Here is a 72,089-nt window from a genome sequence, read left to right as displayed (position 1 = left end):
TGAGAGGGAATGAGTTGATTTTAACTGAGTTAATGAGGAGACAATAATGTCCAGTGCTTCCCACAATGCCGCGTGACTGGGAAAGGCCACTATGTCTCTCTCTCTGTCTCTGTCTCTCTCCATGACTTCATTTGTGCCTCCCTTACACCATCTCGCCCACTCTCTCTCATTCTGTCTCTCCTCTCTCTGTGTCTCTCCCTCTCTCTCTGTATCTGCCTCTCTTTGTCTCTTTGTCTCTCTCCCTCTGTGTCTCTCTCCCTCTCCGTCTCTCTCCCTCTCTGTCTCTCTCCCTCTGTCTTTCTCCATCTGTCTCTGTCTCTCCCTCTTTGTCTCTGTCTCTCTCTCTGTCCATCTCTCTCTTTCTCTGCCACTGCCTCTCTCTCTCTCCCTGCCTCAATCTCACACTCTGTCTCTGTCTCTCTCTCTCTATGTCTCTCTCCATGACTCCATTTGTGCCTCCCTTACACCATCTCTCCCTTTCTCCCTGATTCTGTCTCTCTCTCTGTATCTGCTCTCTCTCTCTGTCCATCTCCCTCTGTCTCTTTCTCTTCTCCTGCCTAACTTTCTCATTGCCTTTTGCATCACTGTCTCTGTCTCTCTGTCTCTGCTTCTCCCTCTTTCTCTGCCACTCTCTCTCTCTCTCTCTTTCTCTCTGCCTCTGTCCATGACTCTATTTATGCCTCCCTTACACCATCTCTCCCTCTCTCTATCTGCATCTCCCTTTCTTGTGCTCTTCTGTCTCTCTCTCACACTGCCTCTCTCTATACCTCTTCCTGTCTCTCTCTCTCTTTCTCTCTCCCTCTCTCTGTTTCTCTCTCTCTCTGTTTATCTTTCTCTCTTTGTGGCTCTCTGTCTCTCTCTCTGTCTGTCCTCTTTCTCTCTGTCCATGATTATTTGTGCCTCCCTGTCTCTCCCTGTCTCTACCTTTCTCTCTCTCCCTCTCCCTCTCTCTCTCTCTGCCTCCCTTTGTCACTGTCTGTCCCTATCCATCTCTCTCTCTCTGTCCATCTCCCTTTGTAGTCCATCTGTGCCTTCCTCACAGCCTAATTTCGCACCTAACCTTGTATCTCTCTCCTTCGCTCCATCTCACACTCTCTCTCTCCCTCACCCGAATGCACCACTTAAGACAGTAATTGACTATGCCTCTGTTGATATTATACTTGGCCCTGTATTTGGTATAGAGTGAGAGAGAGAGAAACCCACTCAGAGCCACATATATTCACTTTGACCAACTTCGACAGATAAACACAAATACTTCCCTTTGTGTAAATCATGTTTTTACAAACATCAAAATCTCTCTGTTCTCCTTTTGTATTTCACTCTCGGGGTTTCAATTGATTGTCAATCTGATTTCACAGGGAGCAGGAGAATTTTTGCTTTACTTTTATTGCCTTTGGGGTCAGTTGATCATGGGTCATCCCAGTGTCCGTGCAGTCAGTGACCCCTGACCCAGCACCGTGGCACCGAGGGGGGTGGTGAGGGGAGCAGGGAGAGGGTCAGTCCCAATCTCTTAAAGGAACCCCGCACCGTCAGAACTGCTCCTTCGGTTTAAACCTTCGAGTGAGTCAGTAGGAGTTTGGACAAGGATGGGAACAAAGTGACATTGAATTTGCCAATATTTATTTATTCAGTGATGTTAATGAACAGCAAATTGTCTTTCAAGCCCAAATTCACTCAAGTAAAATTGTGAATTCGGATTAATAATTTTAAAGGAGGGACTATTGTTCATTCATTCCATTTAATTTGCTAAAAATGATCATCATAAAGCCCTTAGGAAGACAGGAGGAGGGTGATCGGTCCCTCTAGCCCATCCTACATCTTTCAGACATTTTCTTCCTCGCCTTCTCCTTTAATGTCTCTCTCTCTCTCTCTGTCCCTCAGCCAGACTCTCTCACCCATCCTTACCCGTCTCTCTCCCTCCCTCACCCTGTCTTTATCATCGTCTCTCTCACCCCATCTCTCTCTCTCTTCCTCACCCCATCTCTGTATCTTTCATTCTCTCTCCCTCCCTCACCCATCTATCTCTCTCTCTCCCTCACTCCATCCATCTCTCTTTCCCTCTCACCCCATCTCTGTATCTTTCTCTCTCTCTCTCTCTCACCCCCACCCGATCTCTGTCTCTCTCTCTCTCAGAAGAGGACCATGGAATGATAGAGTACTATAACACATTAGGGGGTGATAGGATCAGCAATGTTAAAGGAGAAACTATTGATAATTAATTCCATTTTATTTTCTCAAAATTATCATCACGACCTTGTTTATTTCAGTGTGTAATAGTTATAAATTCTTAGGAAGACAGGAGGAGGCTGATCGGCCCCTCAAGCCTGTTCCATCCGTTTGGGATGTTTCATTCCTCTCCCTCTCCCTGTGTGTGTGTCTCTCTCTCTCTCTGTCCCTCACCCCAACTCTTTCTCCCGCACCCATCTCTCTCTCTCCCTTGCCCGATTCTCTCTCTCTCTCCTTTTAGGCTCTCTGTCCCTGAGCAATGGGATAATGCTTTGAATGCCAAGGGAAGGTGGTTGGATTGTCTCTTGTTGCAGATGGTCATTGCCTGGCACTTGTGTGACGTGAATGTTACTTGCCAAAGGCGGCCCAAGCCTGAATGTTGTCCGGGTCTTGGTGCATGTGGCTCTGGATTGGTTCATTATCTGAGGCAAAATATTGTGGATGCTGTAAATCTGGAATCCATTGAGCTGAATCACTAACTCTGTTTCTCTCTCCACAGATGCTGCCTGACCTGCTCAGTATATCCAGCATTTTCTGCTGGGATCTCAGCTTAAGATGTTGGTCTGAGGACACTACCCTGATAAACTCCTGCATTGAAGGCCTGGGACTGAGATGATTGACTTCCAACGACCACAAACATCTTCCTTTGTGCTCGGTATGATTCCAACCAGTGGAGAGCTTCCCCCCACCCCCCCCCCCCCCCGATTCCCAACGACTTCAATTTTACTCGGGCTTATTGATGCCACACTCAGTCAAACACTGCCTTGATGTTGAGGTCAGTCTCTCTTCCCAGTAGCAGACAGGAGTGAATCATTCCCTTTGACCCATTGTGGACTGAACATGCTCCGCTTCTTCACAGTCTGATACAGGACTGCACATGGCCGATTAATGTTGCCCGTCAAACACTCCGAGAGCAGGTATGGCACAGCTTAGGAACAGAATGCAGTTTCTTCAACATTCTTTCTCTGTCTTCCTCTCTCTGTCCCTCCCTCCTGCTATCTCCGACACGAGGAGAGAGACAGAAGGAGAGAGTATTAGGTATGAAGGCAGAGCGAGGATTGTGGAGAGGGACAAATTTGGAATGTGGAATTGAGGTCACACTTAGATCAGCCATGGGCTTTTTGAGTGGTGGAGCAGTCGCGAGTGGCCTGCACCTGGTTTTAATTCGGATCTTCGTAGGTCTTCAAGTCTATATGTTCGTTAACATGTTTGCAGAATGGCAGAAGCCTAGATGTGAGTTGACACCGAGACAAAATAACTGGGTGCCAGTTCTGCCATGCTTTCCTTACATTGCCTGAGTCTTAACATTGGATTATTTACGATTTGGGTCATTCGTGGGAAACCTTGAGTGTTTGACCTGATCTGGGATGACAGATGGTTCAGTTTTCTTTGTTTGTTTGTAATTGAGCCATTCAAGTAATAACGAGATAATGATTGTTTAAGATAAAAGCAAAATGCTGCGAATTCTGGAAAGCTGAATTAAAAACAGAGAATGATGGAAATACTCAGCAGGTCTGCCAGCAGTTGTGCAAAGATAAACAGAGGTAACGTTTCAGGTCTGTGATCTATCATCAGAAATGTCAAATGATAGAAAGGTAATAGGATTGAGAAAGCGATTGGGGTAAATCGGTCTCCATAGCATTTATTGTGTAAAGAAAATATAAGGAATTTTCATGTGTCCAGGCATGGTAGAGATATTGTGTCACATTGAATGACATAATGTACCTGGGGCAGGGCCAGCGTGTATTACATGGAAATCACTCTTCTACGCAGTGTTTAATGGTATTACTGTTGCTCTTTGATATTGTTGTTCATTGCATGTGTCAAGTCATAATTGTAGTGAACTGAATATAACCACTGTTATATTCGAGTCACTTCAGAATTTGGAACAATAGTGCAAAAGAATAATTGAAGGGTTAATTGACTCTTGTACCCCGACATCCAACAACTGATGAGGCAGCTAGGGATGATAAGAAAGTTACTTTTAATTTTAAAAATATATTCCAAATAAGCAGGATCTGAGGGCATGTGACATAGGAAGCGAACCTTCAGGAGTGTAGGTATTTGCACAACCAGTAATTTACTAAATTGGAAAAAAAGAGTGGCTGACTAGATGCAGGATTTGTTTCCCTTTCTTTCCTCCTCTGCCGCTTCTCTGTCTCGTCATTGAGGCGTTTGGACACAAAGAATAACGCAGTTTGGTGGACAGATTGTCGCCATTTTGAACCAGTCTGAGCAAGCTCCTCCAAGCCATCAATGTCAATGCTGCCGCATTTCAAAGAGAGCTTCAGATTTTCCTTGAAGGGTTCTTTTTGTCCTTCCATGGAAACCCTGGCCATTTGAGAGTTGACAAAACAGGACCTGGCTGGGGAGACGCAGTTCAGTCATCTTTACAGCGTCCAGTTCATCGAAGTTGGTTTTTCAGGAATTTTGCCTGAATGCTTGTGGATCTGGCTTCCAGAAGTACACTGGAGTTTGTCCAACTGTCCTCCCATTGAATCCAGAGTGTCTGACAGGGACATTGCAGCTGGAATTGCTCCAAAACTCTTCTGTTTTTCTGCTGTATAGTCCAAGTCTCACTGCAGTACACGAGTGGGTTGACAATTGCTCTGCACACTCGGACTTTATTTGACTTGCAAAGGCCTTTGCTGTCAAACACCCCCGGCCATAGTTTCTAGAAGGCTGAGCTGGCGCAGCTGATCCGGTGTTTGATCTCCTCATCAATGGTGGCCTTTTGAGAAAGATGATTGCCAAGTTATGGGAAATGCTCAACATTTTCCAAAGTCTCTCCTTCAAGTTAGATGGGAGGTGGATTATTTGGCCGACCAGGTGCCGGTAAAAAAACAAATCAGGTTTGTTTTGGTAAATTTCAAGACAGGCCAAATCTCCTGTATGCAGAATTGAAGAGATCAAACGCAGCTTGAAAATTTGGTGCAGTGTGGGCAACGACACTGCAGTCATCCACAAACTGTAGATCTGCATGCCTATGGTGGCCACTTTTTAGTTTAAGCACGTAGGGGAGTGAGGTTAAAGAGTTTGCCATCTAGGTGGTATTTACTACTCACAGTAGAGGGCAGCTGATCTTTGTTGAGGTGAATAGCCACAGTCAAGAAGATTGCAAATAGCATGGGCACTATCACAGTAGTTCGCTGGAACCCAGTCCTTGGATTTGCCTGGCAACAAAGACCATGTTGGAGATTCCTCTGGAAAGTCGAAAGTAACATTATGGCTCTCAAAAGATTTCCTCCGTCACAGGAAGTAGGTGATTCAGGCGAATGAGTGTCAGGATTTCCCCCGCTGTGCACAAGAGGGAAATACTGCAAACTTTCCACTACATGATTTCTATCCCTTCTTGAAGATGGTTGCAATATCACATTCCTGAAGTTGTAGGGAGTTATTGTCCTCCCAAATCCGTAAGATGAGGGCTTGGAATTTTGATGTGAGCAACAACCCACCGGCTTTGAGTACACAGCTGTAATAACATCGAGGAGGCAAAACACTGAGCCAGGCATTATGGATTCAGGGTCATTGGCTCAGGGCCTTGTTGGCGCAGGGTCATTGACCCAGGGCTTTATAGGTTCAGCGTCACTGACTCAGACGTTTCACGTGCTAGGTTACTGAACCAGAGCCTTGTTGGTGCAGGGTCATTGATCAGGGAAGTGAGGGTTGAGGTTTAATGCCACAGGACATTCTGGTTTCGAGGCTAAATTCCCAGGGCGTTCAGGTTCAGGGTCAGCAACCCAGGGCATTGAGTATTCTGGATCTTTGACAGGTGTGTTAGCATGTGTATCAATATTAATCTAAATCAATGGGAAAGGATTCTTTCTCAGTATATAATGTCGGAATGAGTTCTGATGTTGAACGATTTTCAGTTCTTCTCATATTTTAATGACTTTAACAATTAGTTTAAAGGGATACTTGACCACATCCTTCATCTGCTCCCTGATCTTAGTTTGCATTATGGCATAAATAAAAGTATTTGTGCAGCAACTCAACTGTTGTAACATGAACCCCAGTTGGTTTAATGTATCAGGTGGCCATATATCATCATACCTAAAAACAAACATTTGGTACCATATTGAATGCAAAACAAACGCTGCCCATAATAATATGAAATTCCAGGAGATAACAAACAATAAAATAATGGATTTCCTTCGACTCACCATCTCTGGGTCTTTGGGACGGTCCCCAATACTTTTCCCTCGGAGTTCCTGCGAACTCTGCTACTCACTAAAATGTTCCTGACAGTGAAAACATTGAGCAGCAGAATCAAAATAAATGGGAGTGCAGGGTTTAGAAGATGATGAATGGATATCACTATTAACCAGAAGAAAGATCTCATAACAGCAATTGGCATATAACAAAACCAGGGGAAATTGATAAATGGATAGTAATTTTTGAACACAAAATACCAGAAAATGTTGCTTAAACAACACAGTACAATCACTGTTCCCAGAACCACAGCCGCTATTCTCTCAGTACAATATTTTCTCTTCAGTTTCTGGCAATAAATGGCTACAAAACGATCAAAGGTGAAAGAGACAGTAGCCCAGACAGAACAGTCAATAATTGCATAAAAGCAAGACGGCGTGGATATTACACGCAGATGTAATTCATGAAATGAAAATTTCCCGGTAAACAATTGGACTGTGCCTTAATATCAGGTCGAGGAAAACAACCAGTAAATCCATCACTGCCATAGTCACCAGGTAGCGAGTGATACATTTGGAGAGACCGCACTTCCCTCGATACAGGATCACAATCGTCATCAAGTTAGCTGTGAGGATGGGAAATAAAAAGAGAAATTATACGTCAGGCTGGGAACCAGCTTTAGGCAAATGTTTTTTTCTACCCATTGATGTAGAGAACCTGTAAGAACACAAGGGAAGGTCAGGGATCTGGTGGATGGCAGGAGAAGTTAAATGGCAAACGAATGATACTGAAATTGTTGAACTTACTGTTGATCATAATCCTCCCGTCCACCTTTGGCTGCGTGTCCTACAAATTGTGACATCTCCATGTACTCCCAGTTCTAACGCAGGGTCATCAACCAGAAACGTTAACTCTATTTGTATCTCCACAGATGCGGCTGGACCTGCTGATTGTTTCCTACATTTTCTGGTTTTATTTCAGATTTGCAGATAATACAGCGCTTAGCTCTCATATAAAAAGACTGACAGAGAGCTTCTCTGACCCGTGACAGTCAGCATGGTTTCAAAAGAGTATTTTGCACGCCTGGTGCCTGGATAAAGGACGTACAGAAAGCATGCAGTACTTTCTACAATAGGAAGGGAATGAGGCAGATGCAATGATACACTTTGGTGCCAATGACACAGAGAGAGCAGGTATTGAAGTCCTAGGTCAGGAACTAGTTTGGAAGTTACAGAGGAGGACCACGAAGGTAAACATCACTGGCTTACTCCCAGTCTCACGTATTAGTGAGAGTAGAAGTAGAAGTTTAGGTGTATCAATGCGTAGCTTGACGATGATGCAGGAGGGAAGGCTTCAAACTCTGAGGTAATTAGGACCAGTAATGAGGCAGGAGTGGTGCAGTGGTTAGCACTGCAGCCTCACAGCGCCAGCGACCCGGGTTCAATTCTGGGTACTGCTTGTGTGGAGTTTGCAAGTTCTCCCTGTGTCTGCGTGGGTTTTCTCCGGGTGCTCCGGTTTCCTCCCACATGTCAAAGATTTGCAGGTTGATAGGTAAATTGGCCATTATAAATTGTCCCTAGTATAGGTAGGTGGTAGGGAAATATAGGAGCAGGTGGGGATGTGGTACGAATATGGAATTTGTGTAGGATTAGTATAAATGGGTGGTTGATGGTCGGCACAGACTCGGTGTGCCGAAGGGCCTGTTTCAGTGCTGTATCTCTTTAAAAAAAAAAGGAGGCACCTAATCACAAGGGACAGGTTGCACCTCAACTGGAGTGGACCAACATCCTCGTGAGGAGATTCATTAATGTGATTGGGGACTGTTTGGACTAAATTGGCAGGGGATGGGCACTAACATGTCGATGGAGAAAGGAGGAATCAGGTGCATATTGTGAGAGTGTTAGACAGTAATATAGAAGGAAATGCTTCCGTCTTCGATGGGATTGGACTAAGAAGGACTATGAAGAATGTGAATCCAGGATTACAATGTAAGTTTGTAAACACCAAACGTGTGGTAAATAAGGTTGGTCAATTACAAACACAAAAAGCAGTTTGGGAATAAGTCTGTGTGGCAAAAATGGAAACATGATTTTGAAATGGTGAGCACCAGGCGCTTAATATGCAAGGATATAAAGTGTTGAGAAAAGTTAGGGAAGGAGTGAAAGAGAGGTGGGATGGCAGTAGTGATTAGGGGAGACATTGCAGTTTTGGAAAAGGAGGTTGTACTTGAGGGAGAAAGGACAGGCTTTATTTGGTTGGAATTAAGAAGCAACAAGTGTATGACCACACAAATAATGATACTCGATAGGCGTCCAAATAGTGAGATTGAGATAGGATTAAATTTGCAGGAAAATCACAGAGATGCGCAAAAATTATGGATGGTGATATTGGGGGACTCAACTATCTATTAGGATAATTCAAGAGTGAAGGGTAAGGAGGCGGAGGAATTCCAGAGATGCGTTCAGGAGAGGTCCGTCGATTAGTATGTTCTCAGCCCAACTAGAAAGGAGGCAGTGTTAGATCTGGTGCTGCATAATGAGTGGGACAAGTGGACCAAGTGTCTTTGGGGGAGAACTTGGGTGAGAGTGATCATCACATGCAAGGATTTTGACCATTAATGCAGAAGCACCGTGAACGAATTCAGGTAGAACGTCTGGAGTGGAAGAGGACAACGTTCAGTGAGATGAAAGGGATCTAGCCAGGCTCAAATGGAACCAAAAACTAACAGGCAGACAAAGTGTCGTCTTCAAGGAAGAGTGCCTTCAGCTACAATCTAGTCACATTCAAATAAGGCCAAGACGTTCGGAGACCAGCAACAAGGCTCCTTAGATGACGAGGGTGATAGAGATTATGATGAAATAATGAGTGGTTGTATGATATATGTCAGTTAAACTCATCAAGTGAGAAGCAGGCCAAATACAATCAATTGAGAGGGAAGATGACGAGGAAGGTCAGACTGTCAAACAGAGAATATGAGAATAGAAAAGCAGAACAATCTTCCACCGGCGTGCAAGTGGAGAGTTGGTAGCAAGAGGTGGATTGGAGTGCTTAAGGACAGGGAGACTAATATCTGCCTGGAGGCGCAGCGACAGGCTAATTTATATAAAGAGTACTTTGTATCAGTTTTCACTGAGGAAGTGGCATCTGACAAAACATCTGTCGAAGTAGAGAGGGTAGAGGCTTTGGATTGTGTCAAAATTAAGAGGTGGGAGGTCGAAAACGGCAGTCTATGCATATGGGAGATCCGTCACCTTGTCTGGATGGCTTACATCCAAGATTGATCAAGGAAGTGGGGATGCAGAGAGCAGAAAGGCGTGCCATAACCATCCAATCTTCCTGGATGTGGGGGAGGTGCCTGATGATTGGAGATTGGAAAATGTGACTATCTTATTCCAGAAAAGGTGGTTGTATGATATATGTCAGTTAAACTCATCAAGTGAGAAGCAGGCCAAATACAATCAATTGAGAGGGAAGGTGACGAGGAAGGTCAGACTGTCAAACAGAGGTCAGTTAGGTTTAACGCTAGTTGCTTCGATCTTGAGTAGGTTAAAGATTCGACATAACATCGTGGGCTGAAGGGCCTGTACTGTGCTGTACTGTTCTATGTTCTATGCTCGTGGTAAGTACGTTATTGGAAACAATTATAAGGGAAGAATCAACAGACACTTGGAAATGATAGTCAGCGAGGATTTGTAAAAGACTGATGATGCTTGACTGTCCTAAATTAATTTCTGTTGAAATACGAAAGAAGATTGATGAAGGGCATGTGGTTGATGTTGTTTCTATGTATTTTGAGGAAGCTTTTGAGAAGGTGCCATCTGAATGGCTGTATCACAAAATTAAGGTTGTTGGAATAGGAGGCTCACTATCATGTTGGATACAAATGTGACTCAAGAAAAGAAGAAAAGCGAGTTGTAGTAAAATGTTTCTGCTCAGACTGAAGGATGGTACACAAGTCAGAAATGTGATGGAATCATCTCCATTTGCCTGGATGGTTGGAGCTCCAACAACACTCAAAAAGCTCAACACCTTCCAGGACAAAGCATACCACTTTATTGGCACCCCATCTACAAGTATTCACTCCCTCCATCACCGGCACACAGCGCCAGCTGTGTGTACCATCTACAAGATGCACTGCAGCAATGCACCAAGGCTCCTTAGACAGCACTTTCCAAACCCACGACCTTTACCAACAGGAAGGACAAGGGCAGCAAATGCATGGGAACATCACCACCTGCACGTTCACCTCCAAGTGACACACCAGCCTGACTTAGAACTATATTACCGTTCATTCACTGTCGCTGAGTCAAAATCCTGGAACTCCCTTCCTAACAGCACTGTGGGTGTACCTACCCCAAATGTACAGCAGCAGCTCAACCAGGCAGCTCATCACCACCTCTCAAGGGCAATTAGGGATGGGCAATAAATGGCCAGCGACGCCCAAATCCCATGAATGAATTAAAAAAACATGGCATCTGCTAACCTCCACACCACCAATATTTCGTGCTGCTCGATGTACTACACTTTCACACACATTCTAACTATGCCAGCCGGACACCTACCTCTCACTAGTTCCACATTCCTCCAGTTAGTCACCAAAACTATGCAAAACAAACACTGATATTATTCCCTCTCTCCTGCAGGGCAAAGTGGCCTATAATAGCAGGCAGCCAGAATGAACCAATGGGGGTCAAGCATAACTTCATCCCCGAGCCTGAGGGAGGAGATGGTTCTCTGTATTCTGAGGCCAGCTGTAATAGAGCACGTAACACTCAGCATCACCGAGAGCATTCAGGATGACGCCATGTTCCTGCATTATGCACTTCTAAAGCCCCAGCTCACCTTCATTCTGACATCTTGAATGATGTGCAAGTTGCCGATAGTAGAAGCATGAATATTTTGCTTCCTATCCCCAGTTCCTCACACCAGCCCTTCCCTTCTGTATTTATTATTTTCATTGACAATCCAAAACTGTCATGTTCCTAGCTGCATGAGCTCCAGGAGGCCGAAAGACAAAGAGATAGATAGATTGAGAGAGACTAAGTGACAGAGAGAGACAGAGAGAGAGAGAGAGAGAGAGAGCAATAACACAACACTGATGATGAAGCCCCGTCAATTTGTCTGATGCTCTCAGTCATCAACTCAAATTGCATGTTCCTGAGAGGCTAGTATAGAGTTTGAATCTTCACGTGGTGAGGGACAGAGCACAAGTGGTCTGCAGACAGGCCGGAAGGAATGTATAGCTCGTGGGCCACTTCATTAGGGGAAGATATCACAGGCGAATTTTAATACATGGGACTCAGGTGAGAAAAAAAAAACATCTGCTGTAGCTAAACATGAGCATGGAGGTGTCCAACTCCAATGTGGCACAGGACATTGTTGTTGAGCCTATGCTCAGCTGATCCAAAATGTACCTCAAAAGCTGCTGAATCGCCTTTCCTAGTATGGAGGACCACCTGGGGCACGCTGGAAGTGAACAGCAGCAGGCCCTGCACCATTAGATGTGTTTCCAGCTTTTTACCACTGACACCAGTGGATCTCCAGAGCCACAAATTGTGGCCAGGCTGAGATACAGAGGAATCGAAATGTTCTTTACAAAATGAATTAGATAACGAGTGAAAGGAAACAAGCTGCAGGAAAATAGGAATGGGAGTAACTGAAGGGTTGAGGCCATGGAAGCGGGTGAAAATATTAGAATTAAGGGATTTCCAGAGCGGAAACCTGTGTAGTTCAGTGAGCATGGTGTTTTGAATGGGATTTGGCGCTAGTTTGGATATGGGCAGCAGCTTTGGATGAGTTTTGGTCTATTAAACGTTGCAAATGAAGGGTGGAACATTAGGGCAACCGAGTCTGGATTGGACAGAGACACAAATGAGGGTTTATATTGCAGATGGGCGGAGGCAGAGGGCAATATTATGGAGGTGGTCGTCAGCATGATGGGTGAGGGAGAGAATGTTGAATCAGAACTCAGCTCAGGGTGAAAGAGTCCGTGAGTTTGTGATAGACACGGTAGACACGGAGCAGCGTTGGTTTTGGGAACTGAAGTTAATTTCATTTTTTCCAATGTTTACATGACAAGAGCACTAGTGTAGTGATATAAGATGTATCGATTTAATAGCTGGATATAGCGAATTACCAGGGACCCCAGAAACAGCAAAAATGAAAGAGCAAATTACCTCTGCAGTAATAAAGTTAGAAATGATTTATAGCTCTAATAGCTGCGTACAAGGTCTTACCAAAAATACCAACTGCAACAAAGTGAGAGAATAAGTGACAAAAGCAGTAACATGGTTAAACCTTGTTTATAGAATTAATATCTGAATTGAAAGACTTACTAGGGACACCGATGATAGCAAGGATGGGATAGTAACTGTGCTGAATCATTTTCAGTCCGAAATAGATCCGTCGATCTAATGATAGCCGATCATCATCTTCAGTAAATAGGTGAAACCAAACCAATATATTCCTGACGACTGTTTTGCCATTCCAATCTATGGTTCTCAGCTTCTGATCCATCATTGTAACATTCCAATCCATTGTTTTGAAATTCCAGTCTATCCTCTCCCTCTCTCTGGAGCCGCAATCCCCGTTAGTGCTAGAGGTGATGTTCACGCTGACACATTGAAATAAGTCCCTAACTAATAGAAGTGGGAAATCCTCCAGTGACACAATGACTTGCCCGCGGAGATTGTCATTAATTGCAGTCACTGAACAAACAGGTTTAGTTAACCCCTTTCAATTCAAAACCTTTTCTTTAATTTTATTAAGTCGAACTTTTATGCAATATGGTTGGGATGTATGAAGGTTGCTGAGGGAAAGAATGGTGGACATTGCAGTGACACTGTGATAATCTTTCAATCACCTTTTGGCAATGGAAGAGGTGCCAGAAGGCAGTGATTTACCAATGTTAAACCCTTTTTAGAAAAAAAACTGTATTAGGTAAACCCCATAACAAGGATAAATGGGTCTTTTTCCGAATGGCATGCAGTGACTGGTGGGGTACCACAAGGATCGGTGCTGGGACCCCAGCTATTCACAATATACAAAAATGATTTAGATCCAGGAACTAAATGTAATATCTCCAAATTTGCAGATGACACAAAACTGAGTGGGAGGGTGAGTTGTGAGGAGGATGCAAAGAGGCTTCAGGGTGATTTGGACAAGTTGAGTGAGTGGTCTGATGCGTGGTAGATGCAGTATAATGTGGGTAAATGTGAGGCTATCCACTTTGGTAGCAAAAACAAGAAGGCAGATTATTATCTGAACGGCTATAAACTGAGAGAGGGGAATACACAACGAGATCTGGGTGTTATCATACACAGTCGCTGAAGGTAAGCATGCAGGTGCAACAGGTGGTAAAAAAGGCAAATAGTATGCTGGCCTTCATCGCGAGAGGATTCAAGTACAGGAGCAGGGATCACTTGCTGCAGCTACACAGCGCCTTGGTGAGGCCACATCTGGAATATTGTGGGCAGTTTGCGTATCCTTATCTGAGGAATGATTTTCTTGCCATAGAGGGAGTGCAGCAAAGTTTTACCAGACTGATTCCTGGGATGGCGGGAGTGACGTATGAGGAGATATTGAGTCGGTTAGGATTATATTCGCTGGAGCTCAGAAGAACATAGAACATAGAACATAGAAAAATACAGCACAGAACAGGCCCTTCGGCCCACGATGTTGTGCCGATCCTTTGTCCTCTGTCAAGGACAATTTAATCTATACCCCATCATTCTCCTTTATCCATATACCTATCTAAAAGCCGTTTGAAAGTCCCTAAAGTTTCTGACTCAACAACTTCCCCAGGCAAGGCATTCCATGCCCCGACCACTCTCTGGGTAAAAGAGTGAGAGGGGATCTCATAGCAACTTATAAAATTCTAGAAGGGAGGATTTCAGATATCTGGAGCATTGGGATCGCGTCAGGGACAGATGGGACCTGTACAAGAAGGACGGGTTGCATCTAAACTGCAGGGGCACAAATATCCTGGCTACGAGGTTCACTCGCGTCACTCGGGAGGGTTTAAACTAGTGTGGCAGGAGGGTGTGAACCAGAGCAGGTAAATAAGGCCAGTAAGACTAAAAGGAAAAGCAGGCATGGGGATGTTGCGGGCTGGTGGCCTGAAGTGAATTTGTTTCAATGCGAGAAGCATAACAGGTAAGGCAGATGAACTTAGAGCTGGGATCAGTGCTTGGAACTATGATGTTGTTTCTATTTCAGAGACACGGTTGCGAGAAGGACAGGATTGGCAGCTAAATATTCAAGGATATTTAACATCAGACATAGGAAGATGAGGAGGCAATTTAACCCCTCGACCCTGTTCCAGCATTCAGTGAGATCAGGGCTGATCTGTGATCTAACTAACACCATATATCCCACCTTTGCCCCTTATCTCTTAATACCGCTGGTTAAAAAAATCTATCAGTCTCAGATTTAAAAATTTACAAGTGTCTCAGCATCAATTGCTGTTTGTGGAAGAGAGTCCACCCTATCAGAGTCTCCTTGTCTGCACTGCCCCATCGAACAATCTCAGAGAAGGTACAGCACGGGTCAGATACAGAGTACAGTTCAGTTTAAACTGTCCCTGGAGTGTCGGATTAACCCGGGTCACTCACTGTGCCCGGCTCAGCCTCAAGACTAACCTGCCTCAGTCACTGAGACGCTCCTGTATCACTTGCCTTAATGTAAGCGGATGCCGGGTTTGGGAGCAGGACAGGTACACGGGATTAGGACGACTGCTCATGTGGAGGATAAGCATCAGTAATCCCTCAGAGAATCAGAACAGACCAGCGAGACTCAGAAAAGGAAACTTGTGTTGAATTTGTGAGTCTTGCATTGTGGAATGCTTCAGTATTTGGCGAGAATGTTGAGCCAGTGACATTTTGCCCCAGTGGGATGAATAGACACTATATGACTTTATTACAACAGTAAGGTACCGTGTGTACTGTAAATATGGACTGTAATAACAATGTAACTGATCAATTTTCAGCTGAATACTATAACTACAGTTATACCTGTTATCCTGTTATATATGTGCTGCTATACCTGCTATATGTGAGAATGTACATACGACACGAAGGGATGAAGTCAAAGTGGCCACTGTTTATATTTTTAGACTATGCCCCAAGTTCCTGACTCTGCAGCCAAAGGGAATATTTACTCTCAGTCCACCCTATCAGTTTCCCTTATTATTTTGTAAACCTTCATCAAATCACCCCATAACCTTCTAAATTCCAGGGATACACAGTAAAGCTCTAGCTACACTGTCCCATTAAACATTCCCAAGCTAAGCACAATGTTGGGTTTGACACAGAGTAAATTTCCCACTACACTGTCCCATCACACACTCCCAGGGCAGGAACATCATGGGGTGGATACAGAGTGAATCTCACTCTACACTGTCCGATGGAGACAGAGAGAGAGACAGAAAGAGAGAAACAGAGAGACAAAGACTGACAGGGTGACTGACAGAGAAAGAAGGATATTTAACAGGGGATATTGGAAGAGGAGGATGCAATTTAACCCCACAACCCTGTTCCGGCATTCAATGAGATCATGGCTGATCTGTGATGTAACTTACACCATATATCCTGCCTTTGCCCCTTATCTCTTAATACCTGAGGTTAACAAGAATCTATCAATCACAGATTTAAAAATTAACCAATAAGCCAGCATGAAATTTCCACAACCAATATCATTGTGTGGGTATTTCTGTGTGTTTGTGTGTGTGTCTATGCCTGTTTGGGTGTGATGGCTCCCACAGTGGAATAGTTGGCTGAATATTTAAAATGGAGGCTATTCCTTCTGGATCATCAAAAGTATCTGCCTGGGCCCCAACTTCATCTGCATTCCTCCCTCTCCCAATGTTCGTTTTCTCTCCATACCTATCTCAAATATGTTTGTGTGCACAGCAGTGAAGGATTTCATCACATTAATATATCTTACATTATCCTTTTCATCCACCTCAACAATCTCTCTCTCTCCACGTTTGTCCCTCACTGCAGCCCTCTCTATGCCGTCATATCTAACCCTCCCTCCCTCTGTCGCTCTCCCAGTGTCAGTGATAACAGAGAGAGAGACAGAGAGAGAAGGAGTGAGAGGGAGTGTCAGGGAGGGAAAGACAGATGGAGGGACAGAGGGAGAGACAGAGAGAAGGAGAGAGGGAGTGCCAGAGAGGGAAAGACCGATGGAGGGGCAGAGAGATAAGCAGAGACAGAGAGAAGTAGAGAGAGGGAGAGACAGAGAGGGAAAGACAGATGGACAGACAGAGATAGAAGGAGAGACAGAGAGGGAAAGACAGATGGAGGAACACAGTGAGAGACAGAGATAGAAGGAGTGAGAGGGAGAGACAGAGAGGGAAAGATAGATGGAGGGACAAAGTGAGAGACGGAGAGAGAAGGAGAGAGATGGAGTGACAGGGAGGGAAGGTCAGATGGAGGGATAGAGAGAGAGAGAGACGGAGAGAGAGGGAGTGATGGGGGGTGGAAGACAGATGGAGGGACAGAGAGAGAGAGAGAAGGAGAGAGATGGAGTGACAGGGAGGGAAGGACAGATGGAGGGATAGAGACAGGCAGAGGCTGAGAGAGAAGGAGTGGGTGGGAGAGACAGAGAGGGAAAGGCAGTTGGAGAGGCAGAGAGAGAGGCAGCGATGGAAGGAGAGAGAGGGAGTGACAGGGAGGGAAAGACAGATGGAAAGTCAGAGAGTGAGAGAGACAGAGATAGAAGGAGAGTGTGGAGAGATAGAGAGGGAAAGACAGATGGAGGGACAGAGAGAGAGACAGGGAGAGAAATGGAGTCACAGGGAGGGAAGGACAGATGGAGGGATAGAGAGAGAGAGACACAAAGATAGGAGAGTGAGGGAGTGTCAGAGAGGGAAAGACAGATTGAGGGACAGACAGAGAGACAGAGACAGAGATAGAAGGAGAGAGAGGGAGTGACAGGGGGGGGGGAAGACAGATGGAGGGACAGAGAGAGAGAGACAGAGAGAGAGCGGGAGTGACAGAGATAGAAGGAGTGAGACGGACGGACAGAAAGGGAGACAGAGAGAGTGGCAGAGACAGAAAGCGAAGGAGAGAGAGGGAGTGTCAGGAAGGGAAAGCCAGGTACAGGGACAAAGTGAGAGACAGAGAGAGAAGGAGAGAGATGGAGTGACAGGGAGGGAAGGAAAGATGGAGGGATAGAGAGAGAGAGACAGAGATAGAAGGAGAGAGGAGGAGTGACAGAGAGGGAAAGACAGATGGAGGGACAGAGAGAGAGACAGAGAGAGTGGCAGAGATGGTGGAAGGGAGGCACAAATGGAGTCATGGACAGAGACAGAGAGAGAGAGAGAGAGAGGGAGATAGGCAGAGACAGAGAATGAGAGAGATGTAAACAGTCATGGACAGAGGGTGAGAAAGGGAGATAGGGAGAGACAAAGTAAAAGGAGAGAGGGGTTCCTGGGGGGGGTTATCTAGATGGGACTCGGTCCTGGGGGGGTATCTAGATGGGAGTCTGTTCCTGGGGGCTATCTAGATGGGACTCGGTCCTGGGGGGGGATAATTAGATGGGAGTCTGTTCCTGGGGGGGGATAATTAGATGGGAGTCTGTTCCTGGGGGGGGGGTATCTAGATGGGGGTCTGTTCCTGGGGGGGGGGTATCTAGATGGGACTCGGTCCTGGGGGGGTATCTAGATGGGACTCGGTCCTGGGGGGGGGGTATCTAGATGTGAGTCTGTTCCTGGGGGGGTATCTAGATGGGAGTCTGTTCCTGGGGGGTATCTAGATGGGACTCGGTCCTGGGGGGGTGGTATCTAGATGGGACTCGGTCCTGGGGGGGGTATCTAGATGGGAGTCTGTTCCTGGGGGGGGTATCTAGATGGGACTCGGTCCTGGGGGGGGGATATCTAGATGGGAGTCTGTTCCTGGGGGGGGGGGGTATCTAGATGGGACTCGGTCCTGGGGGGGGGGTATCTAGATGGGAGTCTGTTCCTGGGGGGATATCTAGATGGGACTCGGTCCTGGGGGGGTATTTAGATGGGACTCGGTCCTGGGGGGGTTATCGAGATGGGAGCCTGTTCCTGGGGGGGTATCTAGATGGGACTCGGTCCTGGGGGGGTATCCAGATGGGAGCCTGTTCCTGGGGGGGTATCTAGATGGGACTCGGTCCTGGGGGGGGGGGTTTCTAGATGGGGGTCTGTTCCTGGGGGGGTATCTAGATGGGACTCGGTCCTGGATGGGGATAATTAGATGGGGGTCTGTTCCTGGGGGGTATCTAGATGGGACTCGGTTCTGGGGGGGTGGTATCTAGATGGGAGTCTGTTCCTGGGGGGGTATCTAGATGGGACTCGGTCCTGGGGGGGGGGGTATCTAGATGGGAGTCTGTTCCTGGGGGGGGGGGAATCTAGATGGGACTCGGTCCTGGATGGGGATAATTAGATGGGGGTCTGTTCCTAGGGGGGTATCTAGATGGGACTCGGTCCTGGGGGGGGGCGTGGTATCTAGATGGGAGTCTGTTCCTGGGGGGGTATCTAGATGGGACTCGGTCCTGGGGGGGGGGGTATCTAGATGGGAGTCTGTTCCTGGGGGGTGGTATCTCGATGGGAGTCTGTTCCTGGAGGGGTATCTAGATGGGACTCGGTCCTGGATGGGGATAATTAGATGGGGGTCTGTTCCTGGGGGGGTATCTAGATGGGACTCGGTTCTGGGGGGGTGGTATCTAGATGGGATTCTGTTCCTGGGGGGGTATCTCGATGGGAGTCTGTTCCTGGGGGGGTATCTAGATGGGAGTCTGTTCCTGGGGGGGGGGGGCATCTAGATAGGACTCGGTCCTGGGGTGGTATCTAGATGGGAGTCTGTTCCTGGGGGGGTATCTAGATGGGACTCGGTCCTGGGGGGGTATCTAGATGGGAGTCTGTTCCTGGGGGGGGGGGGTATCTAGATGGGACTCGGTCCTGGGGGGGTATCTAGATGGGAGTCTGTTCCTGGGGGGTATCTAGATGGGACTCGGTCCTGGGGGGGGGAATAATTAGATGGGAGTCTGTTCCTGAGGGGGGGTATCTAGATGGGAGTCTGTTCCTGGGGGGGGTATCTAGATGGGGGTCTGTTCCTGGGGGGGGTATCTAGATGGGACTCGGTCCTGGGGGGGGGTATCTAGATGGGAGTCTGTTCCTGGGGGGGTATCTAGATGGGACTCGGTCCTGGGGGGGGATATCTAGATGGGAGTCTGTTCCTGGATGGGGGTATCTAGATGGGGGTCTGTTCCTGGGGGGGTATCTAGATGGGACTCGGTCCTGGGGGGGGTATCTAGATGGGAGTCTGTTCCTGGGGGGGTATCTAGATGGGACTCGGTCCTGGATGGAGATAATTAGATGGGGGTCTGTTCCTGGGGGGGTATCTAGATGGGACTCGGTCCTGGGGGGGTGGTATCTAGATTGGAGTCTGTTCCTGGGGGGGTATCTAGATGGGACTCGGTCCTGGATGGGGATAATTAGATGGGGGTCTGTTCCTGGGGGGGGGTATCTAGATGGGACTCGGTCCTGGGGGGGGGGGTATCTAGATGGGAGTCTGTTCCTGGGGGGGGTATCTAGATGGGACTCGGTCCTGGGGGGGGGTATCTAGATGGGAGTCTGTTCCTGGGGGGGTATCTAGATGGGACTCGGTCCTGGGGGGGGGATATCTAGATGGGAGTCTGTTCCTGGATGGGGGTATCTAGATGGGGGTCTGTTCCTGGGGGGGTATCTAGATGGGACTCGGTCCTGGGGGGGGTATCTAGATGGGAGTCTGTTCCTGGGGGGGTATCTAGATGGGACTCGGTCCTGGATGGAGATAATTAGATGGGGGTCTGTTCCTGGGGGGGTATCTAGATGGGACTCGGTCCTGGGGGGGTGGTATCTAGATTGGAGTCTGTTCCTGGGGGGGTATCTAGATGGGACTCGGTCCTGGATGGGGATAATTAGATGGGGGTCTGTTCCTGGGGGGGGGTATCTAGATGGGACTCGGTCCTGGGGGGGGGGGGTATCTAGATGGGAGTCTGTTCCTGGGGGGGGTATCTAGATGGGACTCGGTCCTGGGGGGGGGTATCTAGATGGGAGTCTGTTCCTGGGGGGGTATCTAGATGGGACTCGGTCCTGGATGGGGATAATTAGATGGGGGTCTGTTCCTGGGGGGGGGGTATCTAGATGGGACTCGGTCCTGGGGGGGGGTATCTAGATGGGAGTCTGTTCCTGGGGGGTGTATCTAGATGGGAGTCTGTTCCTGGGGGGGGGTATCTAGATGGGAGTCTGTTCCTGGGGGGGGGGGTATCTAGATGGGAGTCGGTCCTGGGGGGGGTATCTAGATGGGAGTCTGTTCCTGGGGGGGTATCTAGATGGGACTCGGTCCTGGATGGGGATAATTAGATGGGGGTCTGTTCCTGGGTCTGTTGATAGTGAGGGTATTAGATGGGGGTCAGTTAACTTGAGATATCAGATAGGGGTCTGTAGATGAGGATTATTTAGATTGGGTGGGGGTCTGTACAAAAGGGAAATGTTATCCGGGGTGTGGGGGGGGGGAGAAATATTGCAGGGGATAAAATTTACATCGTGGATATAAATTGCTGTTGGAGGAAATTTTTTGGGGGGGGATAATTGCAGAGGAGGGAGAAATAATTGCGGGGGGGGAAATAATTGTGGGGGAGATAAATTGCGGGGGGGATAAATTGCGGGGGGGGGGGATAAATTTCGGGGGGGGAATAATTGTGGGGGAGATAAATTGCGTGGGGGGGATAAATTGCGGGGGGGGTATTAATTGCGGGGGGGAAATAATTGCGGGGGGGATAAATTGCGGTTGGGGAAATAATTGCGGGGGGGGGAATAAATTGTGGGGGGGAATAAATTGTGGGGGGAATAATTGCGGGGGGGAATAATTGCGGGGGGGGTAGATTGCGGGGGGGATATTTGGAAAAAGCACGAGAGAAAAGATAGAATGGGCGAGAAAGAAGGAGTGAACAGATAGAGAAAGAAAGAGACAAAGAAGGGATAGAAAAAGAATGAGAGAAAAGATAGAGTCAGAAGATAGAAATAGAGAAAAGACAAAGTCAGAAAAAGACAGAGAGTCAGAAATAGAGAAAAGACAAAGTCAGAAAAAGACAGAGAGTCAGAAATAGAGAAAAGACAAAGTCAGAAAAAGACAGAAGGTCAGAAATAGAGAAAAGACAATGTCAGAAAAAGACAGAGAGTCAGAAATAGAGAAAAGACAAAGTCAGAAAAAGACAGAAGGTCAGAAATAGAGAAAAGACAAAGTCAGAAAAAGACAGTCAGAAATTGAGAAAAGACAGAGTCAGAAATAGAGAAAAGACAGAAGGTCAGAAATACAGAAAAGACAAAGTCAGAAATTGCGGGGGGCGGGGGGGTTGGATAAAACACGAGAGAAAAGAGAGAATGAGCGAAAAGATAGAGAAATAAAGAGAGAAGGAAGGAGAGAAAAGATAGAAGAAAGAGACAAAGAAGGGAGAGAAAAAGAATGAGAGAAAAGATAGAAACAGAAGTCAGAAATAGAGAAAAGACAAACTCAGAGAAATCGAGAAAAGACAGAAGGTCAGAAATAGAGAAAAGACAGAGTCAGAAAAAGACAGAAATAGAAAAAAGACAGAAAGTCAGATATAGAGAAAAGACAAAGTCAGAAATACAGTAGAAAGTCAGAGGAATAGAGAAAAGGCCGAAAGAGACACTGAAAAAGAGGGAAAAAAGTGGAGGGAAAGAACTGTGACACAAAGAAATTGCAGGCAGCAAAGAGACAGACAGAAAGCCAGTGAGAAAGGCACACAGAGAATCACAAAGAGATTGAGAGAGAGAAGGACAGAGAATCACAGAGAGATTGAGAGAGAGAAGGACAGAGAATCACAGAGAGATTGAGAGAGAGAAAGACAAAGAAATCCATTGAAACAGAAAGACACACAATCATTCAGAGAGAAACAGAGAGAGAGACAAACACAAAGTTAGAGGGAGAGATGGAGGAACACAGAGGGAGAGAGAGAACCAGAGAGAGAAAAAAAATACAGAGCGAGAGAGAGAAAAAAAAGAGGGAGAGAAACACAGAGTGAGAATCGAGAGAGACAGAAACACAGAGAGAGAGAAACACAGAGAGAGAGAAACAGACAGAGAGAGTAACAGAGAGATTGGGAGAGAGATTGAGGAACATAGAGAGAATCAGAGAGAGAAATAGACACAGAGAGATTGAGGCAAAAGGAGAAAGGCAGAGAGGGCCAATAAAGATGTGATACTCACCATCCCACACGGTCTGCGCTCCATCATTGGACTCTAACACCTTCCCTCCATCAGCTCCTCCATGGGGAAAAGATCCTGGAGAGGGAGATTGGGGTGGGAATTGGAGACAAGGGTCAGGACTGGGACAGAGAGAGCAGGGGATTCAGACTGGACTCTCTCTCACACACACACACACACACACACACACACACACACACACACACACACACACTGTAAGCAGCTTGCAATTCACCTGGGCACAGAGACACAGAGACTGAGATACAGAAACTCACCTGAACAAACCAGCCGCATGGAAAGAAAGAATGGAGGCTGATGTTGTCCTAATATATCCCAGAACCTGTCACTCAAAACAGACAGTCCACCCCAAATACAGCTCACCCAACCAGCTATCAGCTTCCTTCATCTGGACACTGCCTCCCAGGTATGGGACAGTCCAAGGTGAGTCTCTGTGTAAACAGGGAATGGGGAGAGAGGGATATTCCAGCCATATCCCAAATGGACCATTCCAGACAGAAACCTGCCTGTCTGTCTCTCTCTCTCTCTCCCCCAACAACATCATCAACAGAGCAGAAAAACTGCTGTCATTTAAAACCTGGAGGGGCTGGTTTGGATAATGGCCTTTTAACACTAATTGTATTAAATGTCTTCCACTATTCACCTCCAGTTAACAGAAAGTTCAGAAAATGACTGAAAATGTCTCACTGCAGTTACCTTGTAATTCTGACAATGAGTTTTTGCTGGAGAGGCCTGTTTGACTGTAGTATAAACAGGAAGTTTTTATTCAGATTTTCAATTCCACTGTCTTTCAAACTAAACTAGAGCCCGGTTAATGCTGCAGCCAAGAGAACTTTAACAACTGGTGACATTTCACACAATTCTCACCCATATTTACAGTTATATTTCTCAATGATACTTTGCACATTCTTTGCTGCTGCTGTATTTATGCATTAGGCTGTAGTCAATTAAAAATACCTTCTTAATATTTACCAGTTTAATGTTACAAGGGTTTACAAAGCTGGAAAATGGACATTTAACACAAATTGGATTAAAGATCTTCCACTTGTCACCTCCAGTTTATATAAAGCTCAGTGAGAACGACCTCCACATTCTGACAAAGAGTTTTTTGCTGCTGTAATAAAGTGTCACTTGTTTCCATTTGCTTCCTGACTGTTTCTTTCCTCTGCTCTCCTGGGGGATTCAGAGGGATTTTTGTTCATTGCTTGTCCACATTCAGGAGGTTTCAGCTCCTCTGCAGTTGCTGTCCTGGATAAATTAACTGTATTCAAAATATTTCCCTCAGTTTGGAGACGTGAGAAGAGACTGTTTACACTAGCAGATGGGAGAAACAATTAGGCAGGGAGTTATTCTGGTCTGAAATTCACTGACAGGTTTCTGAAAGCTGATTCGAAATTAACTTTCAAAAGACAATCGGATCAAAACTTCAATTACTCTGAGTTATAGTACGGAAGATACCAGCATAGAAAGAGAAGTGAGAGAGATGTCATAACGTTAGTGATGAAGAACTCAACACAACTTATTTAGAGAGTTTTTATTTGTAAATGATTGTTTGAGTTTAATTTGATGCTGTTGTTTTATTTATAAATTATCTTTCATCACTAAAAATACTTTTCCAAACAGGAACCAGTTTAATGTTACAAGTGTTCACATAGTAGGAAGATAGCCATTTAACACAAATTGAATTGAAATTATTTCATTCAGCATCTCAAGTTTACAGAATGTAAACTCCTCAAACTTTGGGAAACTTTCAAACTCTCAGCAACACAGAATCTCCCATCAGCAATGGCTCAGCATCTCCATCTGCTGGTGTCCCTCTCTCACTGCAGTCACGGTCACCCCTCTCACCATCTCCATCTGCTGGTGTCCCTGTCTCACTGCAGTTAATGTCTCCCCTCTCACCATCTCCATCTGCTGGTGTCCCTGTCTCACTGCAGTTAATGTCTCCCCTCTCACCATCTCCATCTGCTGGTGTCCCTGTCTCACTGCAATTAATGTCTCCCCTCTCACCATCTCCATCTGCTGGTGTCCCTGTCTCACTGCAGTAACTGTCTCCCCTCTCACCATCTCCATCTGCTGGTGTCCCTGTCTCACTGCAGTTACTGTCTCCCCTCTCACCATCTCCATCTGCTGGTGTCCCTGTCTCACTGCAGTTAATGCCCCTCTCTCACCATCTCCATCTGCTGGTGTCCCTGTTTCACTGCAATTACTGTCTCCCCTCTCACCATCTCCATCTGCTGGTGTCCCTGTCTCACTGCAGTTACTGTCCCCCTCTCACCATCTCCATCTGCTGGTGTCCCTGTCTCACTGCAGTTATTGTCTCCCCTCTCACCATCTCCATCTGCTGGTGTCCCTGTCTCACTGCAGTTACTGTCCCCCTCTCACCATCTCCATCTGCTGGTGTCCCTGTCTCACTGCAGTTATTGTCTCCCCTCTCACCATCTCCATCTGCTGGTGTCCCTGTCTCACTGCAGTTACTGTCCCCCTCTCACCATCTCCATCTGCTGGTGTCCCTGTCTCACTGCAGTTACCGTCCCCCTCTCACCATCTCCATCTGCTGCTGTCCCTGTCTCACTGCAGTTACTGTCCCCCTCTCACCATCTCCATCTGCTGGTGTCCCTGTCTCACTGCAGTTACTGTCTCCCCTCTCACCATCTCCATCTGCTGGTGTCCCTGTCTCACTGCAGTTACTGTCCCCCTCTCACCATCTCCATCTGCTGGTGTCCCTGTCTCACTGCAGTTACTGTCCCCCTCTCACCATCTCCATCTGCTGGTGTCCCTGTCTCACTGCAGTTATTGTACCCCTCTCTCACCATCTCCATCTGCTGCTGTCCCTGTCTCACTGCAGTTACTGTCTCCCCTCTCACCATCTCCATCTGCTGGTGTCCCTGTTTCACTGCAATTACTGTCTCCACTCTCACCATCTCCATCTGCTGGTGTCCCTGTCTCACTGCAGTTACTGTCTCCCCTCTCACCATCTCCATCTGCTGGTGTCCCTGTTTCACTGCAATTACTGTCTCCCCTCTCACCATCTCCATCTGCTGGTGTCCCTCTCTCACTGCAGTTACTGTCCCCCTCTCACCATCTCCATCTGCTGGTGTCCCTGTCTCACTGCAGTTATTGTACCCCCCTTTCACCATCTCCATCTGTTCCAGTCTGCTCCTCAATGTGCCCCAATCGGGATACAATAAAATACGTGGTGCATTGTCAGGCCAGTCAGAAAACCTGCGGTCGCTAACGGCCTGCTTGTGTCTGCAAATGAAACCCGAGCTGAGCCAAATGGAACTCTCCCTTACCCTGTCTCTCTCTCTCGCTCTCTCCATCACTCTCTCTCTCTCATTCTCCCTCACGCAGCCACTCTCTCTCTCTCCCTCACCCTCTCTCTCTCTCTCTGTCTCTCCCTCACTCCGTCTCTCTGTTTCTCTCTCTCTCACTCACCCTTTTTCTCCCCCTCACTCTGTCTCTCACTCCCTCACTCTGTCTCTCTGTGTCTCTCTCACTCCCTCTCTCTGTCACTCTCTCTTTCCCTCACAAAGTCTCTCTCTCTCCCTCATCCTGTCATTCACTCTCTCTCTCTGTCTCCCTCACACTGTCTTTCTCTCTCTCTCCCTCATTCTGTCTCTCTCTCTCTCTCTCCCTCACACTGTCTCTCTCTCCCTCACACTGTCTCACGAATTCTTTCTCTCTCTCTCTCTCTCTCTCTCTCTCTCTCTCTCTCTCTCTCACTCTCTCTCTCTCTTCCTCACACAGTATCCATCTCCCTCATCCTGACATTCACTCTATCTCTCTCTCTCTCTCTCCCTCATTCTGTCTCTGTCTCTCTCTCTCTCGCTCACCCTGTCTCTCTCTCTCTCTGTCTCCCACACACTGTCTCTCCCTCTCCCTCCCTCTGACTCTGTGCCTCCCTCTCTCTGTCTCTGCAACTCTCTCTGTCTTCCTCACACAGTCTCTCTCTCTCTGCCCTCACCCAGCTTCTCTATCTCTCTCCCTCATCCTGTATCTCTCCCTTTCTCCCTCACCCTGTCTATGCTCCGGACCAAATGCTGGAAGGTGGGATTAGAATAGGTGGATCGTTTTTTGTCTGGAATAGACACGATGGGACAAGTGGCCCATCTCAATTACCGTGTGAATCTTAGTCTCTCCCTCCCTGTTACCCTCTGAATCCCAGTCTCTTCCTCATTGTTACCATATGAACCCCAGCCTCCCCCTCTTCGTTACCCTCTGAATCTCAGACTCTCCCTCTCTGTTACCCTCGCAATCCCAGTTTCTCCCTCTCCCTTACCGTCTGAATGTGATAACAGGACACCTAAAGAGAGATTGCAGGGGGTGGGGGGAGAGAGAAATGGGGGGGAGAGAGAGGGGGGAGAGTGCGTGAGTGAGACAGAGCAAAGGAGAGAGATACTAGGTTAGGTGGGACAATAAGCTGTGAGGAGGACACAAATAGACTACAAAGAGAGATGGTTTGGTATAGACAGCGATAAATGTCCCAGTGTTGTGGTAACATAAAATGGCCACTGAAAATGAACCTAAAATGGCTGACTGATGTGTGTGGATTTCCACAGATGAGAGGAGAGAGAGAGAGACATACAGACAGACAGAAAGAGAGACAAAGAGGGAGACAGAGACCAAGACACAGAGCGTGATCGCAGGATATTGGGCGTAGGACAGAGGAAGAGGAGGAGGACATTTGGCCCCTCAACCCTGTTCTGTCATTCAATGAGCTCATGGCTGATGTGTGATCTAACTCCATGTACCTATCTTTGTCCCTTAATACCTTTGGTTAACAAAAATCTATCAAACTCAGATTTAAAAATTAACAAGTGTCTCAGCATCAATTGCTGTTTGTGGAAGAGAGTTCCAAACTGATACCACACCTGGTGTGTTGAAGTGTTTCTTCATTTCACTCCTGAAAGGTTTTTAGACTAGGTTTATATTTTTAGACTATGCCCCCATGTTCTCGACTCTGCAGCCAGTGGGAATTGTTACTCTCTGTCCACCCTAACAGTTTCCCTTATTATCTTGAAAACAATCATCAAATCACACCTGAGCCTTCAAAATTCCAGGGATACAGAGTAAATCTCCAGCTACACTGTCCCATTAAATATTCCCAAGCCAAGCACAATGTTGGGTTTGACACAGAGTAAATTTCCCTCTGCACTGTCCCATCACACACTCCCAGGGCAGGAACATCATGGGGTGGATACAGAGTGAATCTCACTCTACACTGTCCGATAGAGACAGACAGAGAGAGACAGAAAGAGAGAAACAGAGAGACATGGACTGACAGGGTGACTAAAAGAGATGGAAGGATACTTCACAGGGGATACTGGAAGAGGAGGATGCAATTCAACCCCACAGCCCTGTTCCGGCATCCAATGTGATCTTGGCTGATCTGTGATGTAACTTACACCATATATCCTGCCTTTGCCCCTTATCTCTTAATACCTTTGGTTAACAAGAATCTATCAATCACAGATTTAAAAATTAACCAATAAGCCAGCATGAAATTTGCACAACCAAATCATTGTGCGGGTGTTTCTCTGTGTGTGTGTGTGTCTATGTCTGTTTGGGTGTGATGGCTCCCACAGTGGAATAGCTTGCTGGATGTTTAAAATGGAGGCTGTTCCTTCTGGATCATCAAAATTATCCGCCTGGGCCCCAACTTCATCTACATTTCCCCCTCACATGATGTTTTTTTCTCTCCATATCTATCTCTTATATGTTTGTGCCCACAGCAGTGAAGGATTACATCAAATTAATATATCTTACATTATCCTTTTCATCCAACTCAACAATCTCTCTCTCTCCAACTTTGTCCCTCTCTACAGCCCTCTCTCTGCCTTCATATCTAACCCTCTCTCCCTCTGTCTCTCTCCTAGTGTCAGAGATAGCAGGAGGGAGAGACAGAGAGAGAATGTTGAAGGAACTGTACTCTGTTCCTAAGCTGTGCTGAAGCTGCTCTGGGAGTGTTTGATGGGCTACATTAATCGGCCGTGTTGAGAGATTGTTTTAAATGTGATGAGGGTTTCTGCCTCTACCATCCTTTAGAGTCATCGAGAGATACAGCACTTGTACAGGCCCTTCGGCCCACCCAGTCTGTGCCGGCCATCAACCACCCATTTTATCCTAATCCTTTCAGGCAGTGAGTTCCAGACACCCACCAGCCACTGGGTGAAGAAACTATTGATGTGTTTCGTTCTGTTAAGTTTGATGTCAATGTTTCCCCAGGATGTTGATGCTGGGTGATTCAGTGATGGGATAATGCTTTGAATGCCAAGGGGAGGTGGTTGGATTCTCTCCTGTTGCAGATGGTCATTGCCTGGCACTTGTGTGACGTGAATGTTACTTCTCACTGGTCGGCCCAAACCTGAATGTTGTCTGGGTCTTGGTGCATGTGGGAGATAGTGGGGGAGAGACAGATAGAGGGGGAGAGGGAGATAGAGGGGCAGAGGAAGATAGAGGGGCAGAGGGAGAGGGAGGGGGGAACAGGGAGATATAGGAGAGAGAGGGAGAGAGAGCGGGAGAGGGAGAGAGAGCGGGAGAGGGAGAGAGTGAGATAGAGGGCGAGAGACAGATCGAGGGGGAGAGTGAGATAGAGGGTGAGAGACAGATAGAGGTGGAGCGTGAGATAGAGGGGGAGAGTGAGATAGAGGGGGAGAGGGAGATAGAGGGGGTGAGGGAGATAGAGGGGTTGAGGGAGATAGAGGGGTTGAGGGAGATAGAGGGGGTGAGGGAGATAGAGGGGGTGTGTGAGATAGTGGGGGTGTGTGAGATAGTGGGGGGGAGAGACAGATCGAGGGGATGAGTGAGATAGAGGGGGTGTGTGAGATAGAGGGGGTGTGTGAGATAGAGGGGGTGTGTGAGATAGAGGGGGAGAGGGAGATAGAGGGGGGAGAGGGAGATAGAGGGGGGAGAGACAGATAGAGGGGAAGAGTGAGATCGAGGGGATGTGTGAGATCGAGTGGATGTGTGAGATCGAGGGGATGTGTGAGATAGAGTGGGAGAGGGATATAGAGGGGCAGAGGGAGATAGAGGGGGAGAGGGAGATAGAGGGGGTTGAGGGAGAGAGAGCGGGAGAGGGAGATAGAGGGGGATTGGGAGATAGAGAGTGATTGGGAGATAGAGGGGGATTGGGAGATAGAGGGGGGAGAGGGTGATAGAGGGGGAGAGGGAGATAGAGGGGGAGAGGGTGAAAGAGGGGGGAGAGGGTGATAGAGGGGGGAGAGGGAGAAAGAGGGGGGAGAGGGAGATAGAGGGGGATTGGGAGATAGAGGGGGATTGGGAGATAGAGGGGGATTGGGAGATAGAGGGGGAGAGGGAGATAGAGGGGGAGAGGGAGATAGAGGGGGATGAGGGAGAGAGAGCGGGTGAGGGAGAGAGAGCGGGTGAGGGAGAGAGAGGGGGAGTGGGAGATAGAGGGGGAGAGGGAGATAGAGGGGGGTGAGGGAGAGAGAGCGGGTGAGGGAGATAGAGGGGGATTGGGAGATAGAGGGGGAGAGGGAGATAGAGGGGGAGAGGGAGATAGAGGGGGAGTGGGAGATAGAGGGGGAGAGGGAGACAGAGGGGGGTGAGGGAGAGAGAGCGGGAGATAGAGGGGGATTGGGAGATAGAGGGGGATTGGGAGATAGAGGGTGGAGACAGAGATAGAGGGGGAGAGGGAGATAGAGGGTGGAGATGGAGATAGAGGGGGAGAGATGGATGGGGTAGAGGGTGGTGAACATGTGGAATTCTCTACCGCAGAAGGCAGTGGAGGCCAAGTCATTAAATATATTCATGGAGGAGAGAGATATATTTCTGAATGTCAAAGGGATCAAGGGGTATGGGGAGAAAGTGGGAACAGGGTACTGAATTAGACCATCGGTCATGATCTTTATTGAATGACGGAGCAGGCCCAAAGGGCCGAATGGCCTGCTCCTGCTCCTATTTTCTATGTTTCTATGAGAGAGGCGGATTGAGAGAGGGAGAGAGAAGGAGAAACAGAGAGAGAAGGAGAGATAGAGATGGAGCAAGGTGACCCTGATATTCTCTCTCTCACACACACACATCCAGACACACACAGACACATACATAAAGGGACAGACAGAGACACACACAGACACACACACAGACACACACACAGACACACACACACACACACACACAGACACACAGACACACACAGACACACACACAGACACACACACACACACACAGACACACACACACACACACACACACACAGACACACACACACAGACACACACACAGACACACACATACATAAAGGGACAGACAGAGACACACACACACACAGACACAGACACACACACACACACACAGACACACACACACACACACAGACAGACACACACACACACACACAGACAGATTTTACAATCCACACTGATGTCAGTAAAAATGACCAACAGAACCTCAGTAACAATCCCCAGTGTCTGCCCAGTCCTGAGAGAGACAGAGAGAGAGATAGGGCAGTGACAGAGAAAGACAGTGAAAGAGGGAGGACAAAACAGCTTGTGGGAGAAACTTTACATTTCTTTGTGTTCCACAGATTTTATTAAAAGTTGAAAGGGATTGCACACTGGAAAAGCTGTCAACAGAATGACAGATTGAGGGATAGAGAGTGAGAGACAGAGAGGGAAAGACAGATGGAGGGACAGAGAGAGAGGCAGAGAGAGAAAGAAGGAGAGAGTGGGAGAGACAGAGAGCGAAAGGCAGTTGGAGAGAGAGACAGAGAGAGAGAGAGAGGCAGAGATGGAAGGAGAGGGAGGGGGTGACAGGGAGGGAAATACTATCTATTAGGATAATTCGAGAGTGAAGGGTAAGGAGGCGGAGGAATTCCAGAGATGCGTTCAGGAGAGGTCCCTCGATTAGTATGTTCTCAGCCCAACTCGAAAGGAGGCAGTGTTAGATCTGGTGCTGCATAATGAGTGGGACAAGTGGACCAAGTGTCTTTGGGGGAGAACTTGGGTGAGAGTGATCATCACATGCAAGGATTTTGACCATTAATGCAGAAGCGCCGAGAACGAATTAAGGTAGAACGTCTGGAGTGGAAGAGGACAACGTTCAGTGAGATGAAAGGGATCCAGCCAGGTTCAAATGGAACCAAAAACTAACAGGCAGACAAAGTGTTGTCTTCAAGGAAGAGTGCCTTCAGCTACAATCTAGTCACATTCAAATAAGGCCAAGACGTTCGGAGACCAGCAACAAGGCTCCTTAGATGACGAGGGTGATAGAGATTATGATGAAATAATGAGTGGTTGTATGATATATGTCAGTTAAACTCATCAAGTGAGAAGCAGGCCAAATACAATCTATTGAGAGGGAAGATGACGAGGCAGGTCAGACTGTCAAACAGAGAATATGAGAATAGAAAAGCAGAACAATCTTCTACCGGCGTGTAAATGGAGAGTTGGTAGTAAGAGGTGGATTGGAGTGCTTAAGGACAGGGAGACTAATATCTGCCTGGAGGCGCAGCGACAGGCTAATTTATATAATGAGTACTTTGTATCAGTTTTCACTGAAGAAGTGGCATCTGACAAAACATCAGTCGAAGTAGAGAGGGTAGAGGCGTTGGATTGGGTCAAAATTAAGAGGTGGGAGGACGAAAACAGCAGTCTATGCATAAGGTAGATATGTCACCTTGTCTGGATGGCTTACATCCAAGATTGATCAAGGAAGTGGGGATGCAGAGAGCAGAAAGGCGTGCCATAACCATCCAATCTTCCTGGACGTGGAGGAGGTACCTGATGATTGGAGATTGGAAAATGTGACTATCTTATTCCAGAAAAGGTGTAGCGACAGTCGCAGCAACTACAGGTCAGTTAGGTTTAACGTTAGTTACTTAGATCTTGAGTAGGTTAAAGATTCGACATAACATCGTGGGCTGAAGGGCCTGTACTGTGCTGTACTGTTCTATGTTCTATGCTAGTGGTAAGTAAGTTATTGGAAACAATTATAAGGGAAGAATCAACAGACACTTGGAAATGATAGTCAGCGAGGATTTGTAAAAGACAGATGATGCTTGACCGACCTAAATTAATTTCTGTTGAAATATGAGAGAAGATTGATGAAGGGCATGTGGTTGATGTTGTTTCTATGTATTTTGAGGAAGCTTTTGAGATGGTGCCATCTGAAAGGCTGGTTCACAAAATTAAGGTTTTTGGAACAGGAGGCTCCCGATCATGTTGGATACAAATGTGACTCAAGGACAGAAGAAAAGCGAGTTGTAGTAAAACGTTTCTGCTCAGACTGAAGGATGGTACACAAGTCAGGAATGTGATGGAATACTCTCCATTTGCCTGGATGGTTAGAGCTCCAACAACACTTAAAAAGCTCGACACCTTCCAGGACAAAGCATACCGCTTTATTGGCACCCCATCTACATGTATTCACTCCCTCCACCACCGGCGCACAGCGCCAGCTGTGTGTACCATCTACAAGATGCACTGCAGAAATGCACCAAGGCTCCTTAGTCAGCACTTTCCAAACCCGCGACCTCTACCAACTGGAAGGACAAGGGCAGCAAATGCATGGGAACATCACCACCTGCACGTTCACCTCCAAGTGATACACCAGCCTGACTTAGAACTATATCACCGTTCATTCACTGTCGCTGAGTCAAAATCCTGGAACTCCCTTCCTAACAGCACTGTGGGTGTACCTACCCCAAATGTACAGCAGCAGCTCAACCAGGCAGCTCATCACCACCTCTCAAGGGCAATTAGGGATGGGCAATAAATGGCCAGCGACGCCCAAATCCCATGAATGAATTAAAAAAACATGGCATCTGCTAACCTCCACACCACCAATATTTCGTGCTGCTCGATGTACTACACTTTCACACACATTCTAACTATGCCAGCCGGACACCTACCTCTCACTAGTTCCACATACCTCCAGTTAGTCACCAAAACTATGCAAAACAAACACTGATATTATTCCCTCTCTCCTGCAGGGCAAAGTGGCCTATAATAGGAGGCAGCCAGAATGAACCAATGGGGGTCAAGCATAACTTCATCCCCGAGCCTGAGGGAGGAGATGGTTCTCTGTATTCTGAGGCCAGCTGTAATAGAGCACGTAACACTCAGCATCACCGAGAGCATTCAGGATGACGCCATGTTCCTGCATTATGCACTTCTAAAGCCCCAGCTCACCTTCATTCTGACATCTTGAATGATGTGCAAGTTGCCGATAGTAGAAGCATGAATATTTTGCTTCCTATCCCCAGTTCCTCACACCAGCCCTTCCCTTCTGTATTTATTATTTTCATTGACAATCCAAAACTGTCATGTTCCTAGCTGCATGAGCTCCAGGAGGCCGAAAGACAAAGAGATAGATAGATTGAGAGAGACTAAGTGACGGAGAGAGAGAGAGGGAGAGAGAGAGAGAGAGAGAGAGCAATATCACAACATTGATGATGAAGCCCCGTCAATTTGTCTGATGCTCTCAGCCATCAACTCAAATTGCATGTTCCTTAGAGGCTAGTATAGAGTTCGAATCTTCACGTGGTGAGGGACAGGGCACAAGTGGTCTGCAGACAGGCCGAAAGGAATTTATAGCTCGTGGGCCACTTCATTAGGGGAAGATATCACAGGCGAATTTTAATACATGGGACTCAGGTGAGAAAAAACGTCTGCTGTAGCTAAACATGAGCATGGAGGTGTCCAACTCCAATGTGGCACAGGACATTGTTGTTGAGCCTATGCTCAGCTGATCCAAAATGTACCTCAAAGCTGCTGAATCGACTTTCCTAGTATGGAGGACCACCTGGGGCACGCTGGAAGTGAACAGCAGCAGGCCCTGCACCATTAGATGTGTTTCCAGCTTTTTAGCACTGACACCAGTGGATCTCCAGAGCCACAAATTGTGGCCAGGCTGAGATACAGAGGAATCGAAATGTTCTTTACAAAACGAATTAGATAACGAGTGAAAGGAAACAAGCTGCAGGAATATGGGAATGGGAGTAACTGAAGGGTTGAGGCCATGGAAGCGGGTGAAAATATTAGAATTAAGGGATTTCCAGAGCGGAAACCTGTGTAGTTCAGTGAGCATGGTGTTTTGAATGGGATTTGGCGCTAGTTTGGATATGGGCAGCAGCTTTGGATGAGTTTTGGTCAATTAAATGTTGCAAATGAAAGGTGGAACATTAGGGCAACCGAGTCTGGATTTGACAGAGACACAAATGAGGGTTTATATTGCAGATGGGCGGAGGCAGAGGGCAATATTATGGAGGTGTTCGTCAGCATGATGGGTGAGGGAGAGAATGTTGAATCAGAACTCAGCTCAGAGTGAAAGAGTCCGTGAGTTTGTGAACAGTCTAGGTCAGCCTCAGATAATAGCCTGAGTGGGGAATAGATTCGGTAGACACGGTGCAGCATTGGTTTTGGGAACTGAAGTTAATTTCATTTTTTCCAATGTTTACATGACAAGAGCACTAGTATAGTGAAATAAGATGTATCGATTTAATCGCTGAATATAGCGAATTACCAGGGACCCCAGCAACAGCAAAAATGAAAGAGCAAATTACCTCTGCAGTAATAAAGATAGAAATGATTTATAGCACTAATAGCTGCATACAAGGTCTTACCAAAAATACCAACTGCAACAAAGTGAGAGAATAAGTGACAAAAGCAGTAACATGGTTAAACCTTGTTTATAGAATTAATATCTGTATTGAAAGACTTACTAGGGACACCGATGATAGCAAGGATGGGATAGTAAATGTACTGAATCATTTTCAGTCCGAAATAGATCCGCCGATCTAATGATAGCCGATCATCATCTTCAGTAAATGGGTGAAACTAAACCAATATATTCCTGACGACTGTTGCACCATTCCAATCTATGGTTCTCAGCTTCGGATCCATCAGTGTAACATTCCAATCCATTGTTTTGAAATTCCAGTCTATCCTCTCCCTCTCTCTGGAGCCGCAATCCCCGTTAGAGCTAGAGGTGATGTTCACGCTGACACATTGTAATAAGTCCCTTATTAATAGAAGTGGGAAATCCTCCAGTGACACAATGACTTGCCCGCGGAGATTGACATTAATTCCAGTCACTGAACAAATAGGTTTAGTTAACCCCTTTCAATTCAAAACCTTTTTTTAAATTTTATTAAGTCGAACTTTTATGCAATATGGTTGGGATGTATGAAGGTTGCTGAGGGAAAGAATGGTGGGCATTGCAGTGACACTGTGATAATCTTTCAATCACCTTTTGGCAATGGAAGAGGTGCCAGAAGGCAGTGATTTACCAATGTTAAACCCTTTTTAGGAAAAAAACTGTATTAGGAAAACCCCATAACAAGGATAAATGTGTCTTTTTCCGAATGGCATGAAGTGACTGGTGGGGTACCACAGGGATCGGTGCTGGGACCCCAGCTATTCACAATATACAAAAATGATTTAGATCCAGGAACTAAATGTAATATCTCCAAATTTGTAGATGACACAAAACTGAGTGGGAGGGTGAGTTGTGAGGAGGATGCAGAGAGGCTTCAGGGTGATTTGGACAAGTTGAGTGAGTGGTCTAATGCGTGGTAGATGCAGTATCATGTGGATAAATGTGAGGTTATCCACTTTGGTAGCAAAAACAGGAAGGCAGATTATTATCTGAACGGCTATAAACTGAGAGAGGGGAATATGCAGTGAGACCTGGGTGTTATCATGCACAGTCGCTGAAGATAAGCATGCAGGTGTAACAGGTGGTAAAAAAGGCAAATAGTATGTTGGCCTTCATAGCGAGATGATTCAAGTACAGGAGCAGGGATCACTTGCTGCAGATACACAGCGTCTTGGTGAGGCCACATCTGGAATATTGTGGGCAGTTTGCGTATCCTTATCTGAGGAATGATTTTCTTGCCATAGAGGGAGTGCAGCAAAGTTTTACCAGACTGATTCCTGGGATGGCGGGAGTGACGTCTGAGGAGATATTGAGTCGGTTAGGATTATATTCGCTGGAGTTCAGAAGAGTGAGAGGGGATCTCAGTAACTTATAAAATTCTAGAAGGGAGGATTTCAGATATCTGGAGCATTGGGATCACGTCAGGGACAGATGGGACCTGTACAAGAAGGACGGGTTGCATCTAAACTGGAGGGGCACAAATATCCTGGCTGCGAGGTTCACTAGCGTCACTCGGGAGGGCTTAAACTAGTGTGGCAGGAGGGTGTGAACCAGAGCAGGTAAATAAGGCCAGTAAAACTAAGAGGAAAAGCAGGCATGGGGATGTTGTGGGCTGGTGGCCTGAAGTGAATTTGTTTCAATCCGAGAAGCATAACAGGTAAGGCAGATGAACTTAGAGCTGGGATCAGTGCTTGGAACTATGATGTAGTTTCTATTTCAGAGACACGGTTGCGAGAAGGACAGGATTGGCAGCTAAATATTCAAGGATTTAGAATCATCAGGCGGGATACAGGGGGATGTAAAAGGAGTGGGGGAGTTGCATTACATGTTAAGGAGAGTATCACAGCTGTACTGCGGGTGGACACCTCGGAGGCGTCGTGCAGCGAGGCAATATGGGTGGAGCTCAGGAATAGGCAGGGTGCAGTCACGATGTTGGGTGTTTTCTACAGTCCTCCCAACAGCCAGCGGGAGGTCGACAGATACGTGAACAGAATTTGGAAAGATGTAAAGGTGGGTAATTTTAACTTCCCCTATATTGACTGGGACTCACTTAGTGCTGGGGGCTTGGATGGGGAAGGATCTCGATGGAGCATCCAGGAGGGCTTCTTGAAACAATATGTAGATAATCCAATGAGGGATGGGGCCGTACTAGACCTGGTATTGGGGAATGAGCGCGGCCAGGTGGTCGACTTTCAATAGGGGAGCATTTCGGGAACAGTGACCATAATTCCATACGTTTTAAGGTACCTGTGGATAAGGATAAGAGTAGTCCTTGGGTGAAGGTGCTAAATTGGGGGAAGGCTAATTATAATAATATTAGGCAGGAACTGAGGAATTCAGATTGGGGGTGGCTGTTTGAGGGTAAATCAACATCTGACATGTGGGAGTCTTTCAACCATCAGATGTATAGAATCCAGGACCAGCACATTCCTGTGAGGAAGAAGGATAAATTTGACAAGTTTCAGGAACCTTGGATAACGCGGGATATTGTGAGCCTAGTCAAAAAGAAAAAGGAGGCATTCTAAATATCCCCCAGGAACAGACTCCCATCTAAATACCTCCCCAGGAACAGACTCCCATTGAAATAACCCCCCGGGAGCAGACTCCCATCTGAATACCCCCCCCCCCCCCCCGGGAATGACCATCCCTCCATCATAAGAACAGTATTAGTGATGTTGACTGATGATTTCAGTTTTCCATACCATTCACAACTCCTCAGATACGAAAGCAGCCCATGTCCAGATGCAGCAAGAATTGGACAACATCCAGGCTTGGGTGGATTCGTGCCACACAATTGCCATAAAATGACCATCTCAAACAAGAGGGAATCTAACCCCTTGAAGTTCACTGGCGTCACCATCACTGAATTCCACACTATAAACATTCTGGTCTTACCATTAATCAGAAACTGACCTGGCGAACCACATAAATACCAAAGCAGGTCAGAGGTGGGGAATCTTGCAGTGAATAACTCAACTCATGATTCCTCAATGCCTGTCCATCATCTACAAGGCACAAATCAGGAGTGTGATGGAATACACTGCACGAGCCTGGATGAGAGCAGATCCAACAACACACAAGAAACTCGGCACCACCCAGGACAAAGCAGCCCTTTTGACTGGAAGCCCACTTACGGCCTGTAACATTCACTCTGTTCACTACTGATGTACAGTGGCAACAGTCTGTACCAACGACAAGAAGCATTGCAGAAACTCATCAAGGCTCCTTAGGCAACAGCTTCCACCTAAAAGGGCAAGGGCAGAACATGTTTCCCTTCAAGCCACACACCATTCTGACTTGGAACGATATCGCTGTTCCTTCACTGCCGCTGGGTGAAATTCCTGGAACGCCCTTCCTAACACGTGTACCTAAACACCAGCACTTCAGCAGGCCAAGAAGGCCACTCACGGGTCACGGATGAATAAAAGAAGCTATTGAGTAGGGTTTTAAAGAGTTATGAATTTAATTAAGTGTTATAAAAGAAGATAAAGAGTACAATGTTTGCAGTCGATTATAAAAACAATACAAAAGTTCATGAAAGATTACGAAGTGTCATATCTTGTTATAAAGGTGCTTATATTATTATGAAGGATGATAAAGTTGATGAAGTTTCAAAGGATTATGAGGTGTTATAAAGGATGTTGAAAGGTTACCGATCATCATAAATACTATAACATTCTATTAAAAACTATAATCAATGTGAAAAAATGGTTATAAAGGAGTACAAAGAATTCAGGCTCAGTCTTCACACCATCTTCGGTCTTCTTGGTTTTGTTGTTCTTTATGTTGCTATCCTGGTCGGGATGGAGATCACCAATGGACGGGGCTGCTGGTGGTGCTTTTCCCTTATGCTTTCCACTGCATCATTGGCTGTGCATGGTGGGCGAGGCTGGAGAACCTCAGACGCTGCCCCCGTCCATTGTGCCATTGCCATGTGGAACAGCCTCTGACACCACTTCACAGTCACCATAGGAAACAGACCCCGCCCAATCCCAGTCACAATGATGAAGAGACCCTGCTCCCACACATCCGCTGTGATGTGAAACAGGCACCGCCCATAATCTCCAGTCAACATGGGGACCAGGCACCGACTCTATCTTCATTAAGCAGGGCAACAGGCCTCGGTAAATCCCAGTCACCACGGGGAACACCGCAAAGCTTCATTCCCCCGGCCACCATGGGTAACAGGTCCCCTCCCCACTCAATTTCCACCATGGGAAAGAAGCCCTACCACCACACCCCACCCACTAATAGAACAGGCTATGCCGCCACTCCATCATAACCATGCCGAGCAGGCCTCACCGCCCCCACCCCCCGCCCTCCCCCGGCTGTGTCCATGGAGAATGGGCCCTGCGACAAGTCCCTCATCACTATAGCGACTTCCCACAGCTCCCAATTATCCGTCACACTAGGGAACAGGCCCTGCCCACCCTGAGACGTCACCATGGGGGACAGGCCAAACTGCTTCTTCAACAAGGTGAACAGGGCACTCCCAGCACTCTCATCATAGAGACACAAACCGCAACTGCTCCATCACCATAGCGGAAGAACATGATCCTGCTCTGTCACCATAACAACGGGCCCCGCCCCTAGCTCTGGCACCACAGCGATAGCCTCCACCCTCGATCTGGCACCATGGCAGCAGACTCTGGCAATGGTTGGTGGAAGTGTGAAAGAAAATGACAAGCTGCTGGAAATAACCAGTCATATATTTATTTAATTAATAGAACAATTTGAGAAAAGGGATATGTCAGCACATTCTTCAACTGCTCTCTGAACTGAGTCTGGGTCAGTGCATAAATCGCAGTGTTTGTGCAGCAACTCAGGAGCTGCAGCATGAAGCTCAATTGTATCAGATAAACGGGTACTGATGGAGCCACCGGCTCCAAATCCTGTATTCTTTGCCACATCGTATTCACCATTAACACAGCCCATAAGAGTATGAAATTGGCCGAGATAACGAGCAGCAAAATTATGGATTTCCTTCGATTCTCCAGCTCTGGGTCCCTGCGACACTCCCTTCTGCTGTGGGCTCGGAGTCTCCTGCGACCTCTGCTGCTCACAAAAATGTGTCGGATGGTGAAAGCATTGAGCAGCAGAATCACCACAAATGGGACACAAGGGGTTAGAATGTGATGGAGGAACTCGATTGCTGCCCAGACATGAGAGAAATAAACATACATATTTGCATAACAAAACCAGGGTCTGTTCGCCTTCGAGTACCAACCTGTCAACATAAAATACCAGAAAATGTTCTTTAAGCAGCTCAGCACATTCACAGTTCCCAGAACCACAGCCGCCGTTTTCTCGGTGCAATATTTACTTTTCAGCTTCTGGCAGCAAATGGCCACAAATCGATCAAAGGTGAAGGTGACCGTAAACCAAACAGAACAGTCTGTAGCTGCATGAAGCAGGACAGCATGGATATTACACATGCATACGGCCAACAGGAATTGAAACTGTTTTGGATAAACAATGGGAATGTGCCTCAATATAAGGTCGAGGATAATGACAAGTAGATCCGCCACTGCCATGGCCACTAAGTAGCGAGTGACACATTTGGAGAGCCCGCACTTTCCCCGAGACAGGATCACAATCGTCATCAAGTTAACTGTGAGGAAGTGAAACAAACCGAGAAATTATACATCAGGCTGGGAGCAAAGTTAACATTTTTGACTTTCAGAGTTACAGATGTGTTCCTGTGCCCAATGGTGCATTTAAATGGGTATACGTAAAAAAAAAACTGAATGGTTCTTACTGGCTGGAAGGCGGAAGAGATTAAATTGGAAAGGGGTTATGCTAAACTGAAATTGCTGAACTCAGTATTGATCAAAATCCTGCAATCCCTCCTTTCCCATGCCGAGTTTAAAAACAGTCCAAGTTCCAGCGAATTTCACTGATCTAAAACACATTTTCCTGTTTCTTTCTCCACAGATGCTGCCAGCCCTGTCGAGTCGTTTCAGCATTTTCTGTTATTATTCCAGATTTGTGGCTTCTGCAGCAATCTTGTACATAAAGTTAAATGTTGGACTGACTGAGAGATTCCCTCAACTGTGACAGGCAGCATATAATTCACTTATTCCAAAACAATAATTGGACATGAGTCCACTAAAAAAAATCAACGAAACAATTAATCCGAATTGTCGCTAAATTAACTGTAAACTAGGGAGTAAAAATAACAGTTGAAAGGAGTTTGGTATGACATTTGAGCATCAGTGATCACTATCAGTGGTGGACCTTCTTTAGTTCCTGTGACAGAGCTTTCTGTTGGAGATAGGGTTTAAATGAAATAATCCTGATTTGTTTGGGAAATGTAGAGTAAAAATATGGATTGAATGTGGAATCAGGAATGGATTAATGAGAAGTAAAATAGCAGTATTAAATTAAACATAAACACGATCGATGCTGGGACCCCTGCTACTTGTACTGTACATTAATGATTTAGATGTGAATATAGGATGTATGATCAATAATTTCAAAGATGACACGAATATTGGTGGTGTCATAAATAATGAGGAGGAAAGCCTTAGATTGCAGGACGATATAAATGGGCTGGTAAGATGGGCAGAGCAGTGGAAAACGGAATTTAATCCTGAGAAGTGTGAGGTGATGCAACTTGGGGGAACAAAAAAGACAATGGAATATACAATGGGTGGTAGCACCCTAGGGAGTACAGAGGGTCAGGGGGACCTTGGTGTACTTGTCCATAGATCACTGAAGGCAGCAGCATAGGTAGATAAGGTGGTTAGGAAGGCATATGGGATAATTGCTGAGGCATAGAATATAAGAGCAGGGAGGTTATGATGGATCTGTCTAAAACGCTAGTTAGGCCACAGCTGGAGTACTGTGTACAGTTCTGGGCACCACACTATAGGAAGGATGTGACTGCACTGGAGAGGGAGCAGAGGAGATTCACCAGGATGTTGCCTGGGCTGGAGCATTTCAGCTGTGAAGAGAGACTGGATAGGCTAGAGTTGTTGTCCTTAGAGCTACTTCACAATAAAACATCCACAATTTATTTACCATTGAACTCAAGCTTGTATAGTAACGTATTGCTGCCAAAACAATAAAACAATTAATGACTTCAAAAGGAAATTGGTTGGCCACTTGAAGTAAATAGACCTACAGGGCTAGAGGAATTGAATGGGGCAGTGGGACAGACTGATTAGCTCCGTGGAGAGCTGGCATGGGGTCGATGGGCGGACAAGTCTGCTTTTGTGCAGTAAAAGATACTATCACTCAATGACAGCATAGCATTCTCCCTCGATAAGCAACATTCTGGTTCGCTCTGGAGGTGCAAAGATGGTGAGAATGGCTGACTGCCTCAGATTGAAGCTGCTGCAGCTACTGCCAGGATAGTGAACATTCAGCAACTTTCAGCAACGTTTGCACAGTCACAAATCAAGTGCACATTAATCGATAAGAGTTGTTCATTTCCTTTAAATCTCCACTTTGACATTGGATTCCGCAGAGCCACATGAACCATCTGGAACTCCACTGCTTTGGCAAAACCATGGGATTTCTGATCCTGTATTCTCTGTGAGGGATAAAACGATGTTTTCTACTCACCTGGCCTGGATGCCCTCTGTCATCTCCCGAATGCATCAATGTGCACACATTGGGAGGTGTTGGATATCTTGCTCCCCCACCACCTGGAAAGATGTCGATGCAGAGAATGGTCTTATCTGCCACTGACAGCTCTGTCTTGGCTTTGGTGTGAGACTCCAGACTATGTTGATGGAGGCTGCACATCTCTGTGACCACCTCCTTGTTGAATCGGAGTTACCACGCGTACAAATCTTGTATTAGGTGTTGGTAGGAAACGTGCTCTTGAAAATCTCGGGTTGTCCAGCGCAGATTCCGCCAACAACTTCCTCTTCGCAGAGCCTCCCTTTTCTGCAGCTTCCGCTCCATTTCTTGTCGATCAATATGCGCTGTTAATGCAGTCTCCATATCTCATCCAGAGTTGGGTCAACACTTCCTCAGCCCTCCCTAAATGTATGCAGCAGCTCACAAACTCAACTTCCAGAAAAAAATCTACAGCACCTTAAATAACTTGGCATTAGCAGAGGAAAGTCAATAGCTCCTCACCTACAAGGGCATTTAAGTGGTCATTGGATAGACATATGGATGAAAATGGAATAGTGTAGGACAGATGGTTTCACAGGTCGGCGCAACATCGAGGGTTGAAGGGCCTGTACTGCGCTGTAATGTTCTAATTCTAATTCTTATAAGCTGGATGCCTGGAACATGCAGAGACAGACCAAATTTCAAAGAAGTGCGTCAAGGTTGTTAGAGCACCCTGCCCAACACGGATAACCACACGGGATACGCCAGGAGTGGCTGGCAGCTTGTCCTGCACCATATTGTGTTTTATAATCTTTGCAGCACCAGCAAAATAGATTCATCCTTCTGTGAAGCCCAGAATCATGGCCATGGAGAGATACAGATGAAAAGAAGTAATCTTTCAAAAGAGATTTGCGATAAATACTGAAAAGGAACAACTCACAGGGATATGGGAAATGGACAGAGGTTTTAGGAGTAATAGGAGGGGCGAGGACATGGAGGGGTTCAAACACAAGGATGGGAATAGGAAAATTGAGGTGCTGCTAGACCAGGAACCAATGCATTTCGCTGAGAACATGTGGATGGGTGCATGTTGTTTGGTGTGATTTAGTATTAGTGATTTGAATCTCCTGTGGTGTAAGAGAGGTTGTACCTGTGAGTCTCACCAGTATAGTTTGGAATAGGCGAATCTGGATTTAAGAAAAGCAATGATAAGGGTTTATACAACGGATGGGCTGAGGTAGATTGCGATATTTTGCAGCTGGTATGAGTCAGTATTGATAGCGGCGATAATATGTGATTTGAAGTCAGCTGAGGATCAAAATGATTGCCCAGGTTGCAAACAGTTGCTCCAGCCTCAGATATTGTCAAGTGAGGGGGATTGAGTCTTTGGTTAGCATGTTGACTTTGTACCAGGAATCAAAGAAATGGCTTCCATTTCCTCAATATTGAAACAACAAAGATTTGTAACAGAATGAATCATGGTTTATAGATATAATAACTGGACTGAGAGACTTACCAGGGACACCAATCATAGCAAGGATGGGATAGTAAATGTGTTGAATAATCACAAGTGCATATTTGATCCGGAATTCTGATGTTAGCCAATGATAATGTGCAGAAAGAAAATAAAACCAATAGGTTATACTTCTGCTCATTGCTGCCACATTCCAATCTTCCATTCTCAGATTCTGATCAACTGTTGTAACTTTCCAGACTTCTGCTCCCAGATTCGGGTCCATTGTTGTCGCATTCCAGTCCATTGTTCCCAGATCCTGGCCCATTGTCGCAATAATCCAATATATTCTTCTCAGATCCTGACCTATCCTCTCCCTCTCTCTGTAGCCACTGAACCCTGTTATCACCGGGGATGATGCTAACGTTGACACAATGGGATAACACATTGCAAAGAGTCCTTTATTAATGGAAGATGGAATCCCCCCAGTGACACAATTAGTGACAATGGAGACAGATATTAATTACAGTCACTGAACAAACAAGTTCAGTTAATCTCTTTCAATGCAACACATTTTCATCGAGTTGTCGAGATATACAGCACAGAAAGAGGCCGGTTGACCATTCGTGTCAGTGCCGTCCATCAAGCATATAGCTATTTCAATTATATCATATCTCCCCTCAGCCTACTGTGCTTTAAGGAAAACACCCTAGCCTTTTCAGTCTCTCTACATAGCTGAAATTCTCCAGCCCAGGCAACATCTTGGAGAATCTCATCTGCACCCTCTCCAGTGCAATCACATCTTTCCTATGGCGTGGGGCCAAGAAATGTACAAAGTACCCCAGCTGTGGCCTAACTAGCGTTTTATACAGCTCCCTCATTGCCTCCCTGCTCATATATTCTATGCCTGGGCTAATAAAGGCACGTAACCATATGCTTTCCTAATCACCTTATCTACCTGTGCTGCTGCCTTCATTGATCTAAGGACAAGAATACCAAGGTCCCACTGACCCTCTGTACTTCCTAGGGTCCTACTACCCATTGCATATTCTCTTGACATGGTAGTCCTCCCACACTGCATCACCTCACACTTCTCAGGATTATATTCTATTTGCCACTGCTCCACCCATTTTACCAGCCAATCTATATCGTGTTGCATCTAAGGCTTTCCTCCTCACTATTTACAGCACCACCAATTTTCTTGTCATCTGTGAACATATTGATCACACCACCTGTATTCAAGCATAAATCATTAATGTACACTACAAACAGCAAGGGATCCAGCACCGATCCCGATGGTGCACCACTGGCCACAGTCTTCCACTCGTAAAGACAACCATCGACAATAACCCTCTGCTTTCTGCCACTAAACCTATTTTGGATCGAATTTACCAAGTTGCTCTGGATACCATGAGCTCTTATCTTCTTAACCAATCTCCCATGTGGGACCTTATCAAACGCCTTACTGATGTCCATGTCGACTACAGCAACTGCTTTGCCCTCACCTACACATCTAGTCACGTCCTCTAAAAATTCAATCAAGTTAGTTAGACAAGATATCCCCTGACAAAGCCATGCTGACTATCCCTGATTAATCCTTCCCTGTCCAAGTGGAGATTAATTCTGTCCCTCAGAGCTTTTTCCAGTATTTTCCCAACCACTGATGTTAGACTCTCCGGCCTTTAATTACCTGATTTATCCCACGATGTTGTACCGAACCTTTAACCTACTCTAAGATCAAACTAACTACCTACCCTTCATTCTACCATCATCCATATACCTATCCAAGAGTAGCTTAAATGTCCCTAATGTATCTGCTTCTACTACCACCGCTGGAAGCGCATTCCACACACCCACCACTCTCTGTGTAAATAAACTACCTCTGACATCCCCCCAAAACCTTCCTCCAATCACCTTAAGATTATGCCCTCTGGTGATAGCCCTTTCCAACCTGGGAAAAAGTCTCTGGCTATCCACTCTATCTATGCCTCTCATCATCTTGGACCCCTCTATCAAGTCACCTCTCATCCTTCTTTGCTCCAATGAGAAAAGCCCTAGCTCCCTCAATCTTTCTTCATAAGACATGCCCTCCAGTCCAGGCAGCATCCTGGTAAATTCCTCTGCACCATCTCTAAAGCTTCCACATCCTTCCTACAGTGAGGCGACCAGAACAGAACACAATATTCCAAGTGTGGTCGAACCAGGGCCTTATAGAGCTGCAGCATAACCTCGTGGCTCTTAAACTCAATCCCCCTGTTAATAAAAGCCAACACACTATACGCCTTCTTAACAGCCCTATCAACTTGTGTGGCAACTTTGAGCGATCTATGGACATGGACCCCAAGATCCCTCTGTTCCTCCACACTACCAAGAATCCTGTCTTTCAGCCAGTATTCTGCATTCAAATTCGACCTTCCAAAATGAATCACTTCACACTTTTCCAGGTTGAACTCCATCTGGCACTTCGCAGCCCAGCTCTGCATCCTGTCAATGTCCCGTTGCAACCTACAACAGCCTTCCACACTATCCACAACTCCAGCAATCTTCGTGTCATCGGCAAACTTGCTAACTCAGCCTTCCACTTCCTCATCGAAGTCATTTATAAAAATCACAAAGAGCAGAGGTCCCAGAACAGATCCTTGTGGAACACCACTGGTCACCGAGCTCCATGCTGAATACTTTCCATCTACTACCACCCTCTGACTTCTATGGGCCAGCCAATTTTGTATCCAGACAGCCAACTTTCCCTGAATCCCATGCCTCCTTACTTTCTGAATGTGCCTACCATGGGGAACCTTATCAAACCTCTTGTACCACTCCAGTGAACAGAGAGGATCTGAAAATTTCTGTCAGAGCCCCTGAAATCTCGTCCCTTGCCTTTCCTTTTGTCACTCAATAAAGTAAAATATTTACCCAATCCACATGGGATGTATGACAGTTGCTCAGTGAAGGAATGGTGGAAACAGCAGAGTCACCAGATAGAAAATGTCAATCGTCCTTGGCTGTAGGAGGCAGCAGAGGACTGGTGGACTGGAGGAGAGAAGCTGAAGAACGGACAGCAAGCCGGCTACAGACACATAAAACAGTGTGTATGAGGTAAAAGGTGTTATGTCAGACTGGTGGAAGTCTGGAAGTGGTGTTCCACATTGACCAACGCTGGGAACAGTATCGTTCACCAGTTACATAAAGAATGAAGCATAATTTGCAACTTTGCTGACAAATCCACACTGAGAATATAGTTAATAAAGAGGAAGAATGCAACAAAGTAGCGAATTAATTGAAAAATGTTGTTTATAAACGATCAGAATGGACAATTAGACAGCAAATTAATTTCAATATGATGATATGTGAGGACTTTTGGTCAGAAGAATCAGGTTCTGAAATGCACCTTGGAACATAAGTGCATGAATAGGGTAGAGAGGAACAGGTAATCAGAGATAAAGAGTTCAAATTAAAATTTAAAAGAGCAAACATGAAAGGTCACAGACCTAAAAAGTTAACTCTGTTTCTCACTCCATAAATGCTGCCAGACCTATTGAGTATTTCCAGGACTTTCTGTTTATCGAACTGGATTTCTCTTCGAATGAAATGGAATTGAAAAAGCAGAGCTGATATTAAACTAATACAGAACCTTTGTTAATACACAACACTTAGCGTACTATGTACAGTTCTGGTCTCCATGTTGCAAAAACGATATTGATTTACTGGAGAATATGCACTTATTTTAACCAGGATGATTCCAGAACTGAGAGAAGTGCGCTATTTATTCCATTGTTCACCATTTATTAATGCTATCATTTATTTCCCTCTGTCTGATCTTCGCATTATGAAAACCAGATATGTATACTCCTCAGTTCTCCGTGACTCTTCTCACAGGGACACTCCTCACTGAGCTCAGAACAGTCAGTGGTACAGGTTACACGTGTAGAGACTCTGAATCATATGTAACAATATATCCATCAAATCTTAAGCAGTTCGAGAATAGGTCGTTTCAATAAACACAGTCCAATATTCTTCCTATGCAATAGCAAGACAAAAAAATTCATCACTCCTGACACACAGATTTTTATGACCCATCTGGGGGGAAGGCGATACTCAGCAGTAAAGTAAATGTAGTGTTTACAGTAACTATACTCAGAGCACGAAATTCATTCGACAGGGAATTAGAATGCTGTGACAATGCTATGTAATGTCAGGAATTAATTAACATCCGTTTCTTTTGGTGCAGTTTAATGGGTGTCTCAAACTCCGTTTTTTCATGGTTGTGCTTTCAGACAGAACTGTTCATGATATGAACACAGGAAAATGGGAACATAGAAGCAAGAGTAGGCCATTCAGCCCTTGGAGCCTGCTTCGCCATTCGATTAAATTTGGCTGATATTCTACTTTCCCGTGCTATCCCCACATCCCTGGATGTCATTTGCATCTGGATATCTGTAGATTTCTGTCTTGAGCATCCTCAATGATTGAGCTTCCACAGTCCTCTAGGGTAGAGAATTCCAAAGATTCATCACCCACTGAGTGACGAACTTCCTCCTCAGTCTTAAATGGCTTACTCCTTATTCTGAGACTATGCCCCCTTGGTCTACACCCACCAGCCAGGCGAAATATCGATTCTGCATCTACTTTTGTCACGCCGTTTAAGATTTTTTAAAGTTTCAATTTGATCACATCTCATTCTTCGAAACTCGAGAGAATACAGGCTCAGTTCCCTCCATGGCAAGTATATTGTTCCTCAGATGAGGAGATAAAAACGACACAATACACCAGGTGTGGTCTCACCAAGGCTCGATACAATTGCAGGAAGCCTTGCTTACTTCTCTACCTAAAACCCCCTTTGATTAAGCTGAACATACTATTTGCCTTCCTAATTGTTTGCTGCAGCTGCATGCAAGGTTTTAGTGATTCATGAAAAAGGACACCCAGTTAGCTTTGGACATCAACATTTCCCAATCTCTAATCATTTAAGAAATAGTCTGTTTTTTACTGTGTTTTTCTACCAAAGAAAATAACATCACACTTATTCACATTACATTCGATCTGCCATGTTCTTGCCCATTCCCTTAGTCTGTGAAAGTCCCTTGAAGCCTCCTTGCATCCTCCTCACAACTCAAATTCCCACCTAGTTTTGTGTGATCAGCAAATCTGGAAATTTTTTTTTTCCCAAAATATACTTTATTCATAAAAATCTGTAAAAATTACATTGCCAAACAGTTTCCAAACAGCACGAAAAAATACAAACATTGCAAAGGAGATCTGTTTCTTTCAATAATGTCATGAGTTTCTTCCCAACCCTTCCATTTCACAATTGTCATGTCAATTACAGTTTTACATTTACAGCAATTGAGAATATTAACGATACAGTTCGAGGGGCTTCCGATGGTTCCAGCCCCTCAGTCCAGCTTGGTGGGGGAACCTTACACTGTGGTCTTTCCCCATTGAGCCTTTGCTGCGGCTGCCCCAAGCTTTAGTGCATCCCTCAGCACGTAGTCCTGGACCTTGGAATGTGCCAGTCTGCAACATTCGGTGGTGGACAACTCTTTGCGCTGGAAGACCAGCAAGTTTCGGGCAGACCAAAGGGCGTCTTTCACCGAATTGATAGTCCTCCAGCAGCAGTTGATGTTTGTCTCGGTGTGCGTCCCTGGGAACAGCCCGTAGAGCACAGACTCCTGTGTTACAGAGCTGCTTGGGATGAACCTTGACAAAAACCACTGCATCTCTTTCCACACCTGCTTTGCAAAGGCACATTCCAGGAGGAGGTGGGCGACCGTCTCTTCCCCACCACAGCCAACGCGGGGGCACTGTGCGGAGGGGGCGAGACTTCGGGTGTGCATGAAGGATCTGACGGGGAGGGCCCTTCTCACCACCAGCCAAGCTACGTCTTGGTGCTTGTTTGAAAGTTCTGGTGATGAGGCATTCCGCCAAATGACTTTGACGGTCTGCTCGGGGAACCATCCAACAGGATCCACCGTTTCCTTTTCCCGTAGGGCCTTGAGGACATTCCGTGCAGACCACTGCCTGATGGACCGGTGGTCAAAGGTGTTTTTCCGCAGAAACTGCTCCACGAAGGATAGGTGGTATGGCGCCGCCCAACTGCATGGTGCGTTCCGCGGCAATGTGACCAGGCCCATCCTTCGCAACACCGGGGACAGATAGAACCTCAGCACGTAGTGACACTTGGAGTTTGCGTACTGGGGATCTACACATAGCTTGATGCAGCCGCACACGAAGGTGGTCATCAGGATGAGGGCCACGTTGGGTACATTTTTCCCGCCCATGTCCAGAGATTTGAACATCGTGTCCCTCCGGACCCGGTCCATTTTAGATCCCCAGATGAAGCGGAAAATGGCTCGGGTGACTGCCACGGCGCAGGAGTGGGGTATGGGCCAGACCTGCGCCACGTAGAGCAACAACGTGAGCGCCTCGCACCTGATGACCAGGTTCTTACCCACAATGGAGAGAGATCGCTGCCCCGAAATAATATTACATTCGGTCGCCATATCCAAATCATTTACATAGATTGTGAATGGCTGCGGCCCCAGCAGTGATTCCTGTGGTACCCCATTAGCAACAAGCTACCATCCTGAGAACGGCCAGTTTATTCCGTCTGTTCACCAATTCCACATTCGTTGCAGTATATTAACCCTAATCCCATGTGTTCTAATTTTGTTTACTAACCTCCTGTGTGGGACAGTATCAAATACCTTCTGAAAATTCAAATACACCACATCCATTGGTTCTCCTTTATCCATGCTGCAAGTAAAATCCTAAAAAAACTCCAACAGCTTTCTCAAACATGATCTCCCTCCATAAATTCATTTTGACTCTTTAAAATCATATCAGGATTTATTAAGTGTCCAGTTGTCACATCCTTTAGAATGGATTCTACCATTTTCCATACTACCAACGTCAAACTCACAGGTCTGTAGTTACCCGTTTTCTCTCTGCCTCCTTTCTTCAATAGTGTGGTTATATTTGCTACTTTACAGTCCGAAGGGACCTTTCCAGAATCGATAGAATATTGAAAGATAACCGCCAGTGCATTCCCTCTCTTTTCGCCACCTCCATCAACACTCTGGGGTGTGGATCATCTGATCCCGTAGATTTCTCAACCTTCACTCCGGTTAACCCTTCGAGTGCTAACTCTTCATTAATACGAATTTCTTTCAGTTTCTCATTTTTGAAAGTCCCTTGGTTTCCTAGTATTCTGGGACATTTTCTGTTTCTTCCTCCATGAAGACAGATATAAAGTAATTGTTTATTTTGCCTGCCCATTCTCTATTCTCCACTAACAATTCTCCTGTCTCCACCTGCAATAGGTCTGTCCTTGCTAATCTTTTCCTTTTCACATACCTAAATATACTTTTTCCATCCACCTTTATGTTTCTTGCTATGTTGCATTCATATTATATTTTCCCTTTTCTTATCAATTTCTTGGTCATCATTTGCTGGATTCTAAATTGCTCACTATCCTCGGGTTTACCCATTTTTCAGACGGCCTGATGAGCCACTTATCTTGATCTAGGCAATCTTTAACTTTTACTAGCCACGGTTAAATTATCTTTCCTGTTTGGCTTTTGTGTCTGAGAGGAAAGTTTATTTGTTTTAGACCATGTAATGCATCTGCAAATGCTACCGTCACCATTCTCTGGACAAATGCTTTGCCTTTCAGTATGTCTATTCCTAATCCATTTGCCTTTCATCCCATGACATCTTTGTCATTTAATCTCTCCTTCCGTCCGCCCTAACACATAACTTCCATTTTGTTTTTCTTCCCCCTCCCTTTTCACTCGCACAAACCCAACTACATTTCTAACCATTTCCAGTTCTGATGAAAGGTCAGAAACCTGAAAGATAAATCTGTTTCTCTCTCCCCAGATGCTGCCAGACATGTTGCGTATTTCCAGCTGTTTTTATTTCAGATTTCCGTAGTATGTTGCTTTTATTTTACCCTGAATAAATGATTTCTAAATAGAAGCATGTTCCACCATTATACTCCGTACAACTCCACGGAGACAGATACTCCCAGTCGTACATGATCACTGGGATCAGGTGTTCCACTCCGGCTAGTGACCCACTCTCAGTTCAGCTCAACAGTGACAGATACTCCTATTAATACATGACCACTGGGATCTTTGTCTTACCAACTTAATAGAACTCTTTGAGGAAGTGACAAAGTTGATTGATGAGGGAAGGGCTGTCGATGTCATATACATGGACTTCAGTAAGGCGTTTGATCAGGTTCCCCATGGCAGGCTGATGGAGAAAGTGAAGTCGCATGGGGTCCAGGGTGTACTAGCTAGGTGGATAAAGAACTGGCTGGGCAACAGGAGACAGAGAGTAGCAGTGGATGGGAGTTTCTCAAAATGGAAACGTGTGACCAGTGGTGTTCCACAGGGATCCGTGCTGGGACCACTGTTGTTTGTGATATACATTAATGATTTGGAGGAAAGTATAGGTGGTCTGATTAGCAAGTTTGCAGACGACACTAAGATTGGTGGAGTAGCAGATAGTGAAGGGGACTGTCAGAGAATACAGCAGAATATAGATAGATTGGAGAGTTAGGCAGAGAAATGGCAGATGGAGTTCAGTCAGGGCAAATGCGAGGTGATGCATTTTGGAAGATCCAATTCAAGAGTGAACTATACAGTAAATGGAAAAGTCCTGGGGAAAATTGATGTACAGAGAGATTTGGGTGTTCAGGTCCACTGTTCCCTGAAGGTGGCAACGCAGGTCAATAGAGTGGTCAAGAAGGCATACGACATGCTTTCCTTCATCAGACGGGGTATTGAGTACAAGAGTTGGCAGGTCATGTTACAGTTGTATAAGACTTTGATTCGGCCACATTTGGAATACAGCGTGCAGTTCTGGTCGCCACATTACCAAAAGGATGTGGATGCTTTGGAGAGGGTGCAGAGGAGGTTCACAGGATGTTGCCTGGTATGGAGGGCGCTAGCTATGACGAGAGGTTGAGCAGATTAGGATTATTTTCATTAGATAGACGGAGGTTGAGGGGAGACCTGATTGAGGTGTACAAAATCATGAGAGGTATAGACAGGGTGGATAGCAAGACGCTTTTTCCCAGAGTGGGTGATTCAATTACTGGGGGTCACGAGTTCAAAGTGAGAGGGGAAAGGTTTAGGGGGGATATGCGTGGAAAGTTCTTTGTGCAGAGGGTGGTGGGTGCCTGGAATGCATTGCCAGCAGAGGTGGTAGACGCGGGCACGATAGCGTATTTTAAGATGTATCTAGACAGATATATGAATGGGCAGGAAGCAAAGAGATACAGACCCTTAGAAAATAAGCGACATGTTTAGATAGAGGATCTGGATCGGCACAGGCTTGGAGGGCCGAAGGGCCTGTTCCTGTGCAGTAATTTTCTGTATTCTTTTGTTCTTTGTACCACTATCATTAGTGAACTTAACTCAATCTAATTCTACAGAGCCAGATACTGTCAGTAATACATGGTCATTGCAGTCAGGTGTTCCACTCTGGTTAGTGATCCACACTCAGTAAGATTTTGCACTAACTGATATTCCCACTAAAAATCTTACTCGGAGAGTTACTGTCACTGAGCTCCAATTCAACATTACATGAAATTCCGCAAAATGCCATAACTTCATAATTCAGAGAGCTTGTCAGTTGCAAACAGAGGTTTTATTAACAAATGAAAATTCGAGGCTGCATTCTCCCAGCAATGAGGGTGTTCTTTCCAACACCCTTAGAGACATCCTTCGCTCTCATGTTGTTTTAGTGAGGTCCTTCACTCCATTGTGGTTCAGACGGGGAAGAGCAGATTGTGTCCATCATCCATCTGGGCCTTGAGCTGCAGGATCTCACTGTGATGTATGGAGAATTGTAATGGCAAGCAGTGAAACTCTGAGGAGTCATTCACTGTCTCATTGGCGAGAGTCTTCAACTATTCCTGGGGATGGGAGAGCGAGGACGAGACAACATACAAGGACAGTTTTAATCAGACAGAGATTCACTGTCCATCGCCATGACTGACCAATCAGAGAAAACGCAGGAAAAGGAAGATGCCATTAAACCCTCTTGAGACTGATAAACAGGAACAGTAGAAGGCCATTAAGCTCCCGAGAGGATGTTACACAGGGACAGGAGGAGGTCATTCAGCCCCTCGAGCCTGTTATGCAGGAACAGGAGGAGTCCATTTGGCATCCTCGGGCCTTTCCGCCATTAGATGGCAGTTGTGGTGCGGAAGGTGGTAACTGGGCAATAGCTGATTGTTTTAACGTAGCAGAGGCTCTCTCAGCAGGAGACGGGACCTGGAAGAATTTATCTCCACCTAAGTGGGCAAACGGGACCTAGGCATAACCTGTCATCCAAACAAACAGCACGTCCAACATTGCAGTGCATCCTCAAAACGCCTCTTCGACAGGACAGCATTCCCTCAGTAATGCTCCTTCAACAGTGGAGCACTGCCTCAGTACTGTGCAGTGCTCCCTTAGTACTGCCCCATTATCATTGTAGCACTCCCTCAGTGCTGCTCCTCTGATTGTCTCAGCACTCCCTCAGTACAGATCCTCGGACAGTGCAGTGCTCCCTCAGTGCTGCCCCTCCGACATTGAAGGGCTCCCTCAATGCTGCTCCTCCGACTGTTACAGCACTCCCTCAGTACTGATCATCCGACATTGCAGTGCTCCATCAGTACTGCTCCTCTGACAGTCTCGCCCTCCCTCAGAGCTGCCCATCCCACTGTGAAGCACTCCCTCAATGCTGGTACTGCCAATAAATCCGAAACAGGGGATGCTTGTTCACAAGATATTCTGGCGGGGCAATTTGAGAGGGCTGATTAAAACATATACTGGATCCTGGGATCTATACAGAGAGGCACAGCCTACAATACATGGACATTGCACTAAACCTTTATAAAACGCTGATTAGATCCCAAATGGAATATTTTCTCCAGTTCTGGGCACCGCAGTTTCAGAAAGATGTCAAGGTATTAGACAGGGTGCAAGAGGTTATTTCCCAGAATAGCCACAGGTATGAGGGAGTTCTGTTAATTTGGAGAAATGAGAGAATTTGGGATTGTTTTCCTTAGAGCACAGAAGCTTAAGAGTATATTTAATCAAGTCTTTCAAAGTCACACAATTTTTTGATAGAGTCAATATGCATAAATGTTTCCAGTGGCAGGAGGGTCTGTAACCAATTGACAAAGATTTATTATAATTGACTATGGCACCAGAGGGGACAATGAGAAATGTTTTTACACAGTGAGTTGTTGTGATCTGGAATGCACTGCCTGAAAAGGTGCTGGAAGAAAATTCAAGCGTAACTTTTAAAGGAGAATTGGATAAATACTTGAAGGGAATGAATGTACAGAGCTATGGAGGAGGATCGGTGGAGTGTGAGACTAAGTGGATCACTCTTAAAGAGCCAGCACAAGGACACTGGTCTGAATGACCTCCTGTGCTTTATGATTGTGAATTTAGGTGTATTACTCAGACTGAGAGAGTGCTCTGGGTTCGTCACGAAGCATGCAGGGCAGCGACTGGAAAGCGCAGAATTCCAGGTGACACACTTGAACGATACTTTGTGTTCAGCAGAATTGGAGGATGAAAGTAGCGTTTCCAGTAACATAAAGGCTAGAATAGATAATGAGTATATTGTATCAGTGTTTACTAAGGAAGATGAATCTAACAAAATATCAATAGAAGCGGAGAGTTGAGCCAATGCATATGGTAAAATTTGAGAGAGGCAGGTGCTGAAAAGGCTGGCTGTGATAGGGGTAGATAAGTCACCTGATCCAGATGGACTGCATGACAGGTTACCAAACAAAGTGGGGGTAGACATCGCAGAAGGGCGTGTCATAATCGTGCAATCTTCCCAGATATGAGGGAAGTGACAGAGGATTAGAGAGTGGCAAAGTGAATCCCTTATTCAAAAAAGGGTGCAAGGACATTTCTGCCAACTGTAGGCAGGTGGCCTAACATCAGTGGTGGATAAAAGTTTAGAAATAAGACTCAGGGAAAAATCAACTAGCACTTGGAGAGGTTTCAGTTAATTTGTGATAGCCAGCACGGATTTGTAAAAGGCAGATCATGCTTGACAAATTTGATTGAATTGTGTGATGTTTAACAGGTAAGGTTGAGGAAGAAAATGCAATGAATGTTGTTGACATGGACTTTAAGAATGAGTTTGATAATGTAACACATAATAAGCTGCTTAACAAAATTGAGGCTCATAGAATAGGAGAACCAGTGTTCAACTGGATACAAAATTATCTAAAGGACAGAAAACAGCAAGCCATGCTAAATGGTTGGGTTTTTTTTGCAGATTGGCGGATGATAGATAGTAATTTTCTCCCAGGGTCAGTGCTCGGAGCATTTTTTTTTTTTGCTATATTTAAGTCTTACATCTTGGAATACAGAATCTCGAAATTTATCAATGGCACAAACCTTGGAGGTGTGGCAAACAGTGAGGATGATAAGAACAGCCTACAACAGTACATAGATGGGTTAGCATAATGGAATGACAAGTGGCAGATGGGAATTAATACAAGTTTGAGGTCATGCATTTTGGCAGAAGGAATAGGGAGAGGCAATATAGACCGAATAGCACGATTCCAAAACGTGTGCAGAAACAGAGAGACCTGTGGATGCTTGTACATCGAACTTTGAAACCTGTAGGATATATTGAGAGAGTGGTAGCAAAACATATGGCATTGTCAGCTTCGGAAATAGATGTATTGAGCAAAGAGTCAGGGAAGATATGCTGAAACTGTCTAACAATCTGGTTATGCCCCAATTGGATTATTGCATGCATTTCTGGTCATCACACATTAGGAAGGATATGATGGTCCCTGAGACGGTGCAGAGGAGATTTACCAGAATGGTTCCAGATAAGGGGGCTCCCAGCTGCAAGGTTAGGTTGGAAAACTTTTCTTTGTTCTCCTTGGAGCAAAGGAGATTGAGGGGAGAATTGATAGAGGTGTACAAGGTTATGATATTCTTAGATAAATTCGACAAGGAAAAGCTGTTCCTATTAACTAAATGTAGAAGAGCTAGCGAGTGCAAAGTGAAAGATTCGAGCAAGAACTGCAGGGGGATGTGAGAAAGAACTTTTTTTTTTACACAGTGAGTGATAATAACCTGGAACTCGCTGCACATGAGTGTGGAAGAAATGGAAACAAATAACGGTTTCGAAGGAAATTGGATGGGCACTTGAACAAAATAGACTTGCAGGCTACGCTTATCAACCAGGGGAGTGGGACTGACTGGATTGCTCCATGGAGAGCTGGCATCGACTCGATGGGCTGAATGTCTACATTCTATGCCGTAAATGGCTCTAGGACTATGCCCACCGGAATTATAGTCCAATTGGATAAAAAATATATGACAGACAGAAAACAGCGAGCCATGCTAAATGGTTGTTTTTTTCTGCAGACTGGCGGATGGTAGATAATAGTTTTCACCAAGGGTCAGTGCGAGGAGCTGTTGAACAGGCAGATACAGAGTGCTGAGAGTCTGTGAGGAAGGTTAGATAGTTGACAGGGCAAAGTTGCACATGATTTTGTTGTTTTTGAACCCTAAGGATACCAAAAGGATTGAAAAGGTTTAAGATAGATAGTTCTTTTCGATCAGAAAAGAAAGGTTTTGTAAAGTGACGTAGCTGAGAATGTTTTGCTCCGCCCCCTTGGAGACAAACAAGGAACTTAACCCGCTGCAGCTTTTTGCATTGCTGAGAGTCAAATTTATACATATTGGACATTGTTAAATTTTAAATTTCTAAGTTGACAGATAGAATTGGACAAATTAACCCATTGGGCTCAGGGGCAGAGCCACAATGGATTCTTTTTAAGCAGGTGACGGCAGGTTCCAAGGCCACATGAGAACTGATGTCACAACAAGAGATCCAGCAGCTTTGAGAATTTAAAACTTAATTGCAGACATCAAATATCATAGCATCTTTATCAATGAGACAAAATGCTTGAGAAGGAAAGATAGTTGCAAACATTTCTGCCCTTAACGTACAAAAAGTACAACCAAGTCTGGGCATAAGAAATTGGAATTAATAAACAAAATTTAACTGATATGAGTGGTTATTTAAAGCACTAAAAGGGACATTTATCTCGTATTTAAGAGGACATTCAAAGTTTTAGAAAATAACAAATCAGTGGTTTACTGTGTTGGACATTGGCAATGGGTTCTGGTCCATACAGTTGGCACAAGAGTGTCAATATAAATTTGCGTTTACATTCAAGGGACAAAGTTGAGGAAAAAGGGCACAGGCATAGCTCTGGAGGGATACAAGATGGCCAGGAAGGATCTGAAGAAAGGGATTAGGAGAGCTAAGAGAGGGCATGAAAAATGCTTGGCGGGTAGGATAAAAGAAAACCCCAAGGCCTTTTACGCGTATGTCAGAAATATGAGGATGACTAGGGGGACCATAGGTCCGGTCAAGGACAATAGCGGGAGACTGTGTGTTGAGCCGGAAGAGATAAGTGAGGTTTTGAATGAGTACTTCTCTTCGGTATTTACGAATGAGAAGGGGTGTATTACTGAAGAGGACGGTGTGAAACAGACTGGTAAGCTCGAGGAAGTGCTTGTTAGGAGGGAAGATGTGTTGGGGTTTTTGAATAACTTGAAGATAGACAAGTCTCCCGGGCCTGACGGGGTATATCCAAGGATGTTATGGGAAGCAAGGGATGAAATTGCAGAGCCGCTGGCAATGATCTTTTCATCTTCTCTGCTGACGGGGGTGGTACCAGGTGATTGGAGGGTGGCAAATGTTGTGCCCCTGTTCAAGAAAGGGAATAGGAACAACCCTGGGAATTACAGGCCAGTTAGTCTTACTTCGGTGGTAGGCAAGTTGATGGAAAAGGTGCTGAGGGATAGGATTTCTGAGCATCTGGAAAGACACTGCTTGATTCGGGACAGTCAGCACGGTTTTGTGAGGGGTAGGTCTTGCCTCACAAGCCTGATTGAATTCTTTGAGCAGGTGACCAAGCAAGTGGATGAGGGTAAACCAGTGGATGTGGTGCACATGGATTTTAGTAAGGCATTTGATAAGGTCCCCCATGGTAGACTTATGGAGAAAGTCAGGAGGCATGGGATAGTGGGGAATGTGGCCAGTTGGATTAAGAATTGGCTAACTGATAGAAGGCAGAGAGTGGTCTTAGATGGTAAATACTCAGCCTGGAGCCCAGTTACCAGTGGCGTGCCGCAGGGATCAGTTCTGGGTCCTCTCCTGTTTGTGATTTTTATTAACGACTTGGATGAGGAAGTCGAAGGGTGGGTCAGTAAATTTGCAGATGATACAAAGGTTGGTGGAGTTGTGGATACCGAGGAGGGCTATTGTCGTCTGCAAAGGGACTTGGATAGGTTGCAGTGCTGGGCTGAAAAGTGGCAGATGGAGTTTAACCCTGAAAAGTGTGAGGTCGTCCATTTTGGAAGGACAAACATGAATGCAAAATACTGGGTTAACGGTAGGGTTCTTGGGCATGTGGAGGAGCAGAGAGACCTTGGGGTCTATGTGCATAGATCATTGAAAGTTGCAACTCAAGTGGATAGGGCTGTGAAGAAGGCATATGGGGTGTTAGCGTTCATTAGCAGAGGGATTGAATTTAAGAGCCGTGAGGTGATGATGCAGCTGTACAGGACCTTGGTAAGGCCTCATTTGGAGTACTGTGTGCAGTTCTGGTCGCCTCATTTTAGGAAGGATGTGGAAGCCTTGGAGAGGGTGCAGAGGAGATTTACCAGGATGTTGCCTGGAATGGAGAATAAGTCTTACGAGGAAAGGCTGAACATTCTAGGCCTCTTCTCATTAGAAAGGAGAAGGATGAGGGGTGACATGATAGAGGTTTATAAGATGATCAGGGGAATAGATAGGGTAGACAGTCAGAAACTTTTTCCCCGGGTGGAGCAAAGCGTTACAAGGGGTCATAAATTTAAGGTGAAGGGTGGGAGATATAAGGGGGATGTCAGGGGAAGGTTCTTTACCCAGAGAGTGGTCGAGGCATGGAATGCCTTGCCCGGGGAAGTTGTTGAGTCAGAAACTTTAGGGACTTTCAAAAGGCTTTTGGATAGGTATATGGATAAAGGAGAATGATGGGGTATAGATTAAATTGTCCTTGACAGAGGACAAAGGATCGGCACAACATTGTGGGCCGAAGGGCCTGTTCTGTGCTGTATGTTCTATGTACAACAGTACATCTGGACATGTCTCTCCCAGGGATTTTATAATAATCCATCGATATTCCACCTTCTTTCAAGAAGGTTAGAGTGAAAGTTAGGCTGAAAATGGCACCGATAATGAAGGAAAATGTTTCTTATTTGGGAATAATAATAACACAGGGAAAGCATGAGACAGAGCAAAAGTGAGTGCTGACAATCCTCGAACTCCCCTAGCGCAAGATATTAAAGCTCTAAAAATAAAGGACTGTTCCAATTTCTGGTTATGAGATTAAACAAATAAGAAGCACCAACCCCCATGGTTAATCCCACATTCTAATTACCGACGAGTAAGGTCACGACCCAACAGCCACAAGTGACTGGTCTCCCTTGCCCGGTCTTAACTACAGGACTAGAAAATGGGATTGTGATAATAAAAACTAATAACATTGTATATGATAATGTAAAGCTTGAGTTGGTACCGGTAATATTGCTTTTCTCAGATATCCAGCTACGTGACTGGTGCCCTGAGAAGACCCGAGAGTTGTACAAGGTATTACTGTAACCATTGTTGAGACAGGAATTTGGTAATGCGAAAATGATAAAGAGATTACATAAAATGCAATGATGTGTTACCCTATGTTATGGAAATTGGAAAAGAGGTAATTGGAACAACATTGTCCATTGTCTGAGTGTAGTCTGGAAAACCAGGTCATCATATGTCGTCATCCTATAGATAAATTGGCAGAATCAAAATGTGGATTTAATACCACTGTAAATTGCACCATGGAAACTAGGAAAGCATTGTCAGGACTAACCCATGTGGCCGATATGGGAAAGGGGAGATATTGCTTAACCACCACAGCGAAGGAGTACCAGTATGGACATAAACGGACTTGTCCGGTGAGAAACAGTACATTTTGGTTCAACCCACTAATACCAACCCGAGTAGGGAAAATGGAGTTGGTACAGATACATAAACAAAAGACAGAAACGATAACTGAGAAAGAAAGTATAAAGGAGGATTTGGCATATTACCTCCGGGGCGATGAATATACTATTCATTCATTGCCCACACGCTTGGGTAAAGAGAGACAGCAGCTAGAAGTCATTGCTGTAGTGTACTGCGATCTGGAACAACAGTCGAAGATGCTACAAGATGAGATTGACGAGATAAATGATTGTACCTGGCCGGAGGACTTATGGAACTGGGGGTCAGACGTGCAGATGCACCCCTGGTTTAGAATTATCTCCCATGTCCTGATAGTGGTTTTGGGTATCATGGTGTTAGATGTGACATACTTAATTTGGCAATTTAAGATGTTAATTAGGCGATGTCAGAGGATGTATGAACACAGGTTGGACAGCTACCTGAAAAGCAATTAGTGTTCGAACTTGCTCTGTCAAAGGAGGGACAATTAGTTATGCCATAAAAGGGGTAATTGTACAACCTTTTATATACTTAAAGTGAGTTAATGAATGACCAATGTACTTTGTTAAATTGTATTACGTTTGTACAATCGCCTATGTGACAGTGATGCTGAAATGAGATGGTAAATTTAAAGTGTACCACCCTTTTATTTTGTAAGCAAGTATTTGAAGCCCCTGCAAAACTTATGCCTTTACAGAGTTCCCGCTGCCCCCTTGTGAAAGAAGCAGGCAACGTATTGAGTGCGACCCCTCCGGGTGTTGAAGGCTGTTTCTAGACAAATAGAGACCGTTAAAGGCACCGAGGTGGGATCAAGGGAAGGATTCTTAAAAGGGTTGTGGAAGAGTCAAGAGGGGACTGTGAGAACGGAATTTTAGAATTTTAAGAATAGAATTTTATGGGGACATTTAAACTGAGATTAATCAATCATGTATTGCTGGCTTGGCCTTGCGGCTGGGACAGCGCGATGGCAGAAAAAGATATTATGCTTCAATGACTACTTTAAATACCTCTCCCCTCCACATACGATGATATTGTGTTATCATGGTATGATAAAAGGAGGGATTGTTGGAGAATTTTCTGAGCTTTGCTAATTATTACTTAACTTTGTAGAAATAGAAAAACAGGACGCAGCTTGTAGCTAACCTAACCAATGGTCAGGAAATGTAGACCGAGCAACTGACCACAATCATCTGGCTTAGGAAGGGACAGAGCTCATGATGGATTTTGGGGAAGTGAAAGCAGAGTGTTCGTTGCTGACTCTTCCGCTTTTATCATGTTTGTGCAACCTAGCCAGAAGTAACGGCCAGATATAGTCTGGAGTGGGCATTGAAATAAGGAACTAGCGTGTTATGCTCGAACTAACGCTCTACCGACCTCGGACTTTGCAAAGGGCACAGAGTGCAGGTGGTCTTATGGTTGTCCTGTGGTTTATGCTTAATTGTGAAACTGCTAGCTCTGCTTCTTTTATACTATATAAGTCCACGACGATTTGTAGCTGTCGGGGGTAGCACTGGACCGCCTTTAGGCAAGGTGTGTCCCCCCATGATATCATGCAATAAAGTGTTTGATTCTCAACGTCTGAGTCTGGAGAATTTGTTTAACAATTGGGCACAATCTGGATTTTCTCCAACATGGAGATACGATAATAACAGACCCACGTAGTGACTCTCCCTGTGGAGATTCTATTACATCAGACACACTCATGACTCTCCCTGTGGAGATACTATCACGACAGACCCATTCAGTGACTCCACCTGTGCAGATACAGTAATAACAGACCCACTCACTGACTCTTCCTGTGGAGATACTATAATAGCAGACTCAGTCAGTGACTGTCCCTCTGGAGATAATGTAATAACAGACCCACTCTGTCACTCTCCTTCTGTGATAATGTAATAACAGACCCACTCAGAGACTCTCCCTGTGGACATTCTATAATCACAAACCCACTCACTAACTCTCCCAGTGGAGATATTATAGTAACAGACCCACTCTGCGACTCTTCCTGTTGAGATTCTATAATTGCAAACCCACTCAGTGAATCTCCCTGTGGAGATTCTATAATAACAGACCCACTCACTAATTCTCCCAGTGGAGATACAATAGTAACAGACCCACTCACTAACTCTCCCAGTGGAGATACTATAGTAACAGACCCACTCTGCGACTCTTTCTGTTGAGATTCTATAATTGCAGACCCAATCAGTGAATCTCCCTGTGGAGATTCTATAATAACAGACCCACTCAGTGACTCTCCCTGTGGAGATGCTATAGTAACAGGGCCACTCAGTGACTCTCCCAGTGGAGATTCTATAATGACAGACTAACTCAGTGCCTCTCCCAGTGGAGATACTATAATAACAGACCCACTCAGTGACTCTCCCTGTGGAGATTCTATAATCACAGACCCACTCAGTGACTCTCCCAGTGGAGATACTAAAGTAACAGACCCACTCTGCGACTCTTCCTGTTGAGATTCTATAATTGCAGACCCAATCAGTGAATCTCCCTTTGGAGAATCTATAATAACAGACCCACTCAGTGGCTCTCCCAGTGGAGATTCTATAATGACAGACTAACTCAGTGCCTCTCCCAGTGGAGATACTATAATAACAGACCCACTCAGTGACTCTCCCTGTGGAGATACTATAATAACAGACGCACTCAGTGACTCTCCCTGTGGAGATTCTATAATAACAGACCCACTCAGTGACTCTCCCTGTGGAGATACTATAATAACAGACCCACTCACTGACTCTCCCTGTGGAGATACTATAATAACAGACCCACTCAGTGTCTCTCCCTGTGGAGATACTATAATAACAGACCCACTCAGTGACTCTCCCTGTGGAGATTCTATAATAACAGACCCACTCAGTGACTCTCCCTCTGGAGATACTATAATGACAGACTAACTCAGAGACTCTCCCTGTGGAGATACTATAATAACAGACCCACTCAGTGACTCTCCCTGTGGAGATACTATAATAACAGACCCACTCAGTGACTCTCCCTGTGGAGATTCTATAATAACAGACCCACTCAGTGACTCTCCCTGTGGAGATACTATAATAACAGACCCACTCAGTGACTCTCCCTGTGGAGATACTATAATAACAGACCCACTCAGTGACTCTCCCTGTGGAGATTCTATAATAACAGACCCACTCAGTGACTCTCCCTCTGGAGATACTATAATGACAGACTAACTCAGAGACTCTCCCTGTGGAGATACTATAATAACAGACCCACTCAGTAACTCTCCCTGTGGAGATACTATAATAACAGACCCACTCAGTGACTCTCCCTGTGGAGATTCTATAATAACAGACCCACTCAGTGACTCTCCCTATGGAGATAATATAATAACAGACCCACTCAGTGACTCTCCCTGTGGAGATACTATAATAACAGACCCACTCAGTGTCTCTCCCTGTGGAGATACTATAATAACAGACCCACTCAGTGACTCTCCCTGTGGAGATACTATAATATCAGACCCACGCAGTGACTCTCACTGTGGAGATACTATAATAACAGACCCACTCAGTGACTCTCCCTGTGGAGATACTATAATAACAGACCCACTCAGTGACTCTCCCTGTGGAGATACTATAATAACAGACTCACTCAGTGACTCTCCCTTTGGAGATTCTATAATAACAGACTCTCTCAGTGCCTCTCCCTGTGGAGATACTATAATAACAGACTCACTCAGTGACTCTCCCTTTGGAGATACTATAATAACAGACTCACTCAGTGACTCTCCCTTTGGAGATTCTATAATAACAGACTCTCTCAGTGCCTCTCCCTGCCGAGATTTTATAATAGCAGACCCACTCAGTGACTCTCCCTGTGGAGATACTATAATAACATACCCACTCAGTGACTCTCCCTGTGGAGATTCTATAATAACAGACCCACTCAGTGACTCTCCCTGTGGAGATACTATAATAACAGACCCACTCAGTGACTCTCCCTGTGGAGATACTATAATAACAGACCCACTCAGTGACTCTCCCTGTGGAGATTCTATAATAACAGACCCACTCAGTGACTCTCCCTGTGGAGATTCTATAATAACAGACCCACTCAGTGACTCTCCCTGTGGAGATTCTATAATAACATACCCACTCAGTGACTCTCCCTGTGGAGATACTATAATAACAGACCCACTCAGTGACTCTCCCTGTGGAGATACTATAATAACAGACCCACTCAGTGACTCTCCCTGTGGAGATTCTATAATAACAGACCCACTCAGTGACTCACCCTGTGGAGATACTATAATAACAGACCCACTCAGTGACTCTCCCTGTGGAGATACTATAATAACAGACCCACTCAGTGACACTCACTGTGGAGATACTATAATAACAGACCCACTCAGTGACTCTCCCTGTGGAGATACGATAATAACAGACCCACTCAGTGACTCTCCCTGTGGAGATACTATAATAACAGACCCACTCAGTGACTCTCCCTGTGGAGATACTATAATAACAGACCCACTCAGTGACACTCACTGTGGAGATACTATAATAACAGAACCACTCAGTGACTCTCCCTGTGGAGATACTATAATAACAGACCCACTCAGTGACTCTCCCTGTGGAAATACTATAATAACAGACCCACTCAGTGAATCTCTCTGTGGAGATACTATAATAACAGACCCACTCAGTGACTCTCCCTGTGGAGATACTATAATAACAGACCCACTCAGTGACTCTCCCTGTGGAGATACTATAATAACAGACCCACTCAGTGACTCTCCCTGTGGAGATACTATAATAACAGACCCACTCAGTGACACTCACTGTGGAGATACTATAATAACAGACCCACTCAGTGACTCTCCCTGTGGAGATACTATAATAACAGACCCACTCAGTGACTCTCCCTGTGGAGATACTATAATAACAGACCCACTCAGTGACTCTCCCTGTGGAGATACTATAATAACAGACCCACTCAGTGACTCTCCCTGTGGAGATACTATAATAACAGACCCACTCAGTGACTCTCCCTGTGGAGATACTATAATAACAGACCCACTCAGTGACTCTCCCTGTGGAGATACTATAATAACAGACCCACTCAGTGACTCTCCCTGTGGAGATACCATAATAACAGACCCACTCAGTGACTCTCCCTGTGGAGATTCTATAATAACAGACCCACTCAGTGACTCTCCCTGTGGTGATACTATAGTAACAGACCCACTCAGTGACTCTCCCTGTGGAGATACTAAAATAACAGACCCACTCAGTGACTCTCCCTGTGGAGATACTATCATAACAGACCCACTCAGTGACTCTCCTTGTGGAGATACTATAATAACAGACCCACTCAGTGACTCTCACTGTGGAGATACTATAATAACAGACCCACTCAGTGACTCTCACTGTGGAGATACTATAATAACAGACACACTCAGTGACTCTCCCTGTGGAGATACTATAATAACAGACCCACTCAGTGACTCTCCCAGTGGAGATACTATAATAACAGACCCACTCAGTGACTCTCCCAGTGGAGATACTATAATAACAGACCCACTCAGTGACTCTCCCTGTGGAGATACTATAATAACAGACCCACTCAGTGACTCTTCCTGTGGAGATACTATAATAACAGACCCACTGAGTGACTCTCCCTGTGGAGATACTATAATAACAGACCCACTCAGTGACTCTCCCTGTGGAGATACTATAATAACAGACCCACTCAGTGACTCTTCCTGTGGAGATACTATAATAACAGACCTACTCAGTGACTCTCCCTGTGGAGATACTATAATAACAGACCCACTCAGTGACTCTCCCATTGGAGATACTATAATAACAGACCCACTCAGTGACTCTCCCTGTGGAGATACTATAATAACAGACCCACTCAGTGACTCTCCCTGTGGAGATACTATAATAACAGACCCACTCAGTGTCTCTCCTTGTGGAGATACTATAATAACTGACCCACTCAGTGACTCTCCCTGTGGAGATACTATAATAACCGACCCACTCAGTGACTCTCCCTGTGGAGATACTATAATAACAGACCCACTCAGTGACTCTCCCTGTGGAGATACTATAATAACAGACCCACTCAGTGACTCTCCCTGTGGAGATACTATAATAACAGACCCACTCAGTGACTCTCCCTGTGGAGATACTATAATAACAGACCCACTCAGTGACTCTCCCTGTGGAGATTCTATAATAACAGACCCACTCAGTGACTCTCCCTGTGGAGATTCTATAATAACAGACCCACTCAGTGACTCACCCTGTGGAGATACTATAATAACAGACCCACTCAGTGACTCTCCCTGTGGAGATACTATAATAACAGACCCACTCAGTGACTCTCCCTGTGGAGATACTATAATAACAGACCCACTCAGCGACTCTCCCTGTGGAGATACTATAATAACAGACCCACTCAGTGACTCTCACTGTGGAGATACTATAATAACAGAACCACTCAGTGACTCTCCCTGTGGAGATACTATAATAACAGACCCACTCAGTGACTCTCCCAGTGGAGGTACTATAATAACAGACCCACTCAGTGAGTCTCCCTGTGGAGATACTATAATAACAGACACACTCAGTGACTCTCACTGTGGAGATACTATAATATCAGACCCACTCAGTGACTCTCCCTGTGGAGAATCTATAATAACAGACCCACTCAGTGACTCTCCCTGTGGAGATACTATAATAACAGACCCACTCAGTGACTCTCCCTGTGGAGATTCTGTAATAACAGACCCACTCAGTGACTCTCCCTGTGGAGATAATATAATAACAGACCCACTCAGTAACTCTCCCTGTGGAGATACTATAATAACAGACCCACTCAATGACTCTCCCTGTGGAGATACTATAATAACAGACCCACTCAGTGACTCTCCCTGTGGAGATAATATAATAACAGACCCACTCAGTAACTCTCCCTGTGGAGATACTATAATAACAGACCCACTCAGTAACTCTCCCTGTGGAGATACTATAATATCAGACCCACTCAGTGACTCTCCCTGTGGAGAATCTATAATAACAGACCCACTCAGTAACTCTCCCTGTGGAGATACTATAATAACAGACCCTCTCAGTGACTCTCCCTGTGGAGATACTATAATAACAGACCCACTCAGTGACTCTCCCTGTGGAGATTCTATAATAACAGACCCACTCAGTGACTCTCCCTGTGGAGATACTATAATAACAGACCCACTCAGTGACTCTCCCTGTGGAGATACTATAATAACAGACCCACTCAGTGACTCTCCCTGTGGAGATACTATAATAACAGACCCACTCAGTGACTCTCCCTGTGGAGATACTATAATAACAGACCCACTCAGTGTCTCTCCCTGTGGAGATACTATAATAACAGACCCACTCAGTGACTCTCCCTGTGGATATACTATAATAACAGACCCACTCAGTGACTCTCTCTGTGGAGATACTATAATAACAGACCCACTCAGTGACTCTCCCTGTGGAGATACTATAATAACAGACCCACTCAGTGACTCTCCCAGTGGAGATACTATAATAACAGACCCACTCAGTGACTCTCCCTGTGGAGATACTATAATAACAGACACACTCAGTGACTCTCCCTGTGGAGATACTATAATAACAGACCCACTCAGTGACTCTCCCTGTGGAGATACTATAATAACAGACCCACTCAGTGACTCTCCCTGTGGAGATACTATAACAACAGACCCACTCAGTGACTCTCCCTGTGGAGATACTATAATAACAGACACACTCAGTGACTCTCACTGTGGAGATACTATAATAACAGACCCACTCAGTGACTCTCCCTGTGGAGATACTATAATAACAGACCCACTCAGTGACTCTCCCTGTGGAGATACTATAATAACAGACACACTCAGTGACTCTCACTGTGGAGATACTATAATAACAGACCCACTCAGTGACTCTCCCTGTGGAGATACTATAATAACAGACCCACTCAGTGACTCTCACTGTGGAGATACTATAATAACAGACCCACTCAGTGACTCTCCCAGTGGAGATACTATAATAACAGACCCACTCAGTGACTCACCCTGTGGAGATACTATAATAACAGACCCACTCAGTGACTCTCCCTGTGGAGATACTATAATAAGAGACCCACTCAGTGACTCTCCCTGTGGAGATACTATAATAACAGACCCACTCAGTGACTCTCACTGTGGAGATACTATAATAACAGACCCACTCAGTGACTCTCCCTGTGGAGATACTATAATAACAGACCCACTCAGTGACTCTCCCTGTGGAGATACTATAATAACAGACCCACTCAGTGACTCTCCCTGTGGAGATACTATATTAACAGACCCACTCAGTGACTCTCCCTGTGGAGATACTATAATAACAGACCCACTCAGTGACTCTCCCTGTGGAGATACTATAATAACAGACCCACACAGTGACTCTCACTGTGGAGATACTATAATAACAGACCCACTCAGTGACTCTCCCTGTGGAGATACTATAATAACAGACCCACTCAGTGACTCTCCCTGTGGAGATACTATAATAACAGACCCACTCAGTGACTCTCCCTGTGGAGATACTATATTAACAGACCCACACAGTGACTCTCCCTGTGGAGATACTATAATAACAGACCCACTCAGTGACTCTCCCTGTGGAGATACTATAATAACAGAGCCACTCAGTGACTCTCACTGTGGAGATACTATAATATCAGACCCACTCAGTGACTCTCCCTGTGGAGATACTATAATAACAGACCCACTCAGTGACTCTCCCTGTGGAGATACTATAATAACAGACCCACTCAGTGACTCTCCCTGTGGAGATACTATAATAACAGACCCACACAGTGACTCTCACTGTGGAGATACTATAATAACAGACCCACTCAGTGACACTCCCTGTGGAGATACTAGAATAACAGACCCACTCAGTGACTCTCCCTGTGGAGATACTATAATAACAGACCCACTCAGTGACTCTCACTGTGGAGATACTATAATATCAGACCCACTCAGTGACTCTCCCTGTGGAGATACTATAATATCAGACCCACGCAGTGACTCTCACTGTGGAGATACTATAATAACAGACCCACTCAGTGACTCTCCCTGTGGAGATACTATAATAACAGACCCACTCAGTGACTCTCCCTCTGGAGATACTATAATAACAGACCCACTCAGTGACTCTCACTGTGGAGATACTATAATAACAGACCCACTCAGTGACTCTCCCTGTGGGGATACTATAATAACAGACCCACTCAGTGACTCTCCCTGTGGAGATACTATAATAACAGACCCACTCAGTGACTCTCCCTGTGGAGATACTATAATAACAGACCCACTCAGTGACTCTCCCTGTGGAGATACTATAATAACAGACCCACTCAGTGACTCTCCCTGTGGAGATTCTATAATAACAGACCCACTCAGTGACTCTCCCTGTGGAGATACTATAATAACAGACCCACTCAGTGACTCTCCCTGTGGAGATTCTATAATAACAGACCCACTCAGTGACTCTCCCTGTGGAGATACTATAATAACAGACCCACTCAGTGACTCTCCCTGTGGAGATACTATAATAACAGACCCACTCAGTGACTCTCACTGTGGAGATACTATAATAACAGACCCACTCAGTGACTCTCCCTGTGGAGATACTATAATAACAGACCCACTCAGTGACTCTCCCCGTGGAGATACTATAATAACAGACCCACTCAGTGACTCTCCCTGTGGAGATACTATAATAACAGACACACTCAGTGACTCTCACTGTGGAGATACTATAATATCAGACCCACTCAGTGACTCTCCCTGTGGAGATACTATAATAACAGACCCACTCAGTGACTCTCCCTGTGGAGATACTATAATAACAGACCCACTCAGTGACTCTCCCTGTGGAGATTCTGTAATAACAGACCCACTCAGTGACTCTCCCTGTGGAGATAGTTTAATAACAGTCCCACTCAGTAACTCTCCCTGTGGAGATACTATAATAACAGACCCACTCAGTGACTCTCCCTGTGGAGATAATATAATAACAGACCCACTCAGTAACTCTCCCTGTGGAGATACTATAATAACAGACCCACTCAGTAACTCTCCCTGTGGAGATACTATAATATCAGACCCACTCAGTGACTCTCCCTGTGGAGAATCTAAAATAACAGACCCACTCAGTAACTCTCCCTGTGGAGATACTATAATAACAGACCCACTCAGTGACTCTCCCTGTGGAGATTCTGTAATAACAGACCCACTCAGTGACTCTCCCTGTGGAGATAATATAATAACAGACCCACTCAGTAACTGTCCCTGTGGAGATACTATAATAACAGACCCACTCAGTGACTCTCCCTGTGGAGATACTATAATAACAGACCCACTCAGTGACTCTCCCTGTGGAGATACTATAATAACAGACCCACTCAGTGACTCTCACTGTGGAGATACTATAATAACAGACCCACTCAGTGACTCTCCCTGTGGAGATACTATAATAACAGACCCACTCAGTGACTCTCCCAGTGGAGATACTATAATAACAGACCCACTCAGTGACTCTCCCTGTGGAGATACTATAATAACAGACGCACTCAGTGACTCTCCCTGTGGAGATACTATAATAACAGACACACTCAGTGACTCTCACTGTGGAGATACTATAATATCAGACCCACTCAGTGACTCTCCCTGTGGAG

At 45.6% G+C, this 72,089-nt stretch overlaps 1 protein-coding gene across 1 annotated transcript; it reads right to left on the bottom strand.

Moving 5' to 3' along the window:
- Nucleotides 1–39,963: 39,963 nt before the first annotated feature.
- Nucleotides 39,964–44,601, bottom strand: LOC137362771 (probable G-protein coupled receptor 139). Its single transcript, XM_068027018.1, has 2 exons — nt 44,337–44,601; nt 39,964–40,862 (listed from the first exon to the last, which is right to left on the bottom strand). The coding sequence occupies exons 1-2, from the start codon at nt 44,599–44,601 to the stop codon at nt 39,964–39,966; spliced, it is 1,164 nt and encodes a 387-aa protein (XP_067883119.1).
- Nucleotides 44,602–72,089: the final 27,488 nt, after the last annotated feature.

This window comes from Heterodontus francisci, unplaced genomic scaffold, assembly GCF_036365525.1.
Source record: "Heterodontus francisci isolate sHetFra1 unplaced genomic scaffold, sHetFra1.hap1 HAP1_SCAFFOLD_237, whole genome shotgun sequence".
NCBI classification, from domain to species: domain Eukaryota; kingdom Metazoa; phylum Chordata; class Chondrichthyes; order Heterodontiformes; family Heterodontidae; genus Heterodontus; species Heterodontus francisci.
This window is presented reverse-complemented; position numbering and strand designations above follow the sequence as displayed.

What these genes read in the sequence shown, in the direction of transcription:
- LOC137362771 (XM_068027018.1), bottom strand. Translation starts at nt 44,601, where the DNA reads ATGGGCCAGGATCTGGGAACAATGGACTGGAATGCGACAACAATGGAC. An exon ending in TGCTATGATTGGTGTCCCTG is followed by an intron (nt 40,863 to 44,336) that starts GTAAGTCTCTCA and finishes ACTTCCTCACAG; the next exon opens with TTAACTTGATGACGATTGTG.